The sequence below is a fragment of the Zea mays genome, chromosome 4 (assembly GCF_902167145.1).
Source record: "Zea mays cultivar B73 chromosome 4, Zm-B73-REFERENCE-NAM-5.0, whole genome shotgun sequence".
Taxonomy (NCBI): domain Eukaryota; kingdom Viridiplantae; phylum Streptophyta; class Magnoliopsida; order Poales; family Poaceae; genus Zea; species Zea mays.
In genome coordinates, this window is record NC_050099.1 from 232,314,905 (window position 1) to 232,386,993 (window position 72,089).

Consider the following 72,089-nt stretch of genomic DNA (forward strand, 5'->3'; position numbering starts at 1 on the left):
AATACCCTCTAGTGTGAATACAATGCCCACAATATCATAGAAACATCATTTGAGGTTTAAAAGGTGATCTATTGTTTTGAATTCTTTATATTCCAACTTTTTAGCAACTGTATGGTGGAAAAAAGTTGTCTTACAACCTTAACCTATGTTTGGACAATTCACTCACGCAATTTGGCTAAATTTTCCATAGTCTTTATTTTATTTTGAGAAACGATGTGGTATATTGATGTGTGGTGTTTTACTTGAGTGGACATAAACACAATCTAAGGATGCCATGAATAGACGGGATTATAGTTAACATATTATCACAAAAGGTCATTAGCTAGCCCACTAATGTCTTCATCCACTAGTTGTACTCTAATACCCTCTCGTGCGAATACAATGCCCTCAATATCATAGAAACACGATTTTTGTGTGGTGTTTTACTTGAGTGGACATAAACACCATCTAAGGATGCCATGAATAGACGGGATTATTGGAAACCAGGTATCACAAAAGGTCATTAGCTAGCCCAATAACGTCTTCATCCACTAGTTGTACTCTAATACCCTCTAGTGTGAATACAATGCCCACAATATCATAGAAACGTCATTTGAGGTTTAAAAGGTGATCTATTGTTTTGAATTCTTTATATTCCAACTTTTTAGCAACTGTATGGTGGAAAAAAGTTATCTTACAACCTTAACCTATGTTTGGACAGTTCACTCACGCAATTTGGCTAAATTTTCCATAGTCTTTATTTTATTTTGAGAAACGATGTGGTATATTGATGTGTGGTGTTTTACTTGAGTGGACATAAACACAATCTAAGGATGCCATGAATAGACGGGATTATAGTTAACATATTATCACAAAAGGTCATTAGCTAGCCCACTAATGTCTTCATCCACTAGTTGTACTCTAATACCCTCTCTTGCGAATACAATGCCCTCAATATCATAGAAACACTATTTTTGTGTGGTGTTTTACTTGAGTGGACATAAACACCATCTAAGGATGCCATGAATAGACGGGATTATTGGAAACCAGGTATCACAAAAGGTCATTAGCTAGCCCAATAACGTCTTCATCCACTAGTTGTACTCTAATACCCTCTAGTGTGAATACAATGCCCACAATATCATAGAAACATCATTTGAGGTTTAAAAGGTGATCTATTGTTTTGAATTCTTTATATTCCATCTTTTTAGCAACTGTATGGTGGAAAAAAGTTGTCTTACAACCTTAACCTATGTTTGGACAGTTCACTCACGCAATTTGGCTAAATTTTCCATAGTCTTTATTTTATTTTGAGAAACGATGTGGTATATTGATGTCTGGTGTTTTACTTGAGTGGACATAAACACAATCTAAGGATGCCATGAATAGACGGGATTATAGTTAACATATTATCACAAAAGGTCATTAGCTAGCCCACTAATGTCTTCATCCACTAGTTGTACTCTAATACCCTCTCGTGCGAATACAATGCCCTCAATATCATAGAAACACTATTTTTGTGTGGTGTTTTACTTGAGTGGACATAAACACCATCTAAGTTACCATGAATAGACGGGATTATTGGAAACCAGGTATCACAAAAGTTCATTAGCTAGCCCAATAACGTCTTCATCCACTAGTTGTACTCTAATACCCTCTAGTGTGAATACAATGCCCACAATATCATAGAAACGTCATTTGAGGTTTAAAAGGTGACCTATTGTTTTGAATTCTTTATATTCCATCTTTTTAGCAACTGTATGGTGGAAAAAAGTTGTCTTACAACCTTAACCTATGTTTGGACAGTTCACTCACGCAATTTGGCTAAATTTTCCATAGTCTTTATTTTATTTTGAGAAACGATGTGGTATATTGATGTGTGGTGTTTTACTTGAGTGGACATAAACACAATCTAAGGATGCCATGAATAGACGGGATTATAGTTAACATATTATCACAAAAGGTCATTAGCTAGCCCACTAATGTCTTCATCCACTAGTTGTACTCTAATACCCTCTCGTGCGAATACAATGCCCTCAATATCATAGAAACACTATTTTTGTGTGGTGTTTTACTTGAGTGGACATAAACACCATCTAAGGATGCCATGAATAGACGGGATTATTGGAAACCAGGTATCACAAAAGGTCATTAGATAGCCCAATAACGTCTTCATCCACTAGTTGTACTCTAATACCCTCTAGTGTGAATACAATGCCCACAATATCATAGAAACGTCATTTGAGGTTTAAAAGGTGATCTATTGTTTTGAATTCTTTATATTCCAACTTTTTTGCAACTGTATGGTGGAAAAAAGTTGTCTTACAACCTTAACCTATGTTTGGACAGTTCACTCACGCAATTTGGCTAAATTTTCCATAGTCTTTATTTTATTTTGAGAAACGATGTGGTATATTGATGTGTGGTGTTTTACTTGAGTGGACATAAACACAATCTAAGGATGCCATGAATAGACGGGATTATAGTTAACATATTATCACAAAAGGTCATTAGCTAGCCCACTAATGTCTTCATCCACTAGTTGTACTCTAATACCCTCTCGTGCGAATACAATGCCCTCAATATCATAGAAACACTATTTTTGTGTGGTGTTTTACTTGAGTGGACATAAACACCATCTAAGGATGCCATGAATAGACGGGATTATTGGAAACCAGGTATCACAAAAGGTCATTAGCTAGCCCAATAACGTCTTCATCCACTAGTTGTACTCTAATACCCTCTAGTGTGAATACAATGCCCACAATATCATAGAAACGTCATTTGAGGTTTAAAAGGTGATCTATTGTTTTGAATTCTTTATATTCCAACTTTTTAGCAACTGTATGGTGGAAAAAAGTTGTCTTACAACCTTAACCTATGTTTGGACAGTTCACTCACGCAATTTGGCTAAATTTTCCACAGTCTTTATTTTATTTTGAGAAACGATGTGGTATATTGATGTGTGGTGTTTTACTTGAGTGGACATAAACACAATCTAAGGATGCCATGAATAGACAGGATTATAGTTAACATATTATCACAAAAGGTCATTAGCTAGCCCACTAATGTCTTCATCCACTAGTTGTACTCTAATACCCTCTCGTGCGAATACAATGCCCTCAATATCATAGAAACACTATTTTTGTGTGGTGTTTTACTTGAGTGGACATAAACACCATCTAAGGATGCCATGAATAGATGAGATTATTGGAAACCAGGTATCACAAAAGGTCATTAGCTAGCCCAATAACGTCTTCATCCACTAGTTGTACTCTAATACCCTCTAGTGTGAATACAATGCCCACAATATCATAGAAACGTCATTTGAGGTTTAAAAGGTGATCTATTGTTTTGAATTCTTTATATTCCAACTTTTCAGCAACTGTATGGTGGGAAAAAGTTGTCTTACAACCTTAACCTATGTTTGGACAGTTCACTCACGCAATTTGGCTAAATTTTCCATAGTCTTTATTTTATTTTGAGAAACGATGTGGTATATTGATGTGTGGTGTTCTACTTGAGTGGACATAAACACAATCTAAGGATGCCATGAATAGACGAGATTATAGTTAACATATTATCACAAAAGGTCATTAGCTAGCCCACTAATGTCTTCATCCACTAGTTGTACTCTAATATCCTCTCGTGCGAATACAATGCCCTCAATATCATAGAAACACTATTTTTGTGTGGTGTTTTACTTGAGTGGACATAAACACCATCTAAGGATGCCATGAATAGACAGGATTATTGGAAACCAGGTATCACAAAAGGTCATTAGCTAGCCCAATAACATCTTCATCCACTAGTTGTACTCTAATACCCTCTAGTGTGAATACAATGCCCACAATATCATAGAAACGTCATTTGAGGTTTAAAAGGTGATCTATTGTTTTGAATTCTTTATATTCCAACTTTTTAGCAACTGTATGGTGGAAAAAGGTGTCTTACAACCTTAACCTATGTTTGGACAGTTCTCTCGTGCAATTTGGCTACATTTCCCATGGTCTTTATTTTATTTTGAGAAACGATGTGGTATAATGATGTGCGATGTTTTACTTGAGTGGACATAAACACCATTTAGGTATGCCTTGAATAGAGGGGATTATTGGAAACCTGGTATCACAAAAGGTCATTAGCTAGCCCAATAACGTCTTCATCCACTAGTTATACTCTAATACCCTCTAGTGTGAATACAATGCCCACAATATCATAGAAACGTCATTTGAGGTTTAAAAGGTGATCTATTGTTTTGGATTCTTTATATTCCAACTTTTTAGCAACTGTATGGTGGAAAAAAGTTGTCTTACAACCTTAACCTATGTTTGGACAGTTCACTCACGCAATTTGGCTAAATTTTCCATAGTCTTTATTTTATTTTGAGAAACGATGTGGTATATTGATGTGTGGTGTTTTACTTGAGTGGACATAAACACAATCTAAGGATGCCATGAATAGACGGGATTATAGTTAACATATTATCACAAAAGGTCATTAGCTAGCCCACTAATGTCTTCATCCACTAGTTGTACTCTAATACCCTCTCGTGCGAATACAATGCCCTCAATATCATAGAAACACTATTTTTGTGTGGTGTTTTACTTGAGTGGACATAAACACCATCTAAGGATGCCATGAATAGACGGGATTATTGGAAACCAGGTATCACAAAAGGTCATTAGCTGGCCCAATAACGTCTTCATCCACTAGTTGTACTCTAATACCCTCTAGTGTGAATACAATGCCCACAATATCATAGAAACGTCATTTGAGGTTTAAAAGGTGATCTATTGTTTTGAATTCTTTATATTCCAACTTTTTAGCAACTGTATGGTGGAAAAAAGTTGTCTTACAACCTTAACCTATGTTTGGACAGTTCACTCACGCAATTTGGCTAAATTTTCCATAGTCTTTATTTTATTTTGAGAAACGATGTGGTATATTGATGTGTGGTGTTTTACTTGAGTGGACATAAACACAATCTAAGGATGCCATGAATAGACGGGATTATAGTTAACATATTATCACAAAAGGTCATTAGCTAGCCCACTAATGTCTTCATCCACTAGTTGTACTCTAATACCCTCTCGTGCGAATACAATGCCCTCAATATCATAGAAACACTATTTTTGTGTGGTGTTTTAGTTGAGTGGACATAAACACCATCTAAGGATGCCATGAATAGACGGGATTATTGGAAACCAGGTATCACAAAAGGTCATTAGCTAGCCCAATAACGTCTTCATCCACTAGTTGTACTCTAATACCCTCTAGTGTGAATACAATGCCCACAATATCATAGAAACGTCATTTGAGGTTTAAAAGGTGATCTATTGTTTTTAATTCTTTATATTCCAACTTTTTAGCAACTGTATGGTGGAAAAAAGTTGTCTTACAACCTTAACCTATGTTTGGACAGTTCACTCACGCAATTTGGCTAAATTTTCCATAGTCTTTATTTTATTTTGAGAAATGATGTGGTATATTGATGTGTGGTGTTTTACTTGAGTGGACATAAACACAATCTAAGGATGCCATGAATAGACGGGATTATAGTTAACATATTATCACAAAAGGTCATTAGCTAGCACACTAATGTCTTCATCCACTAGTTGTACTCTAATACCCTCTCGTGCGAATACAATGCCCTCAATATCATAGAAACACTATTTTTGTGTGGTGTTTTACTTGAGTGGACATAAACACCATCTAAGGATGCCATGAATAGACGGGATTATTGGAAACCAGGTATCACAAAAGTTCATTAGCTAGCCCAATAACGTCTTCATCCACTAGTTGTACTCTAATACCCTCTAGTGTGAATACAATGCCCACAATATCATAGAAACGTCATTTGAGGTTTAAAAGGTGATCTATTGTTTTGAATTCTTTATATTCCAAGTTTTTAGCAACTGTATGGTGGAAAAAAGTTGTCTTACAACCTTAACCTATGTTTGGACAGTTCACTCACACAATTTGGCTAAATTTTCCATAGTCTTTATTTTATTTTGAGAAACGATGTGGTATATTGATGTGTGGTGTTTTACTTGAGTGGACATAAACACAATCTAAGGATGCCATGAATAGACGGGATTATAGTTAACATATTATCACAAAAGGTCATTAGCTAGCCCACTAATGTCTTCATCCACTAGTTGTACTCTAATACCCTCTCGTGCGAATACAATGCCCTCAATATCATAGAAACACTATTTTTGTGTGGTGTTTTACTTGAGTGGACATAAACACCATCTAAGGATGCCATGAATAGACGGGATTATTGGAAACCAGGTATCACAAAAGGTCATTAGCTAGCCCAATAACGTCTTCATCCACTAGTTGTACTCTAATACCCTTTAGTGTGAATACAATGCCCACAATATCATAGAAACGTCATTTGAGGTTTAAAAGGTGATCTATTGTTTTGAATTCTTTATATTCCAACTTTTTAGCAACTGTATGGTGGAAAAAAGTTGTCTTACAACCTTAACCTATGTTTGGACAGTTCACTCACGCAATTTGGCTAAATTTTCCACAGTCTTTATTTTATTTTGAGAAACGATGTGGTATATTGATGTGTGGTGTTTTACTTGAGTGGACATAAACACAATCTAAGGATGCCATGAATAGATGGGATTATAGTTAACATATTATCATAAAAGGTCATTAGCTAGCCCACTAATGTCTTCATCCACTAGTTGTACTCTAATACCCTCTCGTGCGAATACAATGCCCTCAATATCATAGAAACACTATTTTTGTGTGGTGTTTTACTTGAGTGGACATAAACACCATCTAAGGATGCCATGAATAGACGGGATTATTGGAAACCAGGTATCACAAAAGGTCATTAGCTAGCCCAATAATGTCTTCATCCACTAGTTGTACTCTAATACCCTCTAGTGTGAATACGATGCCCACAATATCATAGAAACGTCATTTGAGGTTTAAAAGGTGATCTATTGTTTTGAATTCTTTATATTCCAACTTTTTAGCAATTGTATGGTTGAAAAAATTTGTCTTACAACCTTAACCTATGTTTGGACAGTTCACTCACGCAATTTGGCTAAATTTTCCATAGTCTTTATTTTATTTTGAGAAACGATGTGGTATATTGATGTGTGGTGTTTTACTTGAGTGGACATAAACACAATCTAAGGATGCCATGAATAGACGGGATTATAGTTAACATATTATCACAAAAGGTCATTAGCTAGCCCACTAATGTCTTCATCCACTAGTTGTACTCTAATACCCTCTCGTGCGAATACAATGCCCTCAATATCATAGAAACACTATTTTTGTGTGGTGTTTTACTTGAGTGGACATAAACACCATCTAAGGATGCCATGAATAGACGGGATTATTGGAAACCAGGTATCACAAAAGGTCATTAGCTAGCCCAATAACGTCTTCATCCACTAGTTGTACTCTAATACCCTTTAGTGTGAATACAATGCCCACAATATCATAGAAACGTCATTTGAGGTTTAAAAGGTGATCTATTGTTTTGAATTCTTTATATTCCAACTTTTTAGCAACTGTATGGTGGAAAAAGGTTGACTTACAACCTTAACCTATGTTTGGACAGTTCACTCACGCAATTTGGCTAAATTTTCCACAGTCTTTATTTTATTTTGAGAAACGATGTGGTATATTGATGTGTGGTGTTTTACTTGAGTGGACATAAACACAATCTAAGGATGCCATGAATAGACGGGATTATAGTTAACATATTATCACAAAAGGTCATTAGCTAGCCCACTAATGTCTTCATCCACTAGTTGTACTCTAATACCCTCTCGTGCGAATACAATGCCCTCAATATCATAGAAACACTATTTTTGTGTGGTGTTTTACTTGAGTGGACATAAACACCATCTAAGGATGCCATGAATAGACGGGATTATTGGAAACCAGGTATCACAAAAGGTCATTAGCTAGCCCAATAACGTCTTCATCCACTAGTTGTACTCTAATACCCTCTAGTGTGAATACAATGCCCACAATATCATAGAAACGTCATTTGAGGTTTAAAAGGTGATCTATTGTTTTGAATTCTTTATATTCCAACTTTTCAGCAACTGTATGGTGGAAAAAAGTTGTCTTACAACCTTAACCTATGTTTGGACAGTTCACTCACGCAATTTGGCTAAATTTTCCATAGTCTTTATTTTATTTTGAGAAACGATGTGGTATATTGATGTGTGGTGTTCTACTTGAGTGGACATAAACACAATCTAAGGATGCCATGAATAGACGAGATTATAGTTAACATAAAGGTCATTAGCTAGCCCACTAATGTCTTCATCCACTAGTTGTAGTCTAATACCCTCTCGTGCGAATACAATGGCCTCAATATCATAGAAACACTATTTTTGTGTGGTGTTTTACTTGAGTGGACATAAACACCATCTAAGGATGCCATGAATAGACGGGATTATTGGAAACCATGTATCACAAAAGGTCATTAGCTAGCCCAATAACGTTTTCATCCACTAGTTGTACTCTAATACCCTCTAGTGTGAATACAATGGCCACAATATCATAGAAACGTCATTTGAGGTTTAAAAGGTGATCTATTGTTTTGAATTCTTTATATTCCAACTTTTTAGCAACTGTATGGTGGAAAAAGGTGTCTTACAACCTTAACCTATGTTTGGACAGTTCTCTCGTGCAATTTGGCTAAATTTCCCATGGTCTTTATTTTATTTTGAGAAACGATGTGGTATAATGATGTGCGATGTTTTACTTGAGTGGACATAAACACCATTTAGGTATGCCTTGAATAGTGGGGATTATTGGAAACCTGGTATCACAAAAGGTCATTAGCTAGCCCAATAACGTCTTCATCCACTAGTTATACTCTAATACCCTCTAGTGTGAATACAATGCCCACAATATCATAGAAACGTCATTTGACGTTTAAAAGGTGATCTATTGTTTTGAATTCTTTATATTCCAACTTTTTAGCAACTGTATGGTGGAAAAAAGTTGTCTTACAACCTTAACCTATGTTTGGACAGTTCACTCACGCAATTTGGCTAAATTTTCCATAGTCTTTATTTTATTTTGAGAAACGATGTGGTATATTGATGTGTGGTGTTTTACTTGAGTGGACATAAACACAATCTAAGGATGCCATGAATAGACGGGATTATAGTTAACATATTATCACAAAAGGTCATTAGCTAGCCCACTAATGTCTCCATCCACTAGTTGTACTCTAATACCCTCTCGTGCGAATACAATGCCCTCAATATCATAGAAACACTATTTTTGTGTGGTGTTTTACTTGAGTGGACATAAACACCATCTAAGAATGCCATGAATAGACGGGATTATTGGAAACCAGGTATCACAAAAGGTCATTAGCTAGCCCAATAACGTCTTCATCCACTAGTTGTACTCTAATACCCTCTAGTGTGAATACAATGCCCACAATATCATAGAAACGTCATTTGAGGTTTAAAAGGTGATCTATTGTTTTGAATTCTTTATATTCCAACTTTTTAGCAACTGTATGGTGGAAAAAAGTTGTCTTACAACCTTAACCTATGTTTGGACAGTTCACTCACGCAATTTGGCTAAATTTTCCATAGTCTTCATTTTATTTTGAGAAACGATGTGGTATATTGATGTGTGGTGTTTTACTTGAGTGGACATAAACACAATCTAAGGATGCCATGAATAGACGGGATTATAGTTAACATATTATCACAAAAGGTCATTAGCTAGCCCACTAATGTCTTCATCCACTAGTTGTACTCTAATACCCTCTCGTGCGAATACAATGCCCTCAATATCATAGAAACACTATTTTTGTGTGGTGTTTTACTTGAGTGGACATAAACACCATCTAAGGATGCCATGAATAGACGGGATTATTGGAAACCTGGTATCACAAAAGGTCATTAGCTAGCCCAATAACGTCTTCATCCACTAGTTGTACTCTAATACCTTCTAGTGTGAATACATTGCCCACAATATCATAGAAACATCATTTGAGGTTTAAAAGGTGATCTATTGTTTTGAATTCTTTATATTCCAACTTTTTAGCAACTGTATGGTGGAAAAAGGTGTCTTACAACCTTAACCTATGTTTGGACAGTTCTCTCGTGGAATTTGGCTAAATTTCCCATGGTCTTTATTTTATTTTGAGAAACGATATGGTATAATGATGTGCGATGTTTTACTTGAGTGGACATAAACACCATTTAGGTATGCCTTGAATAGAGGGGATTATTGGAAACCTGGTATCACAAAAGGTCATTATCTAGCCCAATAACGTCTTCATCCACTAGTTATACTCTAATACCCTCTAGTGTGAATACAATGCCCACAATATCATAGAAACGTCATTTGAGGTTTAAAAGGTGATCTATTGTTTTGAATTCTTTATATTCCAACTTTTTAGCAACTGTATGGTGGAAACCTGTTATCACAAAAGGTCATTAGCTAGCCCAATAACGCCTTCATCCACTAGTTGTACTCTAATACCCTCTCGTGCGAATACAATGCCCTCAATATCATAGAAACACTATTTTTGTGTGGTGTTTTACTTGAGTGGACATAAACACCATCTAAGGATGCCATGAATAGACGGGATTATTGGAAACCAGGTATCACAAAAGGTCATTAGCTAGCCCAATAACGTCTTCATCCACTAGTTGTACTCTAATACCCTCTAGTGTGAATACAATGCCCACAATATCATAGAAACGTCATTTGAGGTTTAAAAGGTGATCTATTGATTTGAATTCTTTATATTCCAACTTTTTAGCAACTGTATGGTGGAAAAAGGTTTCTTACAACCTTAACCTATGTTTGGACAGTTCTCTCGTGCAATTTGGCTAAATTTCCCATGGTCTTTATTTTATTTTGAGAAACGATGTGGTATAATGATGTGCGATGTTTTACTTGAGTGGACATAAACACCATTTAGGTATGCCTTGAATAGAGGGGATTATTGGAAACCTGGTATCACAAAAGGTCATTAGCTAGCCCAATAACGTCTTCATCCACTAGTTATACTCTAATACCCTCTAGTGTGAATACAATGCCCACAATATCATACAAACGTCATTTGAGGTTTAAAAGGTGATCTATTGTTTTGAATTCTTTATATTCCAACTTTTTAGCAACTGTATGGTGGAAACCTGTTATCACAAAAGGTCATTAGCTAGCCCAATAACGTCTTCATCCACTAGTTGTACTCTAATACCCTCTCGTGCGAATACAATGCCCTCAATATCATAGAAACACTATTTTTGTGTGGTGTTTTACTTGAGTGGACATAAACACAATCTAAGGATGCCATGAATAGACGGGATTATAGTTAACATATTATCACAAAAGGTCATTAGCTAGCCCACTAATGTCTTCATCCACTAGTTGTACTCTAATACCCTCTCGTGCGAATACAATGCCCTCAATATCATAGAAACACTATTTTTGTGTGGTGTTTTACTTGAGTGGACATAAACACCATCTAAGGATGCCATGAATAGACGGGATTATTGGAAACCAGGTATCACAAAAGGTCATTAGCTAGCCCAATAACGTCTTCATCCACTAGTTGTACTCTAATACCCTCTAGTGTGAATACAATGCCCACAATATCATAGAAACGTCATTTGAGGTTTAAAAGGTGATCTATTGTTTTGAATTCTTTATATTCCAACTTTTTAGCAACTGTATGGTGGAAACCTGTTATCACAAAAGGTCATTAGCTAGCCCAATAACGTCTTCATCCACTAGTTATACTCTAATACCCTCTAGTGTGAATACAATGCCCACAATATCATAGAAACATCATTTCAGGTTTAAAAGGTGATCTATTGTTTTGAATTCTTTATATTCCAACTTTTTAGCAACTGTATGGTGGAAAAAGGTGTCTTACAACCTTAACCTATGTTTGGACAGTTCTCTCGTGCAATTTGGCTAAATTTCCCATGGTCTTTATTTTATTTTGAGAAACGATGTGGTATAATGATGTGCGATGTTTTACTTGAGTGGACATAAACACCATTTAGGTATGCCTTGAATAGAGGGGGTTATTAGAAACCTGGTATCACAAAAGGTCATTAGCTAGCCCAATAACGTCTTCATCCACTAGTTGTACTCTAATACCCTCTAGTGTGAATACAATACCCACAATATCATAGAAACGTCATTTGAGGTTTAAAAGGTGATCTATTGTTTTGAATTCTTTATATTCCAACTTTTTAGCAACTGTATGGTGGAAACCTGTTATCACAAAAGGTCATTAGCTAGCCCAATAAAGTCTTCATCCACTAGTTGTACTCTAATACCCTCTCGTGCGAATACAATGCCCTCAATATCATAGAAACACTATTTTTGTGTGGTGTTTTACTTGAGTGGACATAAACACCATCTATGGATGCCATGAATAGACGGGATTATTGGAAACCAGGTATCACAAAAGGTCATTAGCTAGCCCAATAACATCTTCATCCACTAGTTATACTCTAATACCCTCTAGTGTGAATACAATGCCCACAATATCATAGAAACGTCATTTGAGGTTTAAAAGGTGATCTATTGTTTTGAATTCTTTATATTCCAACTTTTTAGCAACTGTATGGTGGAAAAAAGTTGTCTTACAACCTTAACCTATGTTTGGACAGTTCACTCACGCAATTTGGCTAAATTTTCCATAGTCTTCATTTTATTTTGAGAAACGATGTGGTATATTGATGTGTGGTGTTTTACTTGAGTGGACATAAACACAATCTAAGGATGCCATGAATAGATGGGATTATAGTTAACATATTATCACAAAAGGTCATTAGCTAGCCCACTAATGTCTTCATCCACTAGTTGTACTCTAATACCCTCTCGTGCGGATACAATGCCCTCAATATCATAGAAACACTATTTTTGTGTGGTGTTTTACTGGAGTGGACATAAACACCATCTAAGGATGCCATGAATAGACGGGATTATTGGAAACCTGGTATCACAAAAGGTTATTAGCTAGCCCAATAACGTCTTCATCCACTAGTTGTACTCTAATACCCTCTAGTGTGAATACAATGGCCACAATATCATAGAAACGTCATTTGAGGTTTAAAAGGTGATCTATTGTTTTGAATTCTTTATATTCCAACTTTTTAGCAACTGTATGGTGGAAAAAGGTATCTTACAACCTTAACCTATGTTTGGACAGTTGTCTCGTGGAATTTGGCTAAATTTCCCATGGTCTTTATTTTATTTTGAGAAACGATGTGGTATAATGATGTGCGATGTTTTACTTGAGTGGACATAAACACCATTTAGGTATGCCTTGAATAGAGGGGATTATTGGAAACCTGGTATCACAAAAGGTCATTAGCTAGCCCAATAACGTCTTCATCCACTAGTTATACTCTAATACCCTCTAGTGTGAATACAATGCCCACAATATCATAGAAACGTCATTTGAGGTTTAAAAGGTGATCTATTGTTTTGAATTCTTTATATTCCAACTTTTTAGCAACTGTATGGTGGAAACCTGTTATCACAAAAGGTCATTAGCTAGCCCAATAATGCCTTCATCCACTAGTTGTACTCTAATACCCTCTCGTGCGAATACAATGCCCTCAATATCATAGAAACACTATTTTTGTGTGGTGTTTTACTTGAGTGGACATAAACACCATCTAAGGATGCCATGAATAGACGGGATTATTGGAAACCAGGTATCACAAAAGGTCATTAGCTAGCCCAATAACGTCTTCATCCACTAGTTGTACTCTAATACCCTCTAGTTTGAATACAATGCCCACAATATCATAGAAACGTCATTTGAGGTTTAAAAGGTGATCTATTGTTTTGAATTCTTTATATTCCAACTTTTTAGCAACTGTATGGTGGAAAAAGGTTTCTTACAACCTTAACCTATGTTTGGACAGTTCTCTCGTGCAATTTGGCTAAATTTCCCATGGTCTTTATTTTATTTTGAGAAACGATGTGGTATAATGATGTGCGATGTTTTACTTGAGTGGACATAAACACCATTTAGGTATGCCTTGAATAGAGGGGATTATTGGAAACCTGGTATCACAAAAGGTCATTAGCTAGCCCAATAACGTCTTCATCCACTAGTTATACTCTAATACCCTCTAGTGTGAATACAATGCCCACAATATCATACAAACGTCATTTGAGGTTTAAAAGGTGATCTATTGTTTGGAATTCTTTATATTCCAACTTTTTAGCAACTGTATGGTGGAAACCTGTTATCACAAAAGGTCATTAGCTAGCCCAATAACGTCTTCATCCACTAGTTGTACACTAATACCCTCTCGTGCGAATACAATGCCCTCAATATCATAGAAACACTATTTTTGTGTGGTGTTTTACTTGAGTGGACATAAACACAATCTAAGGATGCCATGAATAGACGGGATTATAGTTAACATATTATCACAAAAGGTCATTAGCTAGCCCACTAATGTCTTCATCCACTAGTTGTACTCTAATACCCTCTCGTGCGAATACAATGCCCTCAATATCATAGAAACACTATTTTTGTGTGGTGTTTTACTTGAGTGGACATAAACACCATCTAAGGATGCCATGAATAGACGAGATTATTGGAAACCAGGTATCACAAAAGGTCATTAGCTAGCCCAATAACGTCTTCATCCACTAGTTGTACTCTAATACCCTCTAGTGTGAATACAATGCCCACAATATCATAGAAACATCATTTGAGGTTTAAAAGGTGATCTATTGTTTTGAATTCTTTATATTCCAACTTTTTAGCAACTGTATGGTGGAAACCTGTTATCACAAAAGGTCATTAGCTAGCCCAATAACGTCTTCATCCACTAGTTATACTCTAATACCCTCTAGTGTGAATACAATGCCCACAATATCATAGAAACGTCATTTCAGGTTTAAAAGGTGATCTATTGTTTTGAATTCTTTATATTCCAACTTTTTAGCAACTGTATGGTGGAAAAAGGTGTCTTACAACCTTAACCTATGTTTGGACAGTTCTCTCGTGCAATTTGGCTAAATTTCCCATGGTCTTTATTTTATTTTGAGAAACGATGTGGTATAATGATGTGCGATGTTTTACTTGAGTGGACATAAACACCATTTAGGTATGCCTTGAATAGAGGGGGTTATTAGAAACCTGGTATCACAAAAGGTCATTAGCTAGCCCAATAACGTCTTCATCCACTAGTTGTACTCTAATACCCTCTAGTGTGAATACAATACCCACAATATCATAGAAACGTCATTTGAGGTTTAAAAGGTGATCTATTGTTTTGAATTCTTTATATTCCAACTTTTTAGCAACTGTATGGTGGAAACCTGTTATCACAAAAGGTCATTAGCTAGCCCAATAAAGTCTTCATCCACTAGTTGTACTCTAATACCCTCTCGTGCGAATACAATGCCCTCAATATCATAGAAACACTATTTTTGTGTGGTGTTTTACTTGAGTGGACATAAACACCATCTAAGGATGCCATGAATAGACGGGATTATTGGAAACCAGGTATCACAAAAGGTCATTAGCTAGCCCAATAACGTCTTCATCCACTAGTTGTACTCTAATACCCTCTAGTGTGAATACAATGCCCACAATATCATAGAAACGTCATTTGAGGTTTAAAAGGTGATCTATTGTTTTGAATTCTTTATATTCCAACTTTTTAGCAACTGTATGGTGGAAAAAAGTTGTCTTACAACCTTAACCTATGTTTGGACAGTTCACTCATGCAATTTGGCTAAATTTTCCATAGTCTTTATTTTATTTTGAGAAACGATGTGGTATAATGATGTGCGATGTTTTACTTGAGTGGACATAAACACCATTTAGGTATGCCTTGAATAGAGGGGATTATTGGAAACATGGTATCACAAAAGGTCATTAGCTAGCCCAATAACGTCTTCATCCACTAGTTATACTCTAATACCCTCTAGTGTGAATACAATGCCCACAATAGCATAGAAACGTCATTTGAGGTTTAAAAGGTGATCTATTGTTTTGAATTCTTTATATTCCAACTTTTTAGCAACTGCATGGTGGAAAAAGGTGTCTTACAACCTTAACCTATGTTTGGACAGTTCTCTCGTGCAATTTGGCTAAATTTCCCACGGTCTTTATTTTATTTTGAGAAACGATGTGGTATAATGATGTGCGATGTTTTACTTGTGTGGACATAAACACCATTTAGGTATGCCTTGAATAGAGGGGATTATTGGAAACCTGGTATCACAAAAGGTCATTAGCTAGCCCAATAACGTCTTCATCCACTAGTTATACTCTAATACCCTCTAGTGTGAATACAATGCCCACAATATCATAGAAACGTCATTTGAGGTTTAAAAGGTGATCTATTATTTTGAATTCTTTATATTCCAACTTTTTAGCAACTGTATGGTGGAAAAAGGTGTCTTACAACCTTAACCTATGTTTGGACAGTTCTCTAGTGCAATTTGGCTAAATTTCCCATGGTCTTTATTTTATTTTGAGAAATGATGTGTGTTGGGACCATGCTTCGTCGCCGAAGGTCCTGCAGGAAGAAACAGCTTCGGCTGAAGCTGTCTGTTGGGACCATGCTTCGTCGCCGAAGGTCCTGCAGGAAGAAATAGCTTCGGCTGAAGCTATCTACACGTGATGACCGAAGGTTGCTGTTCATGAAGCTTCGGAATGGCAAACCTTTTAGTCCACAAGTGTTTGAGTCATTGTTGTAATCTTTTATGAGGGGCATGATTGTAATTCCTCACAGGCTGTGTCGTGTGCCTATAAATAGTGAACAGTATTCCTTTACTGTTCACGCATTCCTGTAATTGCAATCGCATCATTCGGGAATTATTCCTTGCCAAGGCAGAGGTATAAATGTATCTAATATTATGTTCATATACATCAAGTTTATATAATATAAAAATGATGTTGTTTACATATAGTTTACTTATCTTTAATGCTTTGTTTCTCACATTATTTTATGCACTCTCTGAGAATTTAATTATAAAAGCTCAACCTTTGTAATTGTGTCATTTTAACCTTCGTCCGAAGTTCATTATATCCTCGAGGAAATAATGCTTCAGCGGACGAAGGACATTAACATTTAACATTTTGTGTTGCCTTGTTCTTAATTCATAGCGTTTGAGAACAAGTCCCCAACATTGGCGCCCATCTCCGGTGAACTCACTTCCACTTCTCTGAGCTGATGGCTTCGTTCAATATTCAAGCTGGAGCTGCTTCGGTTCCGAAGCTGGTACTCCCGATAACGGGTGGGTCATGTTCAGAACCAGCCAACAAGAAACAGAAGAAGGAAGCACAGAGAAGGGTACAACATGTCGGGGTGCAAGGACCCTTCGTCAAGTCAAGATGGTCTCACATTCCTATTACCTTCTCCCAAGAGGACCTTCAACTCAAGGATTACCAACACAATGATGCTATGGTTATCTCTTGTGTTATCAAAGGATTTCTGGTCCACAATGTTTTGGTTGATATAGGCAGTGCAGCTGATATCATATTTGCTAAGGCCTTCAGACAAATGCAAGAGCCCGAAGATAAAATTCTTGATGCCACACATCCCCTCTGCGGCTTCGGAGGAAGGCAGATTGTAGCACTCGGTAAAATCTCAATGTCAGTGGCCTTCGGATTCATCAACAACACAAGGACTGAACAAGTTATGTTTGATATCGTTGACATGGAATACCCTTACAATGCAATCATTGGTCGTGGTACTCTTAATGCCTTCGAAGCAATTCTGCATCCAGCTTATCTTTGCATGAAGATACCTTCGGACCAAGGGCCCATTGCTATTCATGGAAGTCAAGAAGCTGCCAGAAGGGCCGAAGGAAATTGGACAGACTCAAAAGCAATCCATTATATAGATGGAACTGAAGCTTGTGAGCAATACAAGTTCAGAAGGGAAAAAGCTGCTTCGGCTGATCAGCCGAAACCCATGCTCTTATGTGAGGATATAGCAGAGCAGAAGGTGCTAATGGGATCTCAATTGTCCGAAGAGCAGGAGAAAACCTTGATAAGGTTTTTGTTCAACAATAAAGATGTCTTTGCATGGTCAGCTAATGATCTTTGCGGAGTTAACAGGGATGTTATTGAGCACTCGCTCAATGTTGACCCATCCTTCAGACCCAGGAAGCAAAGGCTTCGGAAGATGTGTGATGACAAGGCCGAAGGTGCTCGGAATGAAGTGAAAAGACTCCTCAGTGCCGGAGTTATTAGAGAGGTAAAATATCCAGAATGGTTGGCTAACACTATTATGGTGAAGAAGGCCAATGGTAAATGGAGAATGTGTATCGATTTTACTGACCTTAATAAAGCCTGTCCGAAGGACGAGTTTCCATTGCCAAGGATAGATTCCTTAGTTGATGCAGCAGCTTCATCAGAGCTCATGAGTTTGCTGGATTGCTATTCAGGCTATCATCAAATATGGATGAAGAAGGAAGATGAACCAAAAACCAGTTTCATAACCCCCAGTGGGACATACTGTTACCTTCGGATGCCTGAAGGGCTTAAGAATGCTGGAGGAAGCTTCAGCAGAATGACAACAAAGGTTCTCCATTCTCAGATAGGCAGGAATGTACTCACTTATGTTGATGATATCATTGTAAAGAGCACGAAGCAGGATAACCACATTGCTGATTTACAGGAGACCTTTGCTAATTTTAGACAGGCTGGTCTAAAGCTGAATCCAGAAAAATGTGTCTTCGGAGTAAAGAAGGGGAAATTCCTTGGTTGCTTAGTTTCAACAAAGGGAATTGAGGCCAACCCAAGTAAAATCGAAGCTATACTTTGAATGGAGCCACCAAGTACAAAAAAGGGGGCTCAAAGGTTGACAGGAAGGCTGGCATCTCTCAATAGATTCATATCCAGATCAGCAGAGAGAAACTTACCATTCTTTGAAGTTCTGAAGTCAGCCGAAGTCTTTCAATGGGGACCAATCCAGCAGAAGGCCTTTGAAGAGCTGAAACAGTATTTGATAGATCTAACAACATTAACTCCACCTACGCCAGGGGCTCCTTTGTTATTATATGTGGCAGCTTCGCACTCAGCGGTGAGTGCAGCACTTGTTCAAGAGAAGCTTGAAGGCCAAGTTAAGAGGTAGGCCCCAATATATTTTGTATCTGAGCTCCTTAGTTTATCAAAGAAAAATTACACAGAGTTGGAGAAGGTACTGTATGCTGTCTTGATGGCCTCCAAGAAGCTTCGGCACTATTTTCAAGCTTACAACATAATTATTCTTTCTTCACAACCTCTGAAGGATATTATGAGGAACCGAGAAGCTACTGGAAGGATTGGAAAATGGGCTGCAGAGCTCAATGAATTTTGCATTGAATATGTACATAGATCTTCGATTCAGTCCCAGGCGTTAGCAGACTTCATTGCTGATTGGACGCCAGGGGCTCAGGAGGAAGAAACAAATAAAGACACCGAAGCATGGACAGTGTTTTGCGATGGGTCTTCGGGAACCTTCGGAGCGGGAGCGGCTGCTGTGTTGGTTTCACCTTCCAAAGTTAAAACTTGTTACGCGGCAAAACTTGATTTTAGTTGCACAAATAACATTGCCGAGTATGAAGCTCTGCTTTTGGGTCTTCGGAAATTAAAGGCAATGGGAATTAGAAGGGCCATCCTTAAAACTGATTCCCAAGTTATTTCTGGCCATATTGACAAAAGTTACAAAGCAAGGGACCCGAAGCTTGAAAGGTATCTAGATACAGTCCGAAGGATTGAAGCTTCCTTCGAAGGTTTCTCTGTCAAAAATATTCCTCGTGGAGAAAATGAATACGCTGATCTATTGGCTAAGTCAGCAGCCCAGGGGCTGCCTATACCTTCGGAAGTATTTTTTGAAACAATAAAAGCACCTTCGGTCGAGCTTCTTGAAAGAGCAATCCTCAGCATATCCCCTTTTTATAGTGAAGATTGGAGAACTGAAATTATCTCTTTCCTTCAGGGTAATTTTCTTTCAGACGATGAAGCTTATAACAGGAGAATAGAAGCAAGAGCTCGACCATATGTCATAATAGAAGGGGAGCTATATAAGCGTGGGGTCTGTTCCCCACTGCTCAAGTGCTTATCCAGATCCGAAGGTATAGAATTAATGAAGGATATGCATGCAGGACTGTGTGGATCTCACATTGGATCTAGACCTTTGCTTGGAAAGGTTTTTCGTCAAGGATTTTATTGGCCAAAGGCACCTTCGGATGCAGCGGATTTAGTCCAAAAGTGCGAAGGTTGTCAGAAATGTGCCAGAGATCAAAAACAACCTTCGTCTTTGACTCAGTTAATACAACCCACTTGGCCGTTGCAAAGGTGGGGTCTGGATTTGCTAGGTCCATTACCACCAGCACAGGGGAACTTAAGATACGTGGTGGTGGCAGTGGAATATTTTTCCAAATGGATCGAGGCGAAGCCCTTAGCCACAATAACTTCGTTTACTATTCAAAAGTTTTTCTGGCAAAACATTGTTTGTCGCTTCGGAGTGCCGAAGGCTATCACTGTGGATAATGGGACACAGTTTGATTCTGAAGCCTTCAGAGAATTTTGTAATCAAATCAACACAAAGATCCATTTTGCATCAGTCCGACACCCAGAATCAAATGGACTTGTTGAAAGAGCCAACGGGATCATAATGACAGGAATAATGAAGTCAATCTTCAATCAGCCGAGGTGAAAGTGGCCAGACGAGTTAATCAAAGTGGTGTGGAGTCATAACACAACCATCTCAAGATCAACAGGCTTTACACCATTCAAACTGTTGTTTGGTGACGAAGCAATAACCCCAGAAGAAGCTAAGGCAGGATCAATAAGAACAATAACTTCGGCAAAAGGCGAACACGAAGCTGATTGCTCCGTAGAAAAAGATGCTATTGAAGGGATCAGACTCCAAGCTGTGGAAAACATCAATAAATATCAAGCTGAAACAATAAAATGGCGTGATAGAAAGGTCAAGTTGAAGAACATTGAACCAGGACACTTGGTACTTCGAAGAGTAGCTAACCCTGAAACAGTAGGCAAATTACAGCTAAAGTGGGAAGGCCCCTTTTTGGTAGTATCTTCGTCAAGACCTGGTTCTTACAGGTTGAAGGACTTGGACGGTAATGACATTCCTATCGTGGAATGCGGATGAGCTTCGGAGATATTATGTTTAGTTTGATGTAATTTTTTATATTCCTCTTTTGTGGCACCCTTTTCCTTTCCAAAGGGGGAGAAAGGTTTTTAATGGGGCCACAACATGTAATTTTTCTTTTCCTTATTTCAATTCTATAAGAGCGATATCCCCCAAAAAATGTAAATGTAAAAGCTGAGAATGCACCCTCGAGTGCAAAGAGAAAGAAAAGAAAACATGGAGAAGCTCAAAAGTCGTTCCTAAGGGAATGCAGAGCTTACAGCGAAAAATAAACGCTGATTCCGCCGAAAGTAAAAGGCGAAGAAGCTCCTAAGGGAGGCTTACAGCGAAAAATAAACGCTGATTCCGCCGAAAGTAAAAGGCGAAGAAGCTCCTAAGGGAGGCTTACAGCGAAAAGTCAACGCTGATTCACCGAAAAGTAAATGGTGAAGCCGAAAAGTAAACGACAAAAAGATTTTTATCATTATTGAGGGGACGAAGGGCTGTGCTTATGGTTTTTTGAGCATGTGTTCTAATATTCATTTGCACATAACATATCATCATGTCATTTGCATTCATAAACATCCATTTAGACATATATAGAATCATCATCATGCTACACAACAAAGATAAATGCTTCAGAAAAAAAGAGGGAAGGAAAAGATTCGAAGGAAAAATTTTCTATGCTTCGTTGTGTACGAATAGAAGGGAAGGTGTTTTTCGCCTTCGGCTCAAAAGAGAAGTTTCGTCCACAGCAAAGCAGACTGGATGCGGTTAAAGGAGATAGAATATATTACAAGGTATGTACAAATTTACATAAGTTACTCCATATCTATATTACAAGAGTTTCTCTAAGAATTTTTGCAGGAAAGCACATTATAAGCAATTTTAAGCTACAGCTAAGGCTTCGTCTTCAATTTTGTCAAACTTCAGCATTGTCAATCTTCAGCTTCGTCATCCTGTATATATCAAACAGCACAGTATGAAAGGTACAAATTCAAAGGAGAAGGTAAAAGTAACAAACATAAGTTTTTTACCGGCTTAAGATGGCTTCGAGCTTCGTCGCCTGCCATTTTCCGCCCGCCACTTACCCAGATCTGGGTCATGAATCTGTTTCCGATGCTTCTGGCTAAGCTTGGGATATCTAACAAATCTGAAGCTGACAAGCTGAAGTTTGGTCTGTTCACAATGTTTCCATGTGTGCAGTCAGCCTTCAAAAAAGCAGCAGCTGTGCCCCGAGAAGCTACCAGGGCGCAGAAGTCAGCGTGCCCACCAATAACTTCGTTAAGGGCATCAACTTCGTCTTCATTATGTTCTAATGTTTTTGGCAGGTTTTCAGCTGAAGGTGTAAATTTCGAAGAGCTAGCTCCGACAGAGTGAAACACCTCCTTCAGCCGCTGCACACATCGAATGCCGAAGCTTAAGCATTTCTCCTGAAGTTCTGTAAAGGATTTCTGTAAATTTGAGTATTTATCCACTTCAGTCTTCAGGCTTGCTTCGAAATATTTCTTTTCTTGCTCGAATTTTTCTGACTGAAGGAGCAGTTCATTCTTTAATTTGTCATTTTCAATTTGGGTTTCAGCCAAAGAGCCTTCCATGGTCTGAATAACAAAATCCTTCTTTTCTAATGCACCTTCGTGCTCTTTGACCATGAGTTCAAGATCTTGAATTGCGAAGTCTTTCTTTTTTAGATTGGCTTCGTGATTCTCAACTTTTTCAGCCAAGTCTTGAATGACAGCTTTGTTTTTCTCTTCCTCCAGATCTTGTTGCATCTTCAGAACCTTGCTTAATAATATACTCTATCGAAATGACCTTCGTTAGAACACGACCCAAAAGTTAATAATAATAGTAATAAAATAACAAAAATATTTGTTACCTTGAAGTTGGCATAAAGCAAGCTTCCGGCGATGTGGTGTCGTTGATAACGACACAAGTCCGCTTCCAGCTTCGGCAAGCCAATGCTTTTGGAAAGGGTTCTGACAATTTTGGCCTCGGTGCGGTTCCGAAGGCATCTTACTTTCCCTTCGTTGACCCCACCAAATAGCATAGCCCCTGATTTGTATCCGCAAGATATGGCATATTTTTTCAACTCCTCTTTTTCGGTGTCTGTTAATTCTTGTTCGAGCAAATCTTGAAAGTTGAAATCTTCTTCTTCTGAAATTTCATTAATTTGCTCTTTCCCCTTCTCAGTTGCCGTATTCACTGTAGCCACGGTAGCTTCCTCTTCAGCCATTTTTAGGAGTATATTGTCAATAGCCTCAATTGTGGTTTCCAGGTTCGACTCTTCGGTGGCCTCGGCTTCGGCCCCGGTAGCTTCAACTCCACCCATTTCAGCTTCAGCGGTTTTCAGTCCAGAAGCTTCGGCTTCGGCAGTTTCAGCAAAAACAATTTTTGACACCGTTGCCGGTGGCGGCGTCTGATGGATTACATCTGTTACTTGAATAATTCTCCGCTTTTTCGGCTTCACAGGACTTTTTGTTGCCGAAGCTGCCTTGTCCCTCTGAAAAAACTTCGTCAGTTCCAATGCCAGCGGACTTAGCCTGATAGGCAAGGGTTCAGTCATTACCTTCATAATATCTTCTACTTCAACAACAGAAGGAGAAGCAGGAGTATCTTCTTCTTGAACCGACGTTTCCGGCTCTGGGGATGCACTTTTTCTCTTTTTTGCCGTAGCCACCTTCCGCTCAGGATTTAACTCTTCAGCACTAATGTTATCAGAATCTTTCTTTTTCTTTTTTGCTGTCTTGATGACTTCTTCGTCAGTGGTGCTAGCAATCCTTTTTCGCTTCGGGCCCCCAGCATTTCCGCCCAGTCGACCGTAGTCAGCATATTCAAATCCTATGGCATCAAGCACCCAGTTCAGCCTTCGTTTCGGCCGAGTGCCGAAGGCCGCTGTCATCAGTTGGTCCTCTTTCTTAGAGTAATTCCCAAGAATTTCATTGCTCATTATTTCAATTGTATCAAGCCATTCTTGGCAGGGTACTTTAAAGTATTTCTTGAATTTATAATGGTAGGGCAATCGGACGAGTTCCCCCTTCTTCTTTTCCCCTTTAAGCTTCGGCATTGTCCACTCTTTCATAGTTGGAAAACCATGAAGGCCAGGACCTCCTGCACTAAATCCCTAGTGCCAATATGTTCTGCAATAATTTTGAATTCGCCCAGTGCAGCCCAAGTTGGACCTTCTACTTCCATTCTGCATCGGGGTCTTGTCTCTCCGAAGGTTAGTTCAAGGGGGCTCTAAACCAGCTTCTCTTTGTCTTCGTCAACTTTGACATAAAACCACTCTGATTTCCAGCCTGCCGGCCATTTGCTTCGATAACTGATCACGGGAAACTTCGTGGTTTTCCGATAAGCAAAATTATAGCAGCCAAAATTTTCATGTAATCCATCTTTTCTGGCCTTAGTTTGGTAATGCAACTCATGAACTCGACAGAAGCAGTCGGCAAATGGCTCCACCGCCTGGCTTCGGAGAGCCCAGATATAGACGCTGAGCCTGACAATCTCGTTGGGCGTCAGTTGGTGAAAATAGATGCCAAATCTTTGCAGCATGTCAGAGATCATCCTATTTAAGGGAAATCTTGACCCAGCCTTTAGGAAGCTCTTGAAAATAACTATTTCATCCTTTTCTTGCTTCGGGGTAGTTTCTCCCCCCCCCCCGAAGCGAAGTAGCTTCTTCTCATTCTCACTGAAGTAACCCGACTTAATCATCTTGGAGAGATCAGCCTTAGAGACAGTCGACTTTCCGAAGTCCAAGTGGTTGGGCTTGCTTGGCACGACAATATGGTAATCATCATCGGGATCAGCTTCCTCAATATTTCCTTCTTCTACTTCGGCAGCAACTTGTTCTGTCTCGGCAACAGTTTGCTCTGTCTCGACAATATGGATTCCTTTCGAGGTCACCAGTCCGGATCGTCGCATCGCTTCGGAGATGGGAACAGTCTCCGCTCCTTCGGCTTCGCCTCCCTCACGTTCAAATCTAGCGGTAGAGCGTACTCTGGCCATTTAATTCTGAATTTCTTGGGAACTAAAGAACTTTTTCTTCCGAAGCTTTTTTCTTCTGACGAAGTAGGCTTTAAAACTGGAGCTCCATCTGCTTGTGAGAGTCAAGCTTCGGCTATGGTTAAAAATTTTGGCAGCAAAACAATGCAATAACAATGAATGTTGTGGTAACTTCACACCTACTCGTCTGTTTATATAGTGCTGCAGGTAAGAAGGTGAATCGTCAGGATTTTTACACCAGGCAAACAGCTGCTTACACCCGCTGCGCGGTGGACCGCAGAGACCAAACAGTAACCCTACAGGGTGGGACCGCTACGCGCTCGGAAACTGGATCGTTTCTCGACAACGAGCTCAGGGAAGGTGTTTTTCGGACCTTCGGCTTCCTGAAGCCTAAGAGACTTCTTTCACGGATCAAGCTCGTTACGAAAAACGATCTAGCACCGTGAAGGGGCTACTGTTGGGACCATGCTTCGTCGCCGAAGGTCCTGCAGGAAGAAATAGCTTCGGCTGAAGCTGTCTGCACGTGATGACCGAAGGTTGCTGTTCATGAAGCTTCGGAATGGCAAACCGACTTAAAAGTAAAATGACCTTTTAGTCCACAAGTTTTTGAGTCATTGTTGTAATCTTTTATGAGGGGCATGATTGTAATTCCTCACAGGCTGTGTCGTGTGCCTATAAATAGTGAACAGTATTCCTTTACTGTTCACGCATTCCTGTAATTGCAATCGCATCATTCGGGAATTATTCCTTGCCAAGGCAGAGGTATAAATGTATCTAATATTATGTTCATATACATCAAGTTTATATAATATAAAAATGATGTTGTTTACCTATAGTTTACTTATCTTTAATGCTTTGTTTCTCACATTATTTTATGCACTCTCTGAGAATTTAATTATAAAAGCTCAACCTTCGTAATTGTGTCGTTTTAACCTTCATCCGAAGTTCATTATATCCTCGAGGAAATAATGCTTCAGCGGACGAAGGACATTAACATTTAACATTTTGTGTTGCCTTGTTCTTAATTCATAGCATTTGAGAACAAGTCCCCAACACTGTCCGCATGTGATGACCAAAGGTTCCTCTCCATGAAGCTTCGGAATTACAAACCGACTTAAAAATAGAATGACCGTTTAGTCCATAAATGTTTGAGTCGTTGTTGTAAACTTTTATGAGGGGCATGATTGTAATTCCTCAGAGGCTGTGTCCTGTGCCTATAAATAGTGAACAATACTCCTTTACTGTTCACGCATTCCTGCAATTGCAATCGCGCCAATCGGGAATTAATCTTTGTCAAGGCAGAGGTATAAATGTATTTAGTACTTGAATACATTAAATGGAGATAATATAAAAGTGATGTTGTTCATTTATAATTTATTTGTCTTTAATGCTTCATATTTCGTATTATTTTATATAATCTACTAGAGTTCAATTACGAAGATTTAACCTTCGTAATTGTATCGTTTTTAACCTTCGTCCGAAGTTCATTAATCCTTAAAGGAATAATGCTTCATTGGACGAAGGGCATTAACATTTAACATTTTATGTTGCCTTGTTCTTAATTCATAGCATTTGAGAACAAGTCCCCAACATTGGCAAATGCTATGAATTAAGAACAAGGCAACATAAAATGTTAAATGTTAATATCCTTCGCCCTTCGAAGCATTATTTCCCTAAGGATATAATGATTTTCGGACGAAGGTTATGAAGGACGTACCTTCATCAGCATAAAATATAATAATGAAGAAGGGATTATATGAACCATATAAGTTAACATGAACGGCTATGAATTATTGACAATTCATTTCTATTTTATTATGATGACGGAATAGAAATGATATCAAATTACAAATGTACCTTCAGATCGTGAGAAGGTAAAAGCACAAGTGTGATGCAAAAGCCAATGTCAAATCAGCGTGAACAGTACGGGAGTACTGTTCATCTATTTATAGGCACGGGTCGCAGCCCATGCAAAATTACATCCAGGCCCTTTGCATTTGATAATAACTCTATAGTAATTTATCAGGGTCTAGATAGCCTTTTCCTCTTTAAGTCGGTTTCCTTTTTCCTGCCAACATGCCGAAGCTCCCTTGCGCACAGCTTCGGCTCTGCGCAAACCTTCGTGTTCCTTGTGCTTCGTCCTACCGTGGCTCTGATCCAAGTCCGAAGATACCTGTTAATGTACTTTACTCCAAAAACATTGTTAAATCATATTTTTGAGGACCTTCGGAAGCCGAAGGCCCCCAACAGTAGCCCCTCGCAATATTAATTTGTTAGAATAATAGATTCAGATTGCGAAATGGACGAAGGCTATGAGCCAAAGGTCCGAAAAAACACCTTCCTCTTGCTAGAATAGCAACAGTCATTGGCAACTGGGACCCTCCAGTCTCCAACATAATGAGTTTATAAATAGGGGCTCGCCACAATTTATTTGACACGCTCTCTTGCCATCCGTTCTGCCTGCTCAAAAAGCTTTCTGCCCACAAATATTTGGTTTTCTCCTTAGTTTTAAGCTTCGGAAACGAGAGGAAGAATTCCGAAGAGATGTCTGAGGAGAAGAAGGTTGTTGCCGAAACGAAGCTGAGCCTTTCTGAAGAGATGCATCTGGGTTTTCTTGAGTCAATAGCAAAGACGAACACGGAGAAGATTACAAGGGAGATCTTAGAAGGTTTATCTAAAGATACTGGTGATAGTGACAGCTATGACGTAGATAGTGGGGGTGAAGACTCCGAGGATCGACCATGGCGACCAAGCCATTCAGTCTTCGGGAAATCAACTATCGGGCAAAATCACCTTGAAAACATGAGGGGGAGATATTTTCGGGATATGTCTATTGTAAGAGCAGATGCCGGAGAAAAAACTGTGCCGACTCCCGGAGATGATGAAGTCGTTATTTTCCGAAGCTTTCTGAAAGCTGGGCTACGATTCCCTCTAAACAAATTCGTGGTAGAAGTTCTGAAAATATATCAGGTTTACCTTCATCAACTTACCCCTGAAGCAATAATAAGAATGGGAATCTTCGTCTGGGCTGTGAAGAGTCAAGGCCTAGAGCCAAGCGCAAAAAGCTTTTGCAATATTCATGAATTGTTATACGAAACAAAACCCTCGGGCAAAGAGCAATATCATAACAACTTTGGTTGCTACAGCTTCGGCGCTCGCTCTGGGTCAAGCTGCCCCGTGCCCACGTTTCGTAAGAGATGGCCCGGGGAATGGATGAAAGAATGGTTCTATGTTAAAAATGATTTGAAGGCTCGAGAGGATATTAAGGATGTCATTATGTGCCCCATCTGGCAGCGCTTCGGACTCCGGAAACCGAAGATAGAAATGGATGAAGCAGCCGAAGAATGCCAACGGGCCTTCGGCGTAGTCTACTCTTTTATTGGAACCAGAGATTTAATACAAGAAAACATTGCCTTCAGAGTATGGCCTCTTGCGGATAATTGGGAAATGCCAAAAGAAACTGTTAAAGAAACTGACGAAGGTGGGCTAGTCAGGCTGAAGTATACATTCAAGTATGGGGACAAGTTCGTTGAACCAGATGATGATTGGTTAAAGAGCATTGAGACTGTAAGCGATGAATTGCATGGGATATATTCGAAGGCTGAAGATACTGCATTGTCAGCAGCCTTCGGAGGCCGAAGAAAGAAAAGACTGAACCGAGTATTTGATGCAATTGGGTTCGTGTACCCCGACTACCATTATCCAGTGCGGGGACAAAAAAGGAAAGGTACAACTTCTGCAAAAGAAACCGCTTCAGCTGCTCCTAGCGAGCCAGCACCGAAGAGAAAAAGGGTGAAAGTTCTCACACACCGGCCACGCTACATTGAACTAGCCACAGTGCCTGAATTCGGCAGCGCAACATCTACGGCTCCCGAAGCTAAGGGATCAACTCCGCTGCCAGGAGCCACAGAGCTGGCCGAAGCGCCAACAACAAAAGAATTGGAGGAACCACAGACTCTGTTACCAGAAACCAAAGAGTTGGCCGAAGCGCCATCGACAGAAAAGATGGAAGAAGCAAAAGCATCAACTGAGGAAGCAAAAATATCAGAAATTTTAAGTCCTTCAGTAGAAATTGAAGTAACAAAAATTAAAAAGGGGCCAACAGTGACCCCAAAAAGAAAGAGAATGGTTAACGTATTGGATGTTTTGGAAACAATTAAACTTCCAAGCACAACCCCAAAGAAGACTGCTGAAACTTCTGAGGCGCTTGTTGAAGTATCCGTTGCTAAAGCTCCGAAGCAACAGACTGGAATTGAAACCGGGCCTTCAGAACCGACCAAGGTAACACCTTTGGAAGCAGAAGAAGCAAAAATTGCAAAGGCCACCGAAGAAGTGAAAATGTCAGAGCCAACTTTGGTCGAAGAAATTGATACCGCTGCCCCCGAAGCATCTTCCAAAATATACGATTATATCGTGCGACATGCTTCGGGGAAGAAATTATCAGAAGAAGAAGTTTTTGAAGCTAATCACTATGCCAAAGAATTGAAATATCCGAAAGTGGCACTAGTGTTCAATGGGACAAACGAAGAAGATTTCCTATACTGCCTCCCGGACAACAAAGAATTGTCCGTCTGCCGGGAGATGGCTAGAAGTATGGGGTTTCCGAAGCTCGAAGCTGGCTTATGTGCTATGACGAAAGAAGATCTCGCGGACAGTCTTGCGTACAATAGCCTGAAGGTATGGGAATTTGAAAATTTTATAATTCGTAACTCATTCTTTTATTCTTATACGAACTCTTTTTCATATAGGGTTTAATTCTAAGCAATGCATTGAGGGCACAAAAGAGTGCCGAAGACGAGAGCTACGAAATTGCGTTCAACAATCTACGATCAGAAGTTATTAGACTGAGAAACGAAGCTCTGGAAAAAGATAAAATTCTGCTCACATTAGTAGACAAGGTAAAAAAGGACGAAGCTGCTTCAAAGGCCCAGGCCGAAGCCCAAAGACGTGAAATTAAAGATCTTCAGAAACAGCTAGCTAGAGCTAAAGAAGAGCGTATACTTGAAGAAACAAAACGCGAGCTTAGTGATCAACTGGCCAATCATTTAGAGATGAGTGTTAAAGAGCTTCGTGCATCCCAGAGGAAATGTTATGTTAAATCCATAGAGTGCGTCAAAAAGATAAAATCTAGCTTCGCCAGCGTTGGCGCATTCTCTAGTGAAGAGAATTTTTTAAGAGGCAATCCTAAAGGTCCAATGGAATGGATCAGTCACGAAGTAGAGGCCTTCGAAGAAATTCTGAATAGCCGCGGGGACATCTGCGCTTTTTCAGGTGCTAGAGGAGTTGCTACTGTTTTGGAGAGAATGGGTTGTGAGCATGTAAAATCCTTAGCTCAGTCCGAAGCTGCCTTGACCTCCGAAGACATCAAAGACCCCTCGGCCGAAGCAAGCATGGTTGGCGGAAAATTCTTTACTGATATCTGGGACAACGGCAGCCGAAAAATGGCGCAAGAAATTATTCAAAAGAGTAAAAAAGGCATTCATGATGCTAGGAAGGTAGCGGAAGCTGCCGAGAAAAGTACAGAGCCCGAAGGGCACATAGGTATTAATTAGTGGTTTTTATCATGCTGCAATTTTTAATTCCAAACTCTGTTCTCGGTTTGTAATAGTAATATAGCCGTATCTTTTCTTCCCTCAGAACCTACTGAGGCATCTCCGGGCCCCCACCCGAAGGGGACGATGAAATTAGAAAAATGGCTGAAGACATTATGGATAAGGTTGTCAACCAACTTTTGAACGAAGCTGCAGAGATAGTTCTCAAGGAGAATTAAATCGTTATTGTAGAAACATTTGGAACATATGATGTGTAATGTATTGTAACTTTGAATGTAACATATAGTCTATTTATAATTTAATTCTTTACGATGCATGAAACTTTGCGTACATACCATTTTTTGAGCCTTCAGCGAAAAAACACCTTCCCTTCTTTTCATGCTTCGTGAAGAAAATCTTTTCTATATCACAAGAATTTGTTTACTTCTCTGATAAAAACATCCAAGCTTCGTGAACTATCCTCCGAAGCTTCTCTTCACTTCGATTCGTCTTGTGCCTTAGCACGATTTTCTCTTTTCCAAAATATGTTCCAAAGATTAACATTGTATCCCCTTCTTGTTCCAGATGCAGTATGCTGTATGATGCTTATGTTATGCAAAAATGATGTGATGATGTTATGTTATGCAAAATGATTTTTATGCCGCAGATACATATCCCTGTAATAAAGCACACACACTTTATATATCAGCGCTGACTTTTCGCTGTAAGCCTCCCTTAGGAGCTTCTTCGCCTTTTACTTTCAGCGGAATCAGCGTTTATTTTTCGCTGTAAGCCTCCCTTAGGAGCTTCTTCGCCTTTTACTTTCAGCGGAATCAGCGTTTATTTTTCGCTGTAAGCCTCCCTTAGGAGCTTCTTCGCCTTTTACTTTCAGCGGAATCTGCGTTTATTTTTCGCTGTAAGTTTAGAAAACTTACACTGCGCTCCCTTAGGAACGACTTTTTACTGTTTCGAACAATTTGTACTGTGTCCGTTAGATCAAATTTTTGATAATTCAAAGGTCCTCCAAATCAGTATAAGTTCGTATGCTTCGGCAACTCAAGCCTATGGAAAAAACATATCTTTATTATGGTAAAAGACGAAAATATTACAAGAAATTGAAATTCAACAAAAGACGTTAAAACTCTTCGTAATTGTTTCTTATTGACAAAAGGGGAATAGTGAATGTAGAAAATGCAAAAGAACTGCTGTTGAGGTAGGATATTTGTCAATAAATGTGCTTCGACTCTGGCACAGTGCTGTTGACTGTGCGAGCTTCGGATTCCTCTCTGAAATCCCTCTGAAGATGATTGTGCTGACTCCCTTCTGTCTGTTGTCCTCGCTGGATCGGCGGTGGCGGTGGAGGTTGCTGCCAGGATGCTTGGGATTGACTCGCCGAAGCAACAGAAGCTGCAGGGTGATTGCCTACATACTCTGGAATATAAGGTGAGTGATACGAAGCAGTATGCATGACCTGCTTCGGTTGACTCTGTTGCGCTGCTGCTTCCGCTATTTCCTTCTGCTTCTGGATGGTAACATGGCACATCCTAGTAGTATGGCCCTTGTCTTCACCACAGAATAGGCAATATATTTTTCTTGGCTGGTCTCCAAACCTTCCCTCGAAGCCCCTGGCGCCTCTGCCCCTTGGCGCTGGCGGCCGAAAAGAACTCTGCTGTTGGGCCGAAGCTTGTGAAGAGTGTTGTGGACTTTGCTGCTGGCTCCCTCGATCATCAGTTTGAGTAGAGTTATGGATTGACCTAACATGCCTTGGGTGAAATCTTCCTCCGAAGCCCCTGGTCATTTCAGAGAACCTGAATGCTTCCTCCCTTCTTTGGCGGAAGTCATTGTCAGCTCGAATGTATTCGTCCATCTTCTGGAGCAGCTTCTCCAACGTTTGTGGTGGCTTCCTGGCAAAGTACTACGCTGACGGTCTCGGCCGAAGCCCCTTAATCATGGCCTCAATGATAATTTCATTGGGCACTGTCGGCGCTTGTGCCCTCAGGCGCAGAAACCTTCGGACATACGCCTGAAGGTACTCTTCATGGTCCTGGGTACACTGGAAGAGAGCCTGAGCGGTGACTGGCTTCGTCTGAAACCCTTGAAAGCTAGTTATCAGCATATCCTTCAATTTCTGCCAAGAAGTGATTGTCCCTGGCCGAAGAGAAGAGTACCAAGTCTGAGCAACACTCCTGACAGCCATGACAAAAGATTTTGCCATGATTGCCGTATTGCCACCATACGAAGATATCGTTGCTTCGTAGCTCATCAGGAATTGCTTGGGGTCTGTATGACCGTCATACATGGGGAGCTGTGGTGGCTTGTAGGACTGGGGCCATGGTGTAGCCTGCAATTCTGTTGAGAGAGGAGAAGCATCATCAAAAGCAAAGTTTCCATGATGGAAATCTTCATACCAGTCATCCTCATTGTGGAAGCCTTCCTGATGAAGCTCTCTGCGTGGAGGCCTTCAGCTTTGATCATCTTGAACAAGATGACGGACCTCTTCGGAAGCTTCGTCTATCTGTCTCTGAAGATCAGCTAGACGAGCCATCTTCTCCTTCTTGCGTTGCACCTGTTGCTGAAGGATCTCCAGGTTTTGGATCTCCTGATCCAGGTCATCCTCCGGAGGTGTTGGACTAATAGCCTTCCTCTTCTGGCTTCGGGCCTCTCTAAGAGAAAGGACATCCTGATTGGGATCCAGCGGCTGTAAAGTACCGGCCCCTGTCGCTGAAGCTTTTTTCGGCGGCATGATGAAGGTGATGCTTGCCGAAAGTGTTTAAGACTCAAAAAATGGAAGTGAGTTCACCACTTTTTCTGAGCTGATGGCTTCGTTCAATATTCAAGCTGGAGTTGCTTCGGTTCCGAAGCTGGTACTCCCGATAACAGGCGGTTCATGTTCAGAACCAGCCAACAAGAAGCAGAAGAAGGAAGCACAGAGAAGGGTACAGCATGTCGGGGTGCAAGAACCCTTCATCAAGTCAAGATGGTCTCACATTCCCATTACCTTCTCCCAAGAGGATCTTCAACTCAAGGATTACCCACACAATGATGCTATGGTTATCTCTTGTGTTATCAAAGGATTTCTGGTCCACAATGTTTTGGTTGATACAGGCAGTGCAACTGACATCATATTTGCTAAAGCCTTCAGACAGATGCAAGAGCCCGAAGATAAAATTCTTGATGCCACACATCCCCTCTGTGGCTTCGGAGGAAGGCAGATTGTAGCACTCGGCAAAATCTCAATGTCAGTGGCCTTCGGATTCATCAACAACACAAGAACCGAACAAATTATGTTTGATATCGTTGACATGGAGTACCCTTACAATGCGATCATTGGTCGTGGTACTCTTAATGCCTTCGAAGCAATTCTGCATCCAGCTTATCTTTGCATGAAGATACCTTCGGACCAAGGGCCCATTGCTATTCATGGAAGTCAAGAAGCTGCCAGAAGGGCTGAAGGAAATTGGACAGACTCAAAAGCAATCCATAATATAGATGGAACTGAAGCTTGTGAGCAATACAAGTTCAGAAGGGAAAAAGCTGCTTCGGCTCACCAGCCGAAACCCATGCTCTTATGTGAGGATATAGCAGAGCAGAAGGTGCTAATGGGATCTCAATTGTCCGAAGAGCAGGAGAAAACCTTGATAAGGTTTTTGTTTAACAATAAAGATGTTTTTGCTTGGTCAGCTAATGATCTTTGCGGAGTTAACAGGGATGTTATTGAGCACTCGCTCAATGTTGATCCATCCTTCAGACCCAGGAAGCAGAGGCTTCAGAAGATGTCTGATGATAAGGCCGAAGGTGCTCGGAATGAAGTGAAAAGACTCCTCAGTGCCGGAGTTATTAGAGAGGTAAAATACCCAGAATGGTTGGCTAACACTGTTATGGTGAAGAAGGCCAATGGTAAATGGAGAATGTGTATCGATTTTACTGACCTCAATAAGGCCTGTCCGAAGGACGAGTTTCCATTGCCAAGGATAGATTCCTTAGTTGATGCAGCAGCTTCATCAGAGCTCATGAGTTTGCTGGATTGCTATTCAGGCTATCATCAAATCTGGATGAAGAAGGAGGATGAACCAAAAACCAGCTTCATAACCCCTAGTGGGACATACTATTACCTTCGGATGCCTGAAGGGCTTAAGAATGCTGGAGGAAGCTTCAGCAGAATGACAGCAAAGGTTCTCCATTCTCAGATAGGCAGGAATGTACTAACTTATGTTGATGATATCATTGTAAAGAGCACGAAGCAGGATAACCACATTGCTGATTTACAAGAGACCTTTGCTAATTTTAGACAGGCTGGTCTAAAGCTGAATCCAGAAAAATGTGTCTTCGGAGTAAAGAAGGGGAAATTTCTTGGTTGCTTAGTTTCAACAAAGGGAATTGAGGCCAACCCAAGTAAAATCGAAGCTATACTTCGAATGGAGCCACCAAGTACAAAAAAGGGGGCTCAAAGATTGACAGGAAGGCTGGCATCTCTCAATAGGTTCATATCCAGATCAGCAGAAAGAAACTTACCATTCTTCGAAGTGCTGAAGTCAGCCGAAGTCTTTCAATGGGGACCAATCCAGCAGAAGGCCTTCGAAGAGCTGAAACAGTATTTGATAGATCTGACAACACTAACTCCACCTACGCCAGGGGCTCCTTTGTTATTATATGTGGCAGCTTCGCACTCAGCGGTAAGTGCAGCACTTGTTCAGGAGAAGCTTGAAGGCCAAGTTAAGAGGCAGGCCCCAATATATTTTGTATCCGAGGTTCTTAGTTTGTCAAAGAAAAATTATACAGAGTTGGAGAAGGTACTGTATGCTGTCTTGATGGCCTCCAGGAAGCTTCGACGTTATTTTCAAGCTTACAACATAATTGTTCCTTCTTCACAACCTCTGAAGGATATTATGAGGAACCGAGAAGCTACTGGAAGGATTGGAAAATGGGCTGCAGAGCTCAATGAATTTTGTATTAAATATGTTCATAGATCTTCGATTCAGTCCCAGGCGTTAGCAGACTTCATTGCTGACTGGACGCCAGGGGCTCAGGAGGAAGAAACAAATAAAGACGCCGAAGCATGGACAGTGTTTTGCGATGGGTCTTGGGGAACCTTCGGAGCGGGAGCGGCTGCTGTGTTGGTTTCACCTTCCAAAGTTAAAACTTGTTATGCGGCAAAACTTGATTTTAGTTGCACAAATAACATCGCCGAGTATGAAGCTCTGCTTTTGGGTCTTCGGAAATTAAAGGCAATGGGAATCAGAAGGGCCATCCTTAAAACTGATTCCCAAGTTATTTCTGGTCATATTGACAAAAGTTACAAAGCAAGAGACCCGAAGCTTGAAAAGTATCTAGATACAGTCCGAAGGATTGAGACTTCCTTCGAAGGTTTCTCTGTCAAAAATATTCCTCGTGGAGAAAATGAATACGCTGATCTATTGGCTAAGTCAGCAGCCCAGGGGCTGCCTGTACCTTCGGAAGTATTTTTTGAAACAATAAAAGCACCTTCGGTCGAGCTTCTTGAAAGAGCAATCCTTAACATATCCCCTGTTTATAGTGAAGATTGGAGAGCTGAGATCATCTCTTTCCTTCAGGGTAATTTTCTTTCAGATGACGAAGCTTATAACAGGAGAATAGAAGCAAGAGCTCGACCATATGTTATAATAGAAGGGGAGTTATACAAGCGCGGGGTCTGTTCCCCATTGCTCAAGTGCTTATCCAGATCCGAAGGTATAGAATTAATGAAGGACATACATGCAGGTCTGTGTGGATCTCACATTGGATCTAGGCCTTTGCTTGGAAAGGTTTTTCGCCAAGGATTTTATTGGCCAAAGGCAGCTTCGGACGCAGCGGATTTAGTCCAAAAGTGCGAAGGTTGTCAGAAATGTGCAAGAGATCAAAAACAACCTTCGTCTTTAACTCAGTTAATACAACCCACTTGGCCGTTGCAAAGGTGGGGTCTGGATTTGCTAGGTCCATTACCACCAGCACAGGGGAACTTAAGATACGTGGTGGTAGCAGTGGAATATTTTTCCAAATGGATTGAGGCGAAGCCCTTAGCCACAATAACTTCGTTTACTATTCAAAAGTTTTTCTGGCAAAACATTGTTTGTCGCTTCGGAGTGCCGAAGGCTATCACTGTGGATAATGGGACACAGTTTGATTCTGAAGCCTTCAGAGAATTTTATAATCAAATCGGCACGAAGATCCATTTTGCATCAGTCCGACACCCAGAATCAAATGGGCTTGTTGAAAGAGCCAATGGGATCATAATGACAGGAATAATGAAGTTAATCTTCAATCAGCCGAGGGGAAAGAGGCCAGACGAGTTAATCAAAGTGGTGTGGAGTCATAACACAACCATCTCAAGATCAACAGGCTTTACACCCTTCAAACTGTTGTTTGGTGACGAAGCAATAACCCCAGAAGAGGCTAAAACAGGATCAATAAGGACAGTAGCTTCGGCACAGGGCGAACACGAAGCTGATTGCTCTGTAGAAAAAGATGCTATTGAAGGGATCAGACTCCAAGCTATGGAAAACATCAATAAATATCAAGCTGAAACAATAAAATGGCGTGATAGAAAGGTCAAGTTGAAGAACATTGAACCAGGACACCTGGTACTTCGAAGAGTAGCTAACCCTGAAACAGTAGGCAAATTACAGCTGAAGTGGGAAGGCCCCTTTTTGGTAGTATCTTCGTCAAGACCTGGTTCCTACAGGTTGAAGGACTTGGATGGCAATGACATTCCTAGATCGTGGAATGCGGATGAGCTTCGGAGATATTATGTTTAGTTTGATGTAATTTTTTATATTCTTTTTTGTGGCACCCTTTTCCTTTCCAAAGGGGGAGAAAGGTTTTTAATGGGGCCACAACATGTAATTTTTCTTTTCCTTATTTCAATTCTATAAGAGCGATATCCCCCAAAAATGTAAATGTAAAAGCTGAGAACGCACCCTCGAGTGCAAAGAGAAAGAAAAGAAAACAGGGAGAAGCTCAAAAGTCGTTCCTAAGGGAATGCAGAGCTTACAGCGAAAAATAAACGCTGATTCCGCCGAAAGTAAAAGGCGAAGAAGCTCCTAAGGGAGGCTTACAGCGAAAAATAAACGCTGATTCTGCCGAAAGTAAAAGGCGAAGAAGCTCCTAAGGGAGGCTTACAGCGAAAAGTCAACGCTGATACACCGAAAAGTAAACGGTGAAGCCGAAAAGTAAACGGCAAAAAGATTTTTATCATTCTTGAGAGGACAAAGGACCGTGCTTATGGTTTTTTGAGCATGTGTCCTAATATTCATTTGCACATAACATATCATCATGACATTTGCATTCATGAACATCCATTTAGACATGTATAGAATCATCATCATGCTACACAAAAAAGATAGGTGCTTCAGAAAAAAAGAGAGGGGAAAAAGATTCGAAGGAAAAATTTTCCATGCTTCGTTGTGTACGAAAAGAAGGGAAGGTGTTTTTCGCCTTCGGCTCAAAAGAGAAGTTTCGTCCACAGCAAAGCAGACTGGATGCGATTAAAGAAGACAGAATATATTACAAGGTATGTACAAATTTACATAAGTTACTCCATATCTATATTACAAAAGTTTCTCCAAGAATTTTTGCAGGAAAGCACATTATAAGCAATTTTAAGCTTCAGCTAAGGCTTCGTCTTCAGTTTTGTCAAACTTCAGCACTGTCAATCTTCAGCTTCATCATCCTGTATATATCAAACAACACAGTAAGAAAGGTACAAATTTCAAAGGAGAAGGTAAAAGTAACAAACATAAGTTTTTTACCGGCTTAAGATGGCTTCGAGCTTCGTCGCCTGCCATTTTCCGCCCACCATTTACCCAGATCTGGGTCATGAATCTATTTCCGATGCTTCTGGCTAAGCTTGGGATATCTAACAAATCTGAAGCTGACAGGCTGAAGTTTGGTCTGTTCACAGTGTTTCCATGTGTGCAGCCAGCCTTCAAAAAAGCAGCAGCTGTGCCCCGAGAAGCTACCAGGGCGCAGAAGTCAGCGTGCCCACCAATAACTTTGTCAAGGGCATCAACTTCGCCTTCAATATGTTCTAATGTTCTTGGCAAGTTTTCAGCTGAAGGTGTAAATTTCGAAGAGCTAGCTCCGACAGAGTGAAACACGTCCTTCAGCCGCTGCACACATCGGATGCCGAAGTTTAAGCATTTCTCCTGAAGTTCTGTAAAGGATTTCTGCAGATTTGAGTATTTATCCACTTCAGTCTTCAGGCTTGCTTCAAAATATTTATTTTCTTGCTCGAATTTTTCTGATTGACGGAGCAATTCATTCTTTAATTTGTCATTTTCAGTTTGGACTTCAGCCAAAGAGCCCTCCATGGTCTGAATAATAAAATCCTTCTTTTCTAGTGCACCTTCGTGCTCTTTGACCATGATTTCATGATCTTGAATTGCGAAGTCTTTCTTTTTCAGATTGGCTTCATGATTTTCAACTTTTTCAGTCAAATCTTGAATGACGGTTTTGTTTTTCTCTTCCTCCAGATCTTGTTGCATCTTCAGAACCTTGCTTAATAATATGCTCTGTCGAAATGATCTTCGTCAGAACACGACACAAAAGTTAATAATAATAGTAATAAAATAACAAAAATATTTCTTACCTTGAAGTTAGCATAAAGCAAGCTTCCGGCGATGTGGTGTCGTTGATAACGACACAAGTCCACTTCCAGCTTCGGCAAGCCAATGCTTTTGGAAAGGGTTTTAACAATTTTGGCTTCGGTGCGGTTCCGAAGGCATCTTAATTTCCCTTCGTTGACCCCACCAAAAAGCATAGCCCCTGATTTGTATCCGCAAGATGTGGCATATTTTTTCAACTCCTCTTTTTCGGCGTCCGTTAATTCTTGTCCGAGCAAATCTTGAAAGTTAAAATCTTCTTCTTCTGAAATTTCATCAATTTGCTTTTTTCCCTTCTCAGTTGTCGTATTCACTGTAGCCACGGTAGCTTCCTCTTCAGCCATTTTCAGCAGTATGTTGTCAATAACCTCAAGTTTGGTTTCCAGGTTCGACTCTTCGGTGGCCCCAGCTTCGGCCCCGGTAGCTTCGGCTTCGCCGGATTCAGCTTCAGCAGTTTTCATTTCAGTAGCTTCGGCTTCGGCAGTTTCAGCAAAAACAATTTTTAACACCGTTGCCGGTGGCGGCGTCTGATGGATCACATCTGTTACTTGAATAATTCTCCGCTTTTTTGGCTTCGCAGGACTTTCTACTGCCGAAGCTGCCTTGTCCTTCTGAAAAAACTTCGTCAGTTCCAGTGCCAGCGGACTTAGCCTGAAAGGCAAAGGTTCAGTCATTACCTTCATAATTTCTTCTACTTCAATAGCAGAAGGAGAAGAAGGAGTGTCTTCTTCTTGGACCGACGTCTCCGGCTCTGGGGATGCACTTTTTCTCTTTTTTGCCGTAGGCACCTTCGGCTCAGGATTTAACTCTTCAGCGCTAATGTTATCAGAATCTTTCTTTTTCTTTTTTGCTGCCTTGACGACTTCTTCGTCAGTAGTGCTAGCAATCCTTTTTCGCTTCGGGCCCCCAGCATCTCCGCCCAGACGACCGTAGTCAGCATATTCAAATCCTATGGCATCAAGTACTCTGTTCAGCCTTCGTTTCGGCCGAGTGCCGAAGGCCGCTGTCATCAGTTGGTCCTCTTTTTTAGAGTAATTCCCAAGAATTTCATTGCTCATTATTTCAATTGTATCAAGCCATTCTTGGTAGGGTACTTTAAAGTATTTCTTGAACTTATAATGGTAGGGCAGTCAGACGAGTTCCCCCTTTTTCTTATCCCCTTTAAGCTTCGGCATTGTCCACTCTTTCATAGTTGGAAAAACCCTGAAGGCCAGGAATTCTTGCACTAAATCTCTAGTGCCAATATGTTCTGCAATAATTTTGAATTCGCCCAGTGCAGCCCAAGTTGGACCTTCTACTTCCATTCTGCATCGGGGTCTTGTTTCTCCGAAGGTTAGTTCAAGAGGACTCTGAACCAGCTTTTCTTTGTCTTCGTCAACTTTGACATAAAACCATTCTGATTTCCAGCCTGTCGGCCATTTGCTTCGGTAGCTGATCACGGGAAACTTCGTGGTTTTCCGATAAGCAAAGTTATAGCAACCAAAATTTTCATGCAATCCATCTTTTCTGGCTTTTGTTTGGTAATGCAGCTCATGAACTCGATAGAAGCTGTCGGCAAATGGCTCCACCGCCTGGCTTCGGAGAGCCCAGATATAGACGCTGAGCCTGACAATCGCGTTGGGCGTCAGTTGGTGAAAATAGATGCCAAATCTTTGCAGCACGTCAGAGATCATCCTGTTTAAGGGAAATCTTAACCCAGCCTTTAGGAAGCTCTTGAAAATAACTATTTCATCCTTTTCTGGCTTCGGGGCATACCTAAATGGTGTTTATGTCCACTCAAGTACCTGGTTTCCAATAATCCCCTCTATTCAAGGCATACCTAAATGGTGTTTATGTCCACTCAAGTAAAACACCACACATCAATATACCACATCGTTTCTCAAAATAAAATAAAGACTATGGAAAATTTAGCCAAATTGCAGAAACGATGTGGTATATTGATGTGTGGTGTTTTACTTGAGTGGACATAAACACAATCTAAGGATGCCATGAATAGACTGGATTATTGGAAACCAGGTATCACAAAAGGTCATTAGCTAGCCCAATAACGTCTTCATCCACTAGTTGTACTCTAATACCCTCTAGTGTGAATACAATGCGCACAATATCATAGAAACGTCATTTGAGGTTTAAAAGGTGATCTATTGTTTTGAATTCTTTATATTCCAACTTTTTAGCAACTGTATGGTGGAAAAAAGTTGTTTTACAACCTTAACCTATGTTTGGACAGTTCACTCACGCAATTTGGCTAAATTTTCCATAGTCTTTATTTTATTTTGAGAAACGATGTGGTATAATGAAGTGCGATGTTTTACTTGAGTGGACATAAACACCATTTAGGTATGCCTTGAATAGAGGGGATTATTGGAAACCTGGTATCACAAAAGGTAATTAGCTAGCCCAATAACGTCTTCATCCAATAGTTATACTCTAATACCCTCTAGTGTGAATACAATGCCCACAATATCATAGAAACGTCATTTGAGGTTTAAAAGGTGATCTATTGTTTTGAATTCTTTATATTCCAACTTTTTAGCAACTGTATGGTGGAAACCTGTTATCACAAAAGGTCATTAGCTAGCCCAATAACGTCTTCATCCACTAGTTGTACTCTAATACCCTCTCGTGCGAATACAATGCCCTCAATATCGTAGAAACACTATTTTTGTGTGGTGTTTTACTTGAGTGGACATAAACACAGTCTAAGGATGCCGTGAATAGACGGGATTATAGTTAACATATTATCACAAAAGGTCATTAGCTAGCCCACTAATGTCTTCATCCACTAGTTGTACTCTAATACCCTCTCGTGCGAATACAATGCCCTCAGTATCATAGAAACACTATTTTTGTGTGGTGTTTTACTTGAGTGGACATAAACACCATCTAAGGATGCCATGAATAGACGGGATTATTGGAAACCAGGTATCACAAAAGGTCATTAGCTAGCCCAATAACGTCTTCATCCACTAGTTGTACTCTAATACCCTCTAGTGTGAATACAATGCCCACAATATCATAGAAACATCATTTGAGGTTTAAAAGGTGATCTATTGTTTTGAATTCTTTATATTCCAAGTTTTTAGCAACTGTATGGTGGAAAAAAGTTGTCTTACAACCTTAACCTATGTTTGGACAGTTCACTCACGCAATTTGGCTAAATTTTCCATAGTCTTTATTTTATTTTGAGAAATGATGTGTCATATTGATGTGTGGTGTTTTACTTGAGTGGACATAAACACAATCTAGGTATCCCTTGAATAGTGGGGATTATTGGAAACCAGGTATCACAAAAGGTCATTAGCTAGCCCAGGTATCACAAAAGGTCATTAGCTAGCCCAGTGGAAAAAGGTGCCTTACAACCTTAACATATGTTTGGATAGTTCTCTCTCTCAATTTGGCTAAATTTTCCATAGTCTTTATTTTATTTTGAGAAATGATGTGTCATATTGATGTGTGGTGTTTTACTTGAGTGGACATAAACACAATTTAGGTATGCCTTGAATAGAGGGGATTATTGGAAACCTGGTATCACAAAAGGTCATTAGCTAGCCCAATAACGTCTTCATCCACTAGTTATACTCTAATACCCTCTAGTGTGAATACAATGCCCACAATATCATAGAAACGTCATTTGAGGTTTAAAAGGTGATCTATTGTTTTGAATTCTTTATATTCCAACTTTTTAGCAACTGTATGGTGGAAAAAAGTTGTCTTACAACCTTAACCTATGTTTGGACAGTTCACTCACGCAATTTGGCTAATTTTTCCATAGTCATTATTTTATTTTGAGAAACGATGTGGTATATTGATGTATGGTGTTTTACTTGAGTGGACATAAACACAATCTAAGGATGCCATGAATAGACGGGATTATAGTTAACATATTATCACAAAAGGTCATTAGCTAGCCCACTAATGTCTTCATCCACTAGTTGTACTCTAATACCCTCTAGTGTGAATACAATGCCCACAATATCATAGAAACGTCATTTGAGGTTTAAAAGGTGATCTATTGTTTTGAATTCTTTATATTCCAACTTTTTAGCAACTGTATGGTGGAAAAAGGTGTCTTAGGTTAAGGTTGTAAGACAACTTTTTTCCACCATACAGTTGCTAAAAATTCGGAATATAAAGAATTCAAAACAATAGGTCACCTTTTAAACCTCAAATGACGTTTCTATGATATTGTGGGCATTGTATTCACACTAGAGGGTATTAGAGTACAACTAGTGGATCAAGACATTATTGGGCTAGCTAATAACCTTTTGTGATACCTGGTTTCCAATAATCCCGTCTATTCATGGCATCCTTAGATGGTGTTTATGTCCACTCAAGTAAAACACCACACAAAAATAGTGTTTCTATGATATTGAGGGCATTGTATTCGCACGAGAGGGTATTACAGTACAACTAGTGGATGAAGACGTTATTGGGCTAGCTAATGACCTTTTGTGATAACAGGTTTCCACCTTACAGTTGCTAAAAAGTTGGAATATAAAGAATTCAAAACAATAGATCACCTTTTAAACCTCAAATGACGTTTCTATGATATTGTGGGCATTGTATTCACACTAGAGGGTATTAGAGTACAACTAGTGGATGAAGACGTTATTGGGCTAGCTAATGACCTTTTGTGATACCAGGTTTCCAATAATCCCCTCTATTCAAGGCATACCTAAATGGTGTTTATGTCCACTCAAGTAAAACATCGCACATCATTATACCACATCGTTTCTCAAAATAAAATAAAGACCATGGGAAATTTAGCCAAATTGCACGAGAGAACTGTCCAAACATAGGTTAAGGTTGTAAGACACCTTTTTCCACCATACAGTTGCTAAAAAGTTGGAATATAAAGAATTCAAAACAATAGATCACCTTTTAAACCTCAAATGACGTTTCTATGATATTGTGGGCATTGTATTCACACTAGAGGGTATTAGAGTACAACTAGTGGATGAAGACATTAGTGGGCTAGCTAATGACCTTTTGTGATAATATGTTAACTATAATCCCGTCTATTCATGGCATCCTTAGATGGTGTTTATGTCCACTCAAGTAAAACACCACACAAAAATAGTGTTTTTATGATATTGAGGGCATTGTATTCGCACGAGAGGGTATTAGAGTACAACTAGTGGATGAAGACGTTATTGGGCTAGCTAATGACCTTTTGTGATAACAGGTTTCCACCATACAGTTGCTAAAAAGTTGGAATATAAAGCCCAATAACGTCTTCATCCACTAGTTATACTCTAATACCCTCTAGTGTGAATACAATGCCCACAATATCATAGAAACGTCATTTGAGGTTTAAAAGGTCATCTATTGTTTTGAATTCTTTATGTTCCAACTTTTTAGCAACTGTATGGTGGAAAAAAGTTGTCTTACAACCTTAACCTATGTTTGGACAGTTCACTCACGCAATTTGGCTACATTTTCCATAGTCTTTATTTTATTTTGAGAAACGATGTGGTATATTGATGTGTGGTGTTTCACTTGAGTGGACATAAACACAATCTAAGGATGCCATGAATAGACGGGATTATAGTTAACATATTATCACAAAAGGTCATTAGCTAGCCCAATAATGACCTTTTGTGATAACAGGTTTCCACCATACAGTTGCTAAAAAGTTGGAATATAAAGAATTCAAAACAATAGATCACCTTTTAAACCTCAAATGACGTTTCTATGATATTGTGGGCATTGTATTCACACTAGAGGGTATTAGAGTATAACTAGTGGATGAAGACGTTATTGGGCTAGCTAATGACCTTTTGTGATAACAGGTTTCCAATAATCCCCTCTATTCAAGGCATACCTAAATGGTGTTTCTATGATATTGAGGGCATTGTATTCGCATGAGAGGGTATTAGACTACAACTAGTGGATGAAGACGTTATTGGGCTAGCTAATGACCTTTTGTGATAACAGGTTTCCACCATACAGTTGCTAAAAAGTTGGAATATAAAGAATTCAAAACAATAGATCACCTTTTAAACCTCAAATGACGTTTCTATGATATTGTGGGCATTGTATTCACACTAGAGGGTATTAGAGTATAACTAGTGGATGAAGAAGTTATTGGGCTAGCTAATGACCTTTTGTGATAACAGGTTTCCACCATACAGTTGCTAAAAAGTTGGAATATAAAGAATTCAAAACAATAGATCACCTTTTAAACCTCAAATGACGTTTCTATGATATTGTGGGCATTGTATTCACACTAGAGGGTATTAGAGTATAACTAGTGGATGAAGACGTTATTGGGCTAGCTAATGACCTTTTGTGATTACAGGTTTCCAACATACAGTTGCTAAAAAGTTGGAATATAAAGAATTCAAAACAATAGATCACCTTTTAATCCTCAAATGACGTTTCTATGATATTGTGGGCATTGTATTCACACTAGAGGGTATTAGAGTATAACTAGTGGATGAAGACGTTATTGGGCTAGCTAATGACCTTTTGTGATAACAGGTTTCCACCATACAGTTGCTAAAAAGTTGGAATATAAAGAATTCAAAACAATAGATCACCTTTAAACCTCAAATGACGTTTCTATGATATTGTGGGCATTGTATTCACACTAGAGGGTATTGGAGTATAACTAGTGGATGAAGACGTTATTGGGCTAGCTAATGACCTTTTGTGATACCTGGTTTCCAATAATCCCGTCTATTCATGGCATCCTTAGATGGTGTTTATGTCCACTCAAGTAAAACACCACACAAAAATAGTGTTTCTATGATATTGAGGGCATTGTATTCACACTAGAGGGTATTAGAGTACAACTAGTGGATGAAGACGTTATTGAGCTAGCTAATGACCTTTTGTGATACCTGGTTTCCAATAATCCCGTCTATTCATGGCATCCTTAGATGGTGTTTATGTCCACTCAAGTAAAACACCACACAAAAATAGTGTTTCTATGATATTGAGGGCATTGTATTCGCACGAGAGGGTATTAGAGTACAACTAGTGGATGAAGACATTAGTGGGCTAGCTAATGACCTTTTGTGATAATATGTTAACTATAATCCCGTCTATTCATGGCATCCTTAGATTGTGTTTATGTCCACTCAAGTAAAACACCACACATCAATATACCACATCGTTTCTCAAAATAAAATAAAGACTATGGAAAATTTAGCCAAATTGCGTGAGTGAACTGTCCAAACATAGGTTAAGGTTGTAAGACAACTTTTTTCCACCATACAGTTGCTAAAAGGTTGGAATATAAAGAATTCAAAACAATAGATCACCTTTTAAACCTCAAATGACGTTTCTATGATATTGTGGGCATTGTATTCACACTAGACTAGAGGGTATTAGAGTATAACTAGTGGATGAAGACGTTAGCTAATGACCTTTTGTGATACCTGGTTTCCAATAATCCCCTCTATTCAAGGAATCCTTAGATGGTGTTTATGTCCACTCAAGTAAAACACCAGACAAAAATAGTGTTTCTATGATATTGAGGGCATTGTATTCGCACGAGAGGGTATTAGAGTACAACTAGTGGATGAAGACGTTATTGGGCTAGCTAATGACCTTTTGTGATAACAGGTTTCCACCATACAGTTGCTAAAAAGTTGGAATATAAAGAATTCAAAACAATAGATCACCTTTTAAACCTCAAATGACGTTTCTATGATATTGTGGGCATTGTATTCACACTAGAGGGTATTAGAGTACAACTAGTGGATGAAGACGTTATTGGGCTAGCTAATGACCTTTTGTGATACCTGGTTTCCAATAATCCCGTCTATTCATGGCATCCTTAGATGGTGTTTATGTCCACTCAAGTAAAACACCACACAAAAATAGTGTTTCTATGATATTGAGGGCATTGTATTCACACTAGAGGGTATTAGAGTACAACTAGTGGATGAAGACGTTATTGGGCTAGCTAATGACCTTTTGTGATACCTGGTTTCCAATAATCCCGTCTATTCATGGCATCCTTAGATGGTGTTTATGTCCACTCAAGTAAAACACCACACAAAAATAGCGTTTCTATGATATATGAGGGCATTGTATTCGCACGAGAGGGTATTAGAGTACAACTAGTGGATGAAGACATTAGTGGGCTAGCTAATGACCTTTTGTGATAATATGTTAACTATAATCCCGTCTATTCATGGCATCCTTAGATTGTGTTTATGTCCACTCAAGTAAAACACCACACATCAATATACCACATCGTTTCTCAAAATAAAATAAAGACTATGGAAAATTTAGCCAAATTGCGTGAGTGAACTGTCCAAACATAGGTTAAGGTTGTAAGACAACTTTTTTCCACCATACAGTTGCTAAAAAGTTGGAATATAAAGAATTCAAAACAATAGATCACCTTTTAAACCTCAAATGACGTTTCTATGATATTGCGGGCATTGTATTCACACTAGACTAGAGGGTATTAGAGTATAACTAGTGGATGAAGACGTTAGCTAATGACCTTTTGTGATACCTGGTTTCCAATAATCCCCTCTATTCAAGGCATCCTTAGATGGTGTTTATGTCCACTCAAGTAAAACACCACACAAAAATAGTGTTTCTATGATATTGAGGGCATTGTATTCGCACGAGAGGGTATTAGAGTACAACTAGTGGATGAAGACGTTATTGGGCTAGCTAATGACCTTTTGTGATAACAGGTTTCCACCATACAGTTGCTAAAAAGTTGGAATATAAAGAATTCAAAACAATAGATCACCTTTTAAACCTCAAATGACGTTTCTATGATATTGTGGGCATTGTATTCACACTAGAGGGTATTAGAGTACAACTAGTGGATGAAGACGTTATTGGGCTAGCTAATGACCTTTTGTGATACCTGGTTTCCAATAATCCCGTCTATTCATGGCATCCTTAGATGGTGTTTATGTCCACTCAAGTAAAACACCACACAAAAATAGTGTTTCTATGATATTGAGGGCATTGTATTCGCATAAGAGGGTATTAGAGTACAATTAGTGGATGAAGACGTTATTGGGCTAGCTAATGACCTTTTGTGATACCTGGTTTCCAATAATTCCGTCTATTCATGGCATCCTTAGATGGTGTTTATGTCCACTCAAGTAAAACACCACACAAAAATAGTGTTTCTATGATATTGAGGGCATTGTATTCGCACGAGAGGGTATTAGAGTACAACTAGTGGATGAAGACATTAGTGGGCTAGCTAATGACCTTTTGTGATAATATGTTAACTATAATCCCGTCTATTCATGGCATCCTTAGATTGTGTTTATGTCCACTCAAGTAAAACACCACACATCAATATACCACATCGTTTCTCAAAATAAAATAAAGACTATGGAAAATTTAGCCAAATTGCGTGAGTGAACTGTCCAAACATAGGTTAAGGTTGTAAGGCAACTTTTTTCCACCATATAGTTGATAAAAAGTTGGAATATAAAGAATTCAAAACAATAGATCACCTTTTAAACCTCAAATGACGTTTCTATGATATTGTGGGCATTGTATTCACACTAGAGGGTATTAGAGTACAACTAGTGGATGAAGACGTTATTGGGCTAGCTAATGACCTTTTGTGATACCTGGTTTCCAAAAATCCCGTCTATTCATGGCATCCTTAGATGGTGTTTATGTCCACTCATGTAAAACACCACACAAAAATAGTGTTTCTATGATATTGAGGGCATTGTATTCGCATGAGAGGGTATTAGAGTACAACTAGTGGATGAAGACGTTATTGGGCTAGCTAATGACCTTTTGTGATAACAGGTTTCCACCATACAGTTGCTAAAAAGTTGGAATATAAAGAATTCAAAACAATAGATCACCTTTTAGACCTCAAATGACGTTTCTATGATATTGTGGACATTGTATTCACACTAGAGGGTATTAGAGTATAACTAGTGGATGAAGACGTTATTGGGCTAGCTAATGACCTTTTGTGATACCAGGTTTCCAATAATCCCCTCTATTCAAGGCATACCTAAATGGTGTTTATGTCCACTCAAGTAAAACATCGCACATCTTTATACCACATCGTTTCTCAAAATAAAATAAAGACCATGGGAAATTTAGCCAAATTGCACGAGAGAACTGTCCAAACATAGGTTAAGGTTGTAAGACACCTTTTTCCACCATACAGTTGCTAAAAAGTTGGAATATAAAGAATTCAAAACAATAGATCACCTTTTAAACCTCAAATGACGTTTTTATGATATTGTGGGCATTGTATTCACAATAGAGGGTATTAGAGTACAACTAGTGGATGAAGACGTTATTGGGCTAGCTAATGACCTTTTGTGATACCTGGTTTCCAATAATCCCGTCTATTCATGGCATCCTTAGATGGTGTTTATGTCCACTCAAGTAAAACACCACACAAAAATAGTGTTTCTATGATATTGAGGGCATTGTATTCGCACGAGAGGGTATTAGAGTACAACTAGTGGATGAAGACATTAGTGGGCTAGCTAATGACCTTTTGTGATAATATGTTAACTATAATCCCGTCTATTCATGGCATCCTTAGATTGTGTTTATGTCCACTCAAGTAAAACACCACACTTCAATATACCACATCGTTTCTCAAAATAAAATAAAGACTATGGAAAATTTAGCCAAATTGCGTGAGTGAACTGTCCAAACATAGGTTAAGGTTGTAAGACAACTTTTTTTCCCCATACAGTTGCTAAAAAGTTGGAATATAAAGAATTCAAAACAATAGATCACCTTTTAAACCTCAAATGACGTTTCTATGATATTGAGGGCATTGTATTCATACTAGAGGGTATTAGAGTACAACTAGTGGATGAAGACGTTATTGGGCTAGCTAATGACCTTTTGTGATACCTGGTTTCCAATAATCCCGTCTATTCATGGCATCCTTAGATGGTGTTTATGTCCACTCAAGTAAAACACCACACAAAAATAGTGTTTCTATGATATTGAGGGCATTGTATTCACACGAGAGGGTATTAGAGTACAACTAGTGGATGAAGACATTAGTGGGCTAGCTAATGACCTTTTGTGATAATATGTTAACTATAATCCCGTCTATTCATGGCATCCTTAGATTGTGTTTATGTCCACTCAAGTAAAACACCACACATCAATATACCACATCATTTCTCAAAATAAAATAAAGACTATGGAAAATTTAGCCAAATTGCGTGAGTGAACTGTCCAAACATAGGTTAAGGTTGTAAGGCAACTTTTTTCCACCATATAGTTGATAAAAAGTTGGAATATAAAGAATTCAAAACAATAGATCACCTTTTAAACCTCAAATGACGTTTTTATGATATTGTGGGCATTGTATTCACACTAGAGGGTATTAGAGTACAACTAGTGGATGAAGACGTTATTGGGCTAGCTAATGACCTTTTGTGATACCTAGTTTCCAATAATCCCGTCTATTCATGGCATCCTTAGATGGTGTTTATGTCCACTCAAGTAAAACACCACACAAAAATAGTGTTTCTATGATATTGAGGGCATTGTATTCGCATGAGAGGGTATTAGAGTACAACTAGTGGATGAAGACGTTATTGGGCTAGCTAATGACCTTTTGTGATAACAGGTTTCCACCATACAGTTGCTAAAAAGTTGGAATATAAAGAATTGAAAACAATAGATCACCTTTTAGACCTCATATGACGTTTCTATGATATTGTGGGCATTGTATTCACACTAGAGGGTATTAGAGTATAACTAGTGGATGAAGACGTTATTGGGCTAGCTAATGACCTTTTGTGATACCAGGTTTCCAATAATCCCCTCTATTCAAGGCATACCTAAATGGTGTTTATGTCCACTCAAGTAAAACATCGCACATCTTTATACCACATCGTTTCTCAAAATAAAATAAAGACCATGGGAAATTTAGCCAAATTGCACGAGAGAACTGTCTAAACATAGGTTAAGGTTGTAAGACACCTTTTTCCACCATACAGTTGCTAAAAAGTTGGAATATAAAGAATTCAAAACAATAGATCACCTTTTAAACCTCAAATGACGTTTTTTATGATATTGTGGGCATTGTATTCACACTAGAGGGTATTAGAGTACAACTAGTGGATGAAGACGTTATTGGGCTAGCTAATGACCTTTTGTGATACCTGGTTTCCAATAATCCCGTCTATTCATGGCATCCTTAGATGGTGTTTATGTCCACTCAAGTAAAACACCACACAAAAATAGTGTTTCTATGATATTGAGGCCATTGTATTCGCACGAGAGGGTATTAGAGTACAACTAGTGGATGAAGACATTAGTGGGCTAGCTAATGACCTTTTGTGATAATATGTTAACTATAATCCCGTCTATTCATGGCATCCTTAGATTGTGTTTATGTCCACTCAAGTAAAACACCACACTTCAATATACCACATCGTTTCTCAAAATAAAATAAAGACTATGGAAAATTTAGCCAAATTGCGTGAGTGAACTGTCCAAACATAGGTTAAGGTTGTAAGACAACTTTTTTCCACTATACAGTTGCTAAAAAGTTGGAATATAAAGAATTCAAAACAATAGATCACCTTTTAAACCTCAAATGACGTTTCTATGATATTGAGGGCATTGTATTCACACTAGAGGGTATTAGATTACAACTAGTGGATGAAGACGTTATTGGGCTAGCTAATGACCTTTTGTGATACCTGGTTTCCAATAATCCCGTCTATTCATGGAATCCTTAGATGGTGTTTATGTCCACTCAAGTAAAACACCACACAAAAATAGTGTTTCTAGGATATTGAGGGCATTGTATTCACACGAGAGGGTATTAGAGTACAACTAGTGGATGAAGACATTAGTGGGCTAGCTAATGACCTTTTGTGATAATATGTTAACTATAATCCCGTCTATTCATGGCATCCTTAGATTGTGTTTATGTCCACTCAAGTAAAACACCACACATCAATATACCACATCGTTTCTCAAAATAAAATAAAGACTATGGAAAATTTAGCCAAATTGCGTGAGTGAACTGTCCAAACATAGGTTAAGGTTGTAAGACGACTTTTTTCCACCATACAGTTGCTAAAAAGTTGGAATATAAAGAATTCAAAACAATAGATCACCTTTTAAACCTCAAATGACGTTTCTATGATATTGTGGGCATTGTATTCACACTAGAGGGTATTAGAGTACAACTAGTGGATGAAGACGTTATTGGGCTAGCTAATGACCTTTTGTGATACCTGGTTTCCAATAATCCCGTCTATTCATGGCATCCTTAGATGGTGTTTATGTCCACTCAAGTAAAACACCACACATCAATATACCACATCGTTTCTCAAAATAAAATAAAGACTATGGAAAATTTAGTCAAATTGCGTGAGTGAACTGTCCAAACATAGTTTAAGGTTGTAAGGCAACTTTTTTCCACCATATAGTTGATAAAAAGTTGGAATATAAAGAATTCAAAACAATAGATCACCTTTTAAACCTCAAATGACGTTTCTATGATATTGTGGGCATTGTATTCACACTAGAGGGTATTAGAGTACAACTAGTGGATGAAGACGTTATTGGGCTAGCTAATGACCTTTTGTGATACCTGGTTTCCAATAATCCCGTCTATTCATGGCATCCTTAGATGGTGTTTATGTCCACTCAAGTAAAACACCACACAAAAATAGTGTTTCTATGATATTGAGGGCATTGTATTCGCATGAGAGAGTATTAGAGTACAACTAGTGGATGAAGACGTTATTGGGCTAGCTAATGACCTTTTGTGATAACAGGTTTCCACCATACAGTTGCTAAAAAGTTGGAATATAAAGAATTGAAAACAATAGATCACCTTTTAGACCTCAAATGACGTTTCTATGATATTGTGGGCATTGTATTCACACTAGAGGGTATTAGAGTATAACTAGTGGATGAAGACGTTATTGGGCTAGCTAATGACCTTTTGTGATACCAGGTTTCCAATAATCCCCTCTATTCAAGGCATACCTAAATGGTGTTTATGTCCACTCAAGTAAAACATCGCACATCTTTATACCACATCGTTTCTCAAAATAAAATAAAGACCATGGGAAATTTAGCCAAATTGCACGAGAGAACTGTCTAAACATAGGTTAAGGTTGTAAGACACCTTTTTCCACCATACAGTTGCTAAAAAGTTGGAATATAAAGAATTCAAACCAATAGATCACCTTTTAAACCTCAAATGACGTTTTTATGATATTGTGGGCATTGTATTCACACTAGAGGGTATTAGAGTACAACTAGTGGATGAAGACGTTATTGGGCTAGCTAATGACCTTTTGTGATACCTGGTTTCCAATAATCTCGTCTATTCATGGCATCCTTAGATGGTGTTTATGTCCACTCAAGTAAAACACCACACAAAAATAGTGTTTCTATGATATTGAGGGCATTGTATTCGCACGAGAGGGTATTAGAGTACAACTAGTGGATGAAGACATTAGTGGGCTAGCTAATGACCTTTTGTGATAATATGTTAACTATAATCCCGTCTATTCATGGCATCCTTAGATTGTGTTTATGTCCACTCAAGTAAAACACCACACTTCAATATACCACATCGTTTCTCAAAATAAAATAAAGACTATGGAAAATTTAGCCAAATTGCGTGAGTGAACTGTCCAAACATAGGTTAAGGTTGTAAGACAACTTTTTTCCACTATACAGTTGCTAAAAAGTTGGAATATAAAGAATTCAAAACAATAGATCACCTTTTAAACCTCAAATGACGTTTCTATGATATTGAGGGCACTGTATTCACACTAGAGGGTATTAGAGTACAACTAGTGGATGAAGACGTTATTGGGCTAGCTAATGACCTTTTGTGATACCTGGTTTCCAATAATCCCGTCTATTCATGGCATCCTTAGATGGTGTTTATGTCCACTCAAGTAAAACACCACACAAAAATAGTGTTTCTAGGATATTGAGGGCATTGTATTCACACGAGAGGGTATTAGAGTACAACTAGTGGATGAAGACATTAGTGGGCTAGCTAATGACCTTTTGTGATAATATGTTAACTATAATCCCGTCTATTCATGGCATCCTTAGATTGTGTTTATGTCCACTCAAGTAAAACACCACACATCAATATACCACATCGTTTCTCAAAATAAAATAAAGACTATGGAAAATTTAGCCAAATTGCGTGAGTGAACTGTCCAAACATAGGTTAAGGTTGTAAGACAACTTTTTTCCACCATACAGTTGCTAAAAAGTTGGAATATAAAGAATTCAAAACAATAGATCACCTTTTAAACCTCAAATGACGTTTCTATGATATTGTGGGCATTGTATTCACACTAGAGGGTATTAGAGTACAACTAGTGGATGAAGACGTTATTGGGCTAGCTAATGACCTTTTGTGATACCTGGTTTCCAATAATCCCGTCTATTCATGGCATCCTTAGATGGTGTTTATGTCCACTCAAGTAAAACACCACACATCAATATACCACATCGTTTCTCAAAATAAAATAAAGACTATGGAAAATTTAGCCAAATTGCGTGAGTGAACTGTCCAAACATAGGTTAAGGTTGTAAGACAACTTTTTTCCACCATACAGTTGCTAAAAAGTTGGAATATAAAGAATTCAAAACAATAGATCACCTTTTAAACCTCAAATGACGTTTCTATGATATTGTGGGCATTGTATTCACACTAGAGGGTATTAGAGTACAACTAGTGGATGAAGACGTTATTGGGCTAGCTAATGACCTTTTGTGATACCTGGTTTCTAATAATCCCGTCTATTCATGGCATCCATAGATGGTGTTTATGTCCACTCAAGTAAAACACCACACAAAAATAGTGTTTCTATGATATTGAGGGCATTGTATTCGCATGAGAGGGTATTAGAGTACAACTAGTGGATGAAGACGTTATTGGGCTAGCTAATGACCTTTTGTGATAACAGGTTTCCACCATACAGTTGCTAAAAAGGTGGAATATAAAGAATTCAAAACAATACATCACCTTTTAAACCTCAAATGACGTTTCTATGATATTGTGGGCATTGTATTCACACTAGAGGGTATTAGAGTATAACTAGTGGATGAAGACGTTATTGGGCTAGCTAATGACATTTTGTGATACTAGGTTTCCAATAATCCCCTCTATTCAAGGCATACCTAAATGATGTTTATGTCCACTCAAGTAAAACATCGCACATCATTATACCACATCGTTTCTCAAAATAAAATAAAGACCATGGGAAATTTAGCCAAATTGCACGAGAGAACTGTCCAAACATAGGTTAAGGTTGTAAGACACCTTTTTCCACCATACAGTTGCTAAAAATTTGGAATATAAAGAATTCAAAACAATAGATCACCTTTTAAACCTCAAATGACGTTTCTATGATATTGTGGGCATTGTATTCACACTAGAGGGTATTAGAGTACAACTAGTGGATGAAGACGTTATTGGGCTAGCTAATGACCTTTTGTGATACCTGGTTTCCAATAATCCCGTCTATTCATGGCATCCTTAGATGGTGTTTATGTCCACTCAAGTAAAACACCACACAAAAATAGCGTTTCTATGATATTGAGGGTATTGTATTCGCACGAGAGGGTATTAGAGTATAACTAGTGGATGAAGACGTTATTGGGCTAGCTAATGACCTTTTGTGATAACTTTTTTCCACCATACAGTTGCTAAAAAGTTGGAATATAAAGAATTCAAAACAATAGATCACCTTTTAAACCTCAAATGACGTTTCTATGATATTGTGGGCATTGTATTCACACTAGAGGGTATTAGAGTACAACTAGTGGATGAAGACGTTATTGGGCTAGCTAATGACCTTTTGTGATACCTGGTTTCCAATAATCCCGTCTATTCATGGCATCCTTAGATGGTGTTTATGTCCACTCAAGTAAAACACCACACAAAAATAGTGTTTCTATGATATTGAGGGCATTGTATTCGCACGAGAGGGTATTAGAGTACAACTAGTGGATGAAGACATTAGTGGGCTAGCTAATGACCTTTTGTGATAATATGTTAACTATAAACCCGTCTATTCATGGCATCCTTAGATTGTGTTTATGTCCACTCAAGTAAAACACCACACATCAATATACCACATAGTTTCTTAAAATAAAATAAAGACTATGGAAAATTTAGCCAAATTGCGTGAGTGAACTGTCCAAACATAGGTTATGGTTGTAAGACAACTTTTTTCCACCATACAGTTGCTAAAAAGTTGGAATATAAAGAATTCAAAACAATAGATCACCTTTTAAACCTCAAATGACGTTTCTATGATATTGTGGGCATTGTATTCACACTAGAGGGTATTAGAGTACAACTAGTGGATGAAGAAGTTATTGGGCTAGCTAATGACCTTTTGTTATACCTGGTTTCCAATAATCCCGTCTATTCATGGCATCCTTAGATGGTGTTTATGTCCACTCAAGTAAAAGACCACACAAAAATAGTGTTTCTATGATATTGAGGGCATTGTATTCGCACGAGAGGGTATTAGAGTACAACTAGTGGATGAATACGTTATTGGGCTAGCTAATGACCTTTTGTGATAACAGGTTTCCACCATACAGTTGCTAAAAAGTTGGAATATAAAGAATTCAAAACAATAGATCACCTTTTAAACCTCAAATGACGTTTCTATGATATTGTGGGCATTGTATTCACACTAGAGGGTATTAGAGTATAACTAGTGGATGAAGACGTTATTGGGCTAGCTAATGACCTTTTGTGATACCAGGTTTCCAATAATCCCCTCTATTCAAGGCATACCTAAATGGTGTTTATGTCCACTCAAGTAAAACATCGCACATCTTTATACCACATCGTTTCTCAAAATAAAATAAAGACCATGGGAAATTTAGCCAAATTGCACGAGAGAACTGTCCAAACATAGGTTAAGGTTGTAAGACACCTTTTTCCACCATACAATTGCTAAAAAGTTGGAATATAAAGAATTCAAAATAATAGATCACCTTTTAAACCTCAAATGACGTTTCTATGATATTGTGGGCATTGTATTCACACTAGAGGGTATTAGAGTACAACTAGTGGATGAAGACATTAGTGGGCTAGCTAATGACCTTTTGTGATAATATGTTAACTATAATCCCGTCTATTCATGGCATCCTTAGATTGTGTTTATGTCCACTCAAGTAAAACACCACACATCAATATACCACATCGTTTCTCAAAATAAAATAAAGACTATGGAAAATTTAGCCAAATTGCGTGAGTGAACTGTCCAAACATAGGTTAAGGTTGTAAGACAAAATTTTTCCACCATACAGTTGCTAAAAAGTTGGAATATAAAGAATTCAAAACAATAGATCACCTTTTAAACCTCAAATGACGTTTCTATGATATTGTGGGCATTGTATTCACACTAGAGGGTATTAGAGTACAACTAGTGGATGAAGACGTTATTGGGCTAGCTAATGACCTTTTATGATACCTAGTTTCCAATAATCTCGTCTATTCATGGCATCCTTAGATGGTGTTTATGTCCACTCAAGTAAAACACCACACAAAAATAGTGTTTCTATGATATTGAGGGCATTGTATTCGCACGAGAGGGTATTAGAGTACAACTAGTGGATGAAGACATTATTGGGCTAGCTAATGACCTTTCGTGATAACAGGTTTCCACCATACAGTTGCTAAAAAGTTGGAACATAAAGAATTCAAAACAATAGATCACCTTTTAAACCTCAAATGACGTTTCTATGATATTGTGGGCATTGTATTCACACTAGAGGGTATTAGAGTATAACTAGTGGATGAAGACGTTATTGGGCTAGCTAATGACCTTTTGTGATACCAGGTTTACAATAATCCCCTCTATTCAAGGCATACCTAAATGGTGTTTATGTCCACTCAAGTAAAACATCGCACATCATTATACCACATCGTTTCTCAAAAGAAAATAAAGACCATGGGAAATTTAGCCAAATTGCACGAGAGAACTGTCCAAACATAGGAAAAGGTTGTAAGACACCTTTTTCCACCATACAGTTGCTAAAAAGTTGGAATATAAAGAATTCAAAACAATAGATCACCTTTTAAACCTCAAATGACGTTTCTATGATATTGTGGGCATTGTATTCACACTAGAGGGTATTAGAGTACAACTAGTGGATGAAGACATTAGTGGGCTAGCTAATGACCTTTTGTGATAATATGATAACTATAATCCCGTCTATTCATGGCATCCTTAGATTGTGTTTATGTCCACTCAAGTAAAACACCACACATCAATATACCACATCGTTTCTCAAAATAAAATAAAGACTATGGAAAATTTAGCCAAATTGCGTGAGTGAACTGTCCAAACATAGGTTAAGGTTGTAAGACAACTTTTTTCCACCATACAGTTGCTAAAAAGTTGGAATATAAAGAATTCAAAACAATAGATCACCTTTTAAACCTCAAATGACGTTTCTATGATATTGTGGGCATTGTATTCACACTAGAGGGTATTAGAGTACAACTAGTGGATGAAGAAGTTATTGGGCTAGCTAATGACCTTTTGTGATACGTGGTTTCCAATAATCCCGTCTATTCATGGCATCCTTAGATGGTGTTTATGTCCACTCAAGTAAAACACCACACAAAAATAGTGTTTCTATGATATTGAGGGCATTGTATTCGCACGAGAGGGTATTAGAGTACAACTAGTGGATGAAGACGTTATTGGGCTAGCTAATGAACTTTTGTGATAACAGGTTTCCACCATACAGTTGCTAAAAAGTTGGAATATAAAGAATTCAAAACAATAGATCACCTTTTAAACCTCAAATGACGTTTCTATGATATTGTGGGCATTGTATTCACACTAGAGGGTATTAGAGTATAACTAGTGGATGAAAACGTTATTGGGCTAGCTAATGACCTTTTGTGATACCAGGTTTCCAATAATCCCCTCTATTCAAGGCATACCTAAATGGTGTTTATGTCCACTCAAGTAAAACATCGCACATCATTATACCACATCGTTTCTCAAAATAAAATAAAGACCTTGGGAAATTTAGCCAAATTGCACGAGAGAACTATCCAAACATAGGTTAAGGTTGTAAGACACCTTTTTCCACCATACAGTTGCTAAAAAGTTGGAATATAAAGAATTCAAAACAATAGATCACCTTTTAAACCTCAAATGACGTTTCTATGATATTGTGGGCATTGTATTCACACTAGAGGGTATTAGAGTACAACTAGTGGATCAAGACATTAGTGGGCTAGCTAATGACCTTTTGTGATAATATGTTAACTATAATCCCGACTATTCATGGCATCCTTAGGTTGTGTTTATGTCCACTCAAGTAAAACACCACACATCAATATACCACATCGTTTCTCAAAATAAAATAAAGACTATGGAAAATTTAGCCAAATTGCGTGAGTGAACTATCCAAACATAGGTTAAGGTTGTAAGACAACTTTTTCCACCATACAGTTGCTAAAAAGTTGGAATATAAAGAATTCAAAACAATAGATCACCTTTCAAACCTCAAATGACGTTTCTATGATATTGTGGGCATTGTATTCACACTAGAGGGTATTAGAGTACAACTAGTGGATGAAGACGTTATTGGGCTAGCTAATGACCTCAAATGACGTTTCTATGATATTGTGGGCATTGTATTCACACTAGAGGGTATTAGAGTACAACTAGTGGATGAAGACGTTATTGGGCTAGCTAATGACCTTTTGTGATACCTGGTTTCCAATAATCCCGTCTATTCATGGCATCCTTAGATGGTGTTTATGTCCACTCAAGTAAAACACCACACAAAAATAGTGTTTCTATGATATTGAGGGCATTGTATTCGCACGACAGGTATTAGAGTACAACTAGTGGATGAAGACATTAGTGGGCTAGCTAATGACCTTTTGTGATAATATGTTAACTATAATCCCGTCTATTCATGGCATCCTTAGATGGTGTTTATGTCCACTCAAATAAAACACCACACAAAAATAGTGTTTCTATGATATTGAGGGCATTGTATTCGCACGAGAGGGTATTAGAGTACAACTAGTGGATGAAGACGTTATTGGGCTAGCTAATGACCTTTTGTGATACCTAGTTTCCAATAATCCCGTCTATTTATGGCATCCTTAGATGGTGTTTATGTCCACTCAAGTAAAACACCACACAAAAATAGTGTTTCTATGATATTGAGGGCATTGTATTCGCACGAGAGGGTATTAGAGTACAACTAGTGGATGAATACATTAGTGGGCTAGCTAATGACCTTTTGTGATAATATGTTAACTATAATCCCGTCTATTCATGGCATCCTTAGATGGTGTTTATGTCCACTCAAGTAAAACACCACACAAAAATAGTGTTTCTATGATATTGAGGGCATTGTATTCGCACGCGAGGGTATTAGAGTACAACTAGTGGATGAAGACATTAGTGGGCTAGCTAATGACCTTTTGTGATAATATGTTAACTATAATCCCGTCTATTCATGGCATCCTTAGATGGTGTTTATGTCCACTCAAGTAAAACACCACACAAAAATAGTGTTTCTATGATATTGAGGGCATTGTATTCGCACGAGAGGGTATTAGAGTACAACTAGTGGATGAAGACATTAGTGGGCTAGCTAATGACCTTTTGTGATAATATGTTAACTATAATCCCGTCGATTCATGGCATCCTTAGATGGTGTTTATGTCCACTCAAGTAAAACACCACACATCAATTTGACACATCATTTCTCAAAATAAAATAAAGACCATGGGAAATTTAGCCAAATTGCACGAGAGAATTGTCCAAACATAGGTTAAGGTTGTAAGACAACTTTTTCCACCATATAGTTGCTAAAAAGTTGGAATATAAAGAATTCAAAACAATAGATCACCTTTGAAACTAAAAATAGTGTTTCTATGATATTGAGGCAATATGACACATCATTTCTCAAAATAAAATAAAGACTATGGAAAATTTAGCCAAATTGCGTGAGTGAACTGTCCAAACATAGGTTAAGGTTGTAAGACAACTTTTTTCCACCATACAGTTGCTAAAAAGTTGGAATATAAAGAATTCAAAACAATAGATCACCTTTTAAACCTCAAATGACGTTTCTATGATATTGTGGGCATCGTATTCACACTAGAGGGTATTAGAGTACAACTAGTGGATGAAGACGTTATTGGGCTAGCTAATGTCCTTTTGTGATACCTGGTTTCCAATAATCCCGTCTATTCATGGCATCCTTAGATTGTGTTTATGTCCACTCAAGTAAAACACCACACATCAATATACCACATCGTTTCTCAAAATAAAATAAAGACTATGGAAAATTTAGCCAAATTGCGTGAGTGAACTGTCCAAACATAGGTTAAGGTTGTAAGACAACTTTTTTCCACCATACAGTTGCTAAAAAGTTGGAATATAAAGAATTCAAAACAATAGATCACCTTTTAAACCTCAAATGACGTTTCTATGATATTGTGGGCATTGTATTCACACTAGAGGGTATTAGAGTACAACTAGTGGATGAAGACGTTATTGGGCTAGCTAATGACCTTTTGTGATACCTGGTTTCCAATAATCCCGTCTATTCATGGCATCCTTAGATTGTGTTTATGTCCACTCAAGTAAAAACACCACACATCAATATACCACATCGTTTCTCAAAATAAAATAAAGACTATGGAAAATTTAGCCAAATTGCGTGAGTGAACTGTCCAAACATAGGTTAAGGTTGTAAGACAACTTTTTTCCACCATACAGTTGCTAAAAAGTTGGAATATAAAGAATTCAAAACAATAGATCACCTTTTAAACCTCAAATGACGTTTCTATGATATTGTGGGCATTGTATTCACACTAGAAGGTATTAGAGTACAACTAGTGGATGAAGACGTTATTGGGCTAGCTAATGACCTTTTGTGATACCTGGTTTCCAATAATCCCGTCTATTCATGGCATCCTTAGATGGTGTTTATGTCCACTCAAGTAAAACACCACACAAAAATAGTGTTTCTATGATATTGAGGGCATTGTATTCGCACGAGAGGGTATTAGAGTACAACTAGTGGATGAAGACGTTATTGGGCTAGCTAATGAACTTTTGTGATAACAGGTTTCCACCATACAGTTGCTAAAAAGTTGGAATATAAAGAATTCAAAACAATAGATCACCTTTTAAACCTCAAATGACGTTTCTATGATATTGTGGGCATTGTATTCACACTAGAGGGTATTAGAGTATAACTAGTGGATGAAGACGTTATTGGGCTAGCTAATGACCTTTTGTGATACCAGGTTTCCAATAATCCCCTCTATTCAAGGCATACCTAAATGGTGTTTATGTCCACTCAAGTAAAACATCGCACATCATTATACCACATCGTTTCTCAAAATAAAATAAAGACCATGGGAAATTTAGCCAAATTGCACGAGAGAACTATCCAAACATAGGTTAAGGTTGTAAGACACCTTTTTCCACCATACAGTTGCTAAAAAGTTGGAATATAAAGAATTCAAAACAATAGATCACCTTTTAAACCTCAAATGACGTTTCAATGATATTGTGGGCATTGTATTCACACTAGAGGGTATTAGAGTACAACTAGTGGATCAAGACATTAGTGGGCTAGCTAATGACCTTTTGTGATAATATGTTAACTATAATCCCGTCTATTCATGGCATCCTTAGATTGTGTTTATGTCCACTCAAGTAAAACAACACACATCAATATACCACATCGTTTCTCAAAATAAAATAAAGAGTATGGAAAATTTAGCTAAATTGCGTGAGTGAACTATCCAAACATAGGTTAAGGTTGTAAGACAACTTTTTTCCACCATACAGTTGCTAAAAAGTTGGAATATAAAGAATTCAAAACAATAGATCACCTTTTAAACCTCAAATGACGTTTCTATGATATTGTGGGCATTGTATTCACACTAGAGGGTATTAGAGTACAACTAGTGGATGAAGACGTTATTGGGCTAGCTAATGACCTCAAATGACGTTTCTATGATATTGTGGGCATTGTATTCACACTAGAGGGTATTAGAGTACAACTAGTGGATGAAGAAGTTATTGGGCTAGCTAATGACCTTTTGTGATACCTGGTTTCCAATAATCCCGTCTATTCATGGCATCCTTAGATGGTGTTTATGTCCACTCAAGTAAAACACCACACAAAAATAGTGTTTCTATGATATTGAGGGCATTGAACTCGCACGAGAGGGTATTAGAGTACAACTAGTGGATGAAGACATTAGTGGGCTGGCTAATGGCCTTTTGTGATAATATGTTAACTATAATCCCGTCTATTCATGGCATCCTTAGATGGTGTTTATGTCCACTCAAGTAAAACACCACACAAAAATAGTGTTTCTATGATATTGAGGGCATTGTATTCGCACGAGAGGGTATTAGAGTACAACTAGTGGATGAAGACGTTAATGGGCTAGCTAATGACCTTTTGTGATAATATGTTAACTATAATCCCATCTATTCATGGCATCATTAGATGGTGTTTATGTCCACTCAAGTAAAACACCACACAAAAATAGTGTTTCTATGATATTGAGGGCATTGTATTCGCACGCGAGGGTATTAGAGTACAACTAGTGGATGAAGACATTAGTGGGCTAGCTAATGACCTTTTGTGATAATATGTTAACTATAATCCCGTCTATTCATGGCATCCTTAGATGGTGTTTATGTCCACTCAAGTAAAACACCACACAAAAATAGTGTTTCTATGATATTGAGGGCATTGTATTCGCACGAGAGGGTATTAGAGTACAACTAGTGGATGAAGACATTAGTGGGCTAGCTAATGACCTTTTGTGATAATATGTTAACTATAATCCCGTCTATTCATGGCATCCTTAGATGGTGTTTATGTCCACTCAAGTAAAACACCACACATCAATTTGACACATCATTTCTCAAAATAAAATAAAGACCATGGGAAATTTAGCCAAATTGCACGAGAGAACTGTCCAAACATAGGTTAAGGTTGTAAGACAACTTTTTCCACCATAAAGTTGCTAAAAAGTTGGAATATAAAGAATTCAAAACAATAGATCACCTTTGAAACTAAAAATAGTGTTTCTATGATATTGAGGCAATATGACACATCATTTCTCAAAATAAAATAAAGACTATGTAAAATTTAGCCAAATTGCGTGAGTGAACTGTCCAAACATAGGTTAAGGTTGTAAGACAACTTTTTTCCACCATACTGTTGCTAAAAAGTTGGAATATAAAGAATTCAAAACAATAGATCACCTTTTAAACCTCAAATGACGTTTCTATGATATTGTGGGCATTGTATTCACACTAGAGGGTATTAGAGTACAACTAGTGGATGAAGACGTTATTGGGCTAGCTAATGACCTTTTGTGATACCTGGTTTCCAATAATCCCGTCTATTCATGGCATCCTTAGATGTTGTTTATGTCCACTCAAGTAAAACACCACACAAAAATAGTGTTTCTATGATATTGACGGCATTGTATTCGCACGAGAGGGTATTAGAGTACAACTAGTGGATGAAGACGTTATTGGGCTAGCTAATGACCTTTTGTGATAACAGGTTTCCACCATACAGTTGCTAAAAAGTTGGAATATAAAGAATTCAAAACAATAGATCACCTTTTAAACCTCAAATGACGTTTCTATGATATTGTGGGCATTGTATTCACACTAGAGGGTATTAGAGTATAACTAGTGGATGAAGACGTTATTGGGCTAGCTAATGACCTTTTGTGATACCAGGTTTCCAATAATCCCCTCTATTCAAGGCATATCTAAATGGTGTTTATGTCCACTCAAGTAAAACATCGCACATCATTATACCACATCGTTTCTCAAAATAAAATAAAGACCATGGGAAATTTAGCCAAATTGCATGAGAGAACTGTCCAAACATAGGTTAAGGTTGTAAGACACCTTTTTCCACCATACAGTTGCTAAAAAGTTGGAATATAAAGAATTCAAAACAATAGATCACCTTTTAAACCTCAAATGACGTTTCTATGATATTGTGGGCATTGTATTCACACTAGAGGGTATTAGAGTACAACTAGTGGATGAAGATATTAGTGGGCTAGCTAATGACCTTTTGTGATAATATGATAACTATAATCCCGTCTATTCATGGCATCCTTAGATTGTGTTTATGTCCACTCAAGTAAAACACCACACATCAATATACCACATCGTTTCTCAAATTAAAATAAAGACTATGGAAAATTTAGCCAAATTGCGTGAGTGAACTGTCCAAACATAGGTTAAAGTTGTAAGACAACTTTTTTCCACCATACAGTTGCTAAAAAGTTGGAATATAAATAATTCAAAACAATAGATCACCTTTTAAACCTCAAATGACGTTTCTATGATATTGTGGGCATTGTATTCACACTAGAGGGTATTAGAGTACAACTAGTGGATGAAGACGTTATTGGGTTAGCTAATGACCTTTTGTGATACCTGGTTTCCAATAATCCCGTCTATTCATGGCATCCTTAGATGGTGTTTATGTCCACTCAATTAAAACACCACACAAAAATAGTGTTTCTATGATATTGAGGGCATTGTATTCGCACTAGAGGGTATTAGAGTACAACTAGTGGATGAAGACGTTATTGGGCTAGCTAATGAACTTTTGTGATAACAGGTTTCCACCATACAGTTGCTAAAAAGTTGGAATATAAAGAATTCAAAACAATAGATCACCTTTTAAACCTCAAATGACGTTTCTATGATATTGTGGGCATTGTATTCACACTAGAGGGTATTAGAGTATAACTAGTGGATGAAGACGTTATTGGGCTAGCTATTGAACTTTTGTGATAACAGGTTTCCACCATACAGTTGCTAAAAAGTAGGAATATAAAGAATTCAAAACAAAAGATCACCTTTTAAACCTCAAATGACGTTTCTATGATATTGTGGGCATTGTATTCACACTAGAGGGTATTAGAGTATAACTAGTGGATGAAGACGTTATTGGGCTAGCTAATGACCTTTTGTGATACCAGGTTTCCAATAATCCCCTCTATTCAAGGCATACCTAAATGGTGTTTATGTCCACTCAAGTAAAACATCGCACATCATTATACCACATCGTTTCTCAAAGTAAAATAAAGACCATGGGAAATTTAGCCAAACTGCACGAGAGAACTATCCAAACATAGGTTAAGGTTGTAAGACACCTTTTTCCACCATACAGTTGCTAAAAAGTTGGAATATAAAGAATTCAAAACAATAGATCACCTTTTAAACCTCAAATGACGTTTCTATGATATTGTGGGCATTGTATTCAAACTAGAGGGTATTAGAGTACAACTAGTGGATCAAGACATTAGTGGGCTAGCTAATGACCTTTTGTGATAATATGTTAACTATAATCCCGTCTATTCATGGCATCCTTAGATTGTGTTTATGTCCACTCAAGTAAAACAACACACATCAATATACCACATCGTTTCTCAAAATAAAATAAAGACTATGGAAAATTTAGCCAAATTGCGTGAGTGAACTATCCAAACATAGGTTAAGGTTGTAAGACAACTTTTTTCCACCATACAGTTGCTAAAAAGCTGGAATATAAAGAATTCAAAACAATAGATCACCTTTTAAACCTCAAATGACGTTTCTATGATATTGTGGGCATTGTATTCACACTAGAGGGTATTAGAGTACAACTAGTGGATGAAGACGTTATTGGGCTAGCTAATGACCTCAAATGACGTTTCTATGATATTGTGGGCATTGTATTCACACTAGAGGGTATTAGAGTACAACTAGTGGATAAAGACGTTATTGGGCTAGCTAATGACCTTTTGTGATACCTGGTTTCCAATAATCCCGTCTATTCATGGCATCCTTATATGGTGTTTATGTCCACTCAAGTAAAACACCACACAAAAATAGTGTTTCTATGATATTGAGGGCATTGTATTCGCACGAGAGGGTATTAGAGTACAACTAGTGGATGAAGACATTAGTGGGCTAGCTAATGACCTTTTTGTGATAATATGTTAACTATAATCCCGTCTATTCATGGCATCCTTAGATGGTGTCTATGTCCACTAAAGTAAAACACCACACAAAAATAGTGTTTCTATGATATTGAGGGCATTGTATTCGCACGAGAGGGTATTAGAGTACAACTAGTGGATGAAGACGTTATTGGGCTAGCTAATGACCTTTTGTGATACCTGGTTTCCAATAATCCCGTCTATTCATGGCATCCTTAGATGGTGTTTATGTCCACTCAAGTAAAACACCACACAAAAATAGTGTTTCTGTGATATTGAGGGCATTGTATTCGCACGAGAGGGTATTAGAGTACAACTAGTGGATGAAGACATTAGTGGGCTAGCTAATGACCTTTTGTGATAATATGTTAACTATAATCCCGTCTATTCAAGGCATCCTTAGATGGTGTTTATGTCCACTCAAGTAAAACACCACACAAAAATAGTGTTTCTATGATATTGAGGGCATTGTATTCACACGAGAGGGTATTAGAGTACAACTAGTGGATGAAGACATTAGTGTGCTAGCTAATGACCTTTTGTGATAATATGTTAACTATAATCCCGTCTATTCATGGCATCCTTAGATGGTGTTTATGTCCACTCAAGTAAAACACCACACAAAAATAGTGTTTCTATGATATTGAGGGCATTGTATTCGCACGAGAGGGTATTAGAGTACAACTAGTGGATGAAGACATTAGTGGGCTAGCTAATGACCTTTTGTGATAATATGTTAACTATAATCCCGTCTATTCATGGCATCCTTAGATGGTGTTTATGTCCACTCAAGTAAAACACCACACAAAAATAGTGTTTCTATGATATTGAGGGCATTGTATTCGCACGAGAGGGTATTAGAGTACAACTAGTGGATGAAGACATTAGTGTGCTAGCTAATGACCTTTTGTGATAATATGTTAACTATAATCCCGTCTATTCATGGCATCCTTAGATGGTGTTTATGTCCACTCAAGTAAAACACCACACAAAAATAGTGTTTCTATGATATTGAGGGCATTGTATTCGCACGAGAGGGTATTAGAGTACAACTAGTGGATGAAGACATTAGTGGGCTAGCTAATGACCTTTTGTGATAATATGTTAACTATAATCCCGTCTATTCATGGCATCCTTAGATGGTGTTTATGTCCACTCAAGTAAAACACCACACATCAATTTGACCCCTCGTAAGTAGAGCGTAATGTGCTCTCCCTAGGGTTCCTATCTCGACAGGACCTTAGAACTGTTTTAATTCTTTTCTTTAAGACACATCATTTCTCAAAATAAAATAAAGACCATGGGAAATTTAGCCAAATTGCACGAGGGAACTGTCCAAACATAGGTTAAGGTTGTAAGACAACTTTTTCCACCATATAGTTGCTAAAAAGTTGGAATATAAAGAATTCAAAACAATAGATCACCTTTGAAACTAAAAATAGTGTTTCTATGATATTGAGGCAATATGACACATCATTTCTCAAAATAAAATAAAGACTATGGAAAATTTAGCCAAATTGCGTGAGTGAACTGTCCAAACATAGGTTAAGGTTGTAAGACAACTTTTTTCCACCATACAGTTGCTAAAAAGTTGGAATATAAAGAATTCAAAACAATAGATCACCTTTTAAACCTCAAATGACGTTTCTATGATATTGTGGGCATTGTATTCACACTAGAGGGTATTAGAGTACAACTAGTGGATGAAGACGTTATTGGGCTAGCTAATGACCTTTTGTGATACCTGGTTTCCAATAATCCCGTCTATTCATGGCATCCTTAGATTGTGTTTATGTCCACTCAAGTAAAACACCACACATCAATATACCACATCTTTTCACAAAATAAAATAAAGACTATGGAAAATTTAGCCAAATTGCGTGAGTGAACTGTCCAAACATAGGTTAAGGTTGTAAGACAACTTTTTTCCACCATACAGTTGCTAAAAAGTTGGAATATAAAGAATTCAAAACAATAGATCACCTTTTAAACCTCAAATGACGTTTCTATGATATTGTGGGCATTGTATTCACACTAGAGGGTATTAGAGTACAACTAGTGGATGAAGACGTTATTGGGCTAGCTAATGACCTTTTGTGATACCTGGTTTCCAATAATCCCGTCTATTCATGGCATCCTTAGATGGTGTTTATGTCCACTCAAGTAAAACACCACACAAAAATAGTGTTTCTATGATATTGAGAGCATTGTATTCGCACGAGAGGGTATTAGAGTACAACTAGTGGATGAAGACGTTATTGGGCTAGCTAATGACCTTTTGTGATACCTGGTTTCCAATAATTTCCACCATACAGTTGCTAAAAAGTTGGAATATGAAGAATTTAAAACAATAGATCACCTTTTAAACCTCAAATGACGTTTCTATGATATTGTGGGCATTGTATTCACACTAGAGGGTATTAGATTATAACTAGTGGATGAATACGTTATTGGGCTAGCTAATGACCTTTTGTGATAATATGTTAATTATAATCCCGTCTATTCATGGCATCCTTAGATTGTGTTTATGTCCACTCAAGTAAAACACCACACATCAATATACCACATCGTTTCTCAAAATAAAATAAAGACTATGGAAAATTTAGCCAAATTGCGTGAGTGAACTGTCCAAACATAGGTTAAGGTTGTAAGACAACTTTTTTCCACCATACAGTTGCTAAAAAGTTGGAATATAAAGAATTCAAAACAATAGATCACCTTTTAAACCTCAAATGACGTTTCTATGATATTGTGGGCATTGTATTCACACTAGAGGGTATTAGAGTACAACTAGTGGATGAAGACGTTATTGGGCTAGCTAATGACCTTTTGTGATAATATGTTAACTATTTAAGGCATACCTAGATGGTGTTTATGTCCACTCAAGCAAAACACCACACATCAATTTGCCACATCGTTTCTCAAAATAAAATAAAGACCATAGAAAATTTAGCCAAATTGAGAGAGAGAACTATCCAAACATATGTTAAGGTTGTAAGGCACCTTTTTCCACCATACAGTTGATAAAAAGTTGGAATATAAAGAATTCAAAACAACAGATCACCTTTGAAACTAAAAATAGTGTTTCTATGATATTGAGGGCATTGTATACGCACGAGAGGGTATTAGAGTTTAACTAGTGGATGAAGACGTTATTGGGCTAGCTAATGACCTTTTGTGATACCTGGTTTCCTATAATCCCCTCTATTCAAGGGATACCTAGATTGTGTTTATGTCCACTCAAGTAAAACACCACACATCATTATACCACATCATTTCTCAAAATAAAATAAAGACTATGGAAAATTTAGCCAAATTGCACGAGAGAACTGTCCAAACATAGGTTAAGGTTGTAAGACAACTTTTTTCCACCATACAGTTGCTAAAAAGTTGGAATATAAAGAATTCAAAACAATAGATCACCTTTTAAACCTCAAATGACGTTTCTATGATATTGTGGGCATTGTATTCACACTAGAGGGTATTAGAGTACAACTAGTGGATGAAGACGTTATTGGGCTAGCTAATGACCTTTTGTGATACCTGGTTTCCAATAATCTCGTCTATTCATGGCATCCTTAGATGGTGTTTATGTCCACTCAAGTAAAACACCACACAAAAATAGTGTTTCTATGATATTGAGGGCATTGTATTCGCACGAGAGGGTATTAGAGTACAACTAGTGGAGGAAGACATTAGTGGGCTAGCTAATGACCTTTTGTGATAATATGTTAACTATAATCCCATCTATTCATGGCATCCTTAGATTGTGTTTATGTCCACTCAAGTGAAACACCACACATCAATATACCACATCGTTTCTCAAAATAAAATAAAGACTATGGAAAATTTAGTCAAATTACGTGAGTGAACTGTCCAAACATAGGTTAAGGTTGTAAGACAACTTTTTTCCACCATACAGTTGCTAAAAAGTTGGAATATAAAGAATTCAAAACAATAGATCACCTTTTAAACCTCAAATGACGTTTCTATGATATTGTGGGCATTGTATTCACACTAGAGGGTATTAGAGTACAACTAGTGGATGAAGACGTTATTGGGCTAGCTAATGACCTTTTGTGATACCTAGTTTCCAATAATCCCGTTTATTCATGGCATCCTTAGATGGTGTTTATGTCCACTCAAGTAAAACACCACACAAAAATAGTGTTTCTATGATATTGAGGGCATTGTATTCGCACGAGAGGGTATTAGAGTACAACTAGTGGATGAAGACGTTATTGGGCTAGCTAATGACCTTTTGTGATACCTGGTTTCCAATAATCCCGTCTATTCATGGCATCCTTAGATTTTGTTTATGTCCACTCAAGTAAAACACCACACATCAATATACCACATCGTTTCTCAAAATAAAATAAAGACTATGGAAAATTTAGCCAAATTGCGTGAGTGAACTGTCCAAACATAGGTTAAGGTTGTAAGACAACGTTTTTCCACCATACAGTTGCTAAAAAGTTGGAATATAAAGAATTCAAAACAATAGATCACCTTTTAAACCTCAAATGACGTTTCTATGATATTGTGGGCATTGTATTCACACTAGAGGGTATTAGAGTACAACTAGTGGATGAAGACGTTATTGGGCTAGCTAATGACCTTTTGTGATACCTGGTTTCCAATAATCTCGTCTATTCATGGCATCCTTAGATGGTGTTTATGTCCACTCAAGTAAAACACTACACAAAAATAGTGTTTCTATGATATTAAGGGCATTGTATTCGCACGAGAGGGTATTAAAGTACAACTAGTGGATGAAGACATTAGTGGGCTAGCTAATGACCTTTTGTGATAATATGTTAACTATAATCCCATCTATTCATGGCATCCT